This window comes from Haliotis rufescens, unplaced genomic scaffold, assembly GCF_023055435.1.
Source record: "Haliotis rufescens isolate VD_foot unplaced genomic scaffold, xgHalRufe1.0.p SCAF_16, whole genome shotgun sequence".
Classification (NCBI taxonomy): domain Eukaryota; kingdom Metazoa; phylum Mollusca; class Gastropoda; order Lepetellida; family Haliotidae; genus Haliotis; species Haliotis rufescens.
In genome coordinates, this window is record NW_025963846.1 from 13,802,273 (window position 1) to 13,874,361 (window position 72,089).

A 72,089-nucleotide genomic window follows, 5' to 3' on the forward strand; every position below is an offset into this window, starting at 1 on the left:
TTGCATTTTCAAACATTTCTTCACAAGGAAATCCTTTAGATCTATTAATATGACATTATGACAGAAATAATGTATATTTTTTCAGACAAGGAAAATGTCATAAAATGTCATATTTTGAGTTTTCATATGACAGCAGATATTCTCAGCGGATTTTTGGTTGTAGGTCTTCGGGTCTTATTAACGTTTGCGTGTGTAATTGAAATGTTAGAATATTTTTGGAAACAGGCCCCGCCCACCTGTAATGACGTCACCGATATCGTGAAGTCGGTCAAGGTGGTGTTTTCATCTTCCTGCAAGGGTCGATCGTCCTGTCGTATTACTATGTTGGGTCAATCAATCACATTAATGCACAAAGTGCTCTTACCGGTGCGTGAGGACGATGAGAGACGTGTGCAAACTAGCTTAGATGCGTGTGCAAAATGTGTAATCTTCAGAAACAAGAGAAGGAAACCGTGTGCAAAACATATAAACGACGCGCGAAAATAAGCGTGGTGAGGGGAGGTCTAGGTGTTTGTGGGTGAGTTTTTCGTCGTTGTCACATGTAGTAACATTACTGAAATACGAAATATGCTTCAGTGCATCCGATATCATAATTGTTTTGTCGTAATAAAGTTTCTGTGAAGCGTCATCACCTCGTGTTGATCGTGTTTGTATCGTAAAAATTCTCGTGGCCATTTTTCATGTTTTTCACGATGTGGTTCAACCTTGCGTGCCATATACACTTCAAGGAACGTGCCTAACATCGGTACATTAGATCAAACAGTGGGATGTTATATAGTAAACTGGGATATGAGTATTAACTTAACTGATAATTGGTGACAATTGTCAAATAAGCGTGTAAAGTGTTGACGAGTGGTGAACACGTTTGAGGAAGTCGGTCAGGGAGTGGGTTGTTCCCCCTTTTCTACATCTTAATAATCACTACACGTTTGTTTGAACATCACGAAACAAAGTGTTTTAATTTATTACGGTAAATCTCATGATTTATTTCGATCAGTTTTTTTGGTCGGGATCCGGGTCCGGGACGCGTATCAATATTTCGCTGCTACACGTGACAAAAGTTGTAACACATGCCCCACGTGAGCATGGCGCGGGGCCCTCTTTAGACGATTTGTAATTTTTGTCTCAATGAGGTCAGCAATCTGTGTCACCCTGTGTGACATATGATGAAATTGATTGAGCATGTGTAATGTCAGGTCTTTTTGGTGTGCAAGATTTACTCATAATGACATGTAGACATCATCTTATGTTTTAACAACCCTTAGAAGACCCCCACAATATGCCCGAGACTTGTAAAATGCCAAGAAACTGAAATTAGTTGCGAAGGTGTGCCCCGAAAGTGCAAAACTCGTAAATGCCTATCCTCTCTAAATTGTTAAAGCAAGCAGCCAATTACTCCATGAACAGTGTCTTGATATTTTTAAGTTACACGTTGTACAACTTTACATAGCTGACAACGCAACTGGAAATGTGAATTAATAAAAGCACTCGTGTTGAAACCATACGATAATACAATACAAAAATTCTACATCAATTGGAAATGAATGGATGATTATGCAAATTGAAAATAGGATCACATTAATCCATTGAGTTTTGAGATGTATTGAGTTTAGTAAACGGTTGAGAAGACGTTTTTCAAAATATCTTCTTAGCATTTCTAACTCTTACAGTATTAATAAGTGAGGTGTGCACAACACACTGCAGTAGAATTCATATTCATGGGGTTATGGTGACCCGTGAAGATCCGGGGTAGAATAGGTCTTCAGCAACCCATGCTTGCCGTAAAAGGCGACTATGATTGTCGTAAGAGGCGACCAACGGTATAAGTGGTCAGGCTCGGTGGCTCGGTTGATGCATGTCATCGTATCCCAATTACGTGGATCGATGCTCATGTCAATCACTGGATTGTCTGGTACAGACTCGATTATTTACAAACCGCTGTCATAGCTGGAATATTGCTGAGTGCGCCATTAAACAAAACCAAAAATACAAATCATGGGTCTATAGTGATTTAGCTTGGATATTTTATGCAAATATGCAGCCTACCTGGAGCTTTGACCGAGTAGATTTGTGTCAGTGTGTGCTCATGCTGTCCTCCATGGGTTTGCCCAGCTCCATGTTTCATTATCTACCCTCTGTGATGGCTGTTATACTGCAAACCATGCTGCCAGCAACATTAACAATTCCATCTCCGGGTCAACCTCGCAGGTCCAAAATGTGTCTTCTTCAAACTAAACATATGGAATAATTGATGGCATTTAGAATTGTCAAATGTTTTTTTACCTTAAAGTTTTCCAGTTTGAAGTTGTATCCAACACAGGTAATGACTCAGTATGTTTAAGGCATTTGCTACATTGTGGTCGTGGATAAGACATGGTATTTTTTTGGCATTTATTACACTCTGTAAGACATGGTATGTTTAAGTTATTACACTGCACATAATACACAGATGGTTTAAGGCATTTATTACACCCCAGGATACTGTTGCAGAGGTGTTGAGGAGGATGAGCTCAGACAAATGTTACAAGTGCGGAATACGGGGACACTTCGCCCGAGAATGTAAAAGTGATGGGGGAAGCGGTGGCGGTGGCGGCGGCGGCGGCCGTGGCGGAGGCGGAGGAGGTGGTCCCCGCGGACGAGGAAGAGGCCGTGGTGGAGGTAAGCTTCAGTTTGTGGCTTTGAAGAAAGAAACATTGTTATTGAACCCTAAGGAATTTTCATACACATCATTTGATAAGTTTCTGCTTTCCCCTGAAACTCCCTTTCATTCATTCACTCTGCACTTCAATCCTATGAAAATGCAAGTCCTTCCATTTGTTGGATTTGTTAAACTTCCGAAAGCTACTTGTGATAAAGCAAATCTGCTTAAGAACATAAGTAAGCTGATTTTACATATAGATAATGATATTTGTAAAAATGGTTCCTTAGACCTTAGATGAGAAAGTCAATACGAACATGTGCGTCCTTCCATTTGTTGGGATTTGTTAGCTTTTGAAAGTTACTTGTGATCGCTGCTCTAAAGCAAATCTGTTTTAGAAAAAAAAATAAGGAAAGTGCAGTTTTCGTATGGATATTTTAAAAAGATGGTTCCTTAGACATGAGAAAATCAAAACTTGTGTTTACAGTTATATGTATTCCTTATCAAAAGCAGTCTATTTGTTTGGACTTCCAAATCCAAGTGTGCTCATCACAACAGAAGGTATGCATTGGTCACTCACTGTATCACTGTATTGAATGTAATGTTGACTATCCACTTCAGTTGGTTGTCAGGAACTTAATTCTCTTGATACGAGAAAATGTCCATAATATTTGTTGGACAAGTATGTGAAGGAAGTTCAGCCTAAGGATATTGTCTGTGATCAGTACAGCTACGATTGAGTATGAAAGTTCATTGATACAAGTATGATATTCCTGGAGTTACTATCAAACCAAGCAGGAAAGTAATGTTTTAGCATATTATGACCGATTGAGACAATGTTTTATTCTTAGACTTTCAGATGGCTTTGATAAGAGACATATATCCAACATTCTTCAGTAATATTGTGTCCGAGTATAAAGCACACCCAAAAAAGAAAGACATTGAATTTACCAAATTTTTACATATTTTTATTGTAACAAAAAAGGGAAAATTCAGTGAGGTGGTCAGTTTTACATTTTCTGCTTTTGGCTGGTTAATTTTGAATAAGCACTTGTTTTTGTTAAATCCTGGGTTTAGAGAGCCTCTGTGCTTTATTTCAGATAAATGCTTCAAGTGCTCTGGTTACGGTCACTTTGCCCGCGATTGTAAGAACAACTCGGAGCGCTGCTATAAATGTAATTTACTAGGCCACCTTGCGAAGGATTGCGAGAGCAATCTTGATTCAGGTAATCAGGCTTTACATTGTCCAGTTTGGTGAATGTAGCAGTAGAATATGGCGAAGTTTAAAAAGTGCACCAGTGCAAATACTGCCGTCGCTAGACAAGTTGCTAACACGGTATCGTTATGGGTCAGTTAAGATTATATTCTATTGGGTAGACTACTTGATAAAGCTCATCATGCTAAAATTCAGGGTTTTGTCCCCATAGGAACCACTCTGTCTGTGGTAATGCATAAACTTTTTCTGGCAAATAATTTCTTGCTCAGTTATTAGTCTTGGTTCAGACTTTTCTTTTCTGAAACCTTAGATCCAAGACCGAGGTGGCGTTGTCCAAGGCGATCTTTGCGCTAAGGGGGATCGTAACTCCCGTACATTATAGACTTGCGACACTCCAGGGATTTATGTAGACCTGCTCACAGACCGATATTCAGCCCCATGTCTGCAGCAAATGACCGTAAAAAAATCCCATTTGACATAAAATTTCTTATTTTTTTAATTTAAGAAAATAGGAATTGTTAAAATCCAATTTTGAACAAAATCATGCTATGTTTTCCCAATTTGCCTGCCAAGGACGCTTAGTTTAGAACCCTAGATAAATCCCTCCAGTCGTAACGCCAAGGTTGTTTTGTACACATCACCTCAGGCTTGTGTCAAATAACTTGCCTGTGGACACTTTTGGTCTGAAAGGTTTGACCAACATACAAGTTATATGATACAATTATGTAGATTTTTCACAGATGACTTGAGTCCTGCTTTGGACTAGCGACTATAGTTCCTGCACTGGTGCACTTTGTGGAATTTAATGGAGGGCAAACAGCACTAGATGTATAAATTTTTGTTGTGACAAGTTGTGGGTTTTGTTGGTAGTAAATTAAGTTTCTTTTGTGTCTATTTTGGTTGCATTTTGTTATCAGTGTTAGTTGGATAGTTCTTCTCATATCTCAGCTTTGCCTTTGCTTGTGTAGTCTCTTGTACAGCCATTGAAATTTTTATGCACTCAAATTTGTTGGACAAGTCGAGTATCCAGTGATGAAATGCATTCCCATTTCTTTCTGATGCGCACATGCTTAGTTGTCTACCTTCTGAAGTTTCAACACTATGATCAGTATTGTGGGACACATTTATTCCCCTTTCCTACCACTGCTTTTCGAAGTGAAATGACCCAGCCTCCCTTCCCATTTCCACGGTTACTCACTACTACTACTACGTCTTTACTCTTCCTGTATGTTTCTGTGTACTGTGACCCCAGAGCAGCCAAGCTGCAGGATTACAGCATTTTTTAATAATTGTTTTATGATTTCAAACCAACAGGACTCTTCTCAAAGAAGTTCAAACTTGTGAAACTTCACAAGCGACTTTGCTGAATTGAAATCATTATTGTTTCCAAACTGAACATGCCAAATAACATAAGTTGAATCTTGCATTTTCAGCATAAGTCAAATAAATACCTGTGATTTCTTGTTTCTTGTTTGTGTAAATGTCTAATAACGCATGTTTGGGGATACAACTATGCTTCTAGAGATCTACATATTATCATGACAATACCTACAGACTGTTGTAATACAAGCCACGATGTTGCAGTGTGGATATGAGGGCAGAGAAGGTCCTCGCTAACTCATGCATGCGGTTTTAGTCCACTAGTCCTTACAATAACATGTGGCAAAACCCTTAAAAAGGGCGTATTTCCAGTAGTCCTTATGACACCTTAACTACTGGCCAGATTGGCAAGGACTATATGAGTGCCAATTTCTAATGTTGCATATTGTAACGGCCAACTTCATAAGACATGTACTACACAATATTTTTCTAGGCTGTGAACAAGCAGGCAAACAAATATGAGCCATTATCCTTGGATTGTACATGTAAGAGCTTTTCAATGTTAGAACAGTCTCCATCTTGAGCCACATGTCAGAAGCTAGAGCCTAGTAAAATTCAGATTAGCAGTGTTCCCGTTTAGTGGTAATTACCAATTCTTTACCGTAAAATTAGACTTGGACTGGTAATTCATAGGTAGTATTTCGAGTTGCCAGTCCATGGGGACTGGCAGTTTTAAGAGCCTGCAAACACTGATGAGTGTCGTAAACTTAGCTAATAGCAGACCATATGACAACACTAAAATGAAAAATGGTAAGAGTAAATTTCGGGCGAGTAGACTCAAAAGTGTTTGGCTATGTTATCCTGGTGCACTGTGATGTAGCTGACATATTGTTCCAAATGGCTCTCACCCTACATGGACTGATCGTTGTTATGTTCCTACAAGGACTGATCGTGGTGCCATGTCCCCTTATGGACTGATCGTGGTGCCTTCTCCCCTCGTGGACTGATCGTGGTGCCATGTCCCCTTATGGACTGATCGTGGTGCCATGTCCCCTTATGGACTGATCGTGGTGCCTTCTCCCCTCATGGACTGATCGTGGTGCCATGTCCCCTTATGGACTGATCGTGGTGCCATGTCCCCTTATGGACTGATTGTGGTGCCTTCTCCCCTCATGGACTGATCGTGGTGCCTTCTCCCCTCATGGACTGATCGTGGTGCCTTGTCCCCACATGGACTGATCGCGGTGCCTTGTCCCCACATGGACTGATCGTGGTGCCTTGTCCCCACATGGACTGATCGCGGTGCCTTGTCCCCACATGGACTGATCGCGGTGCCTTGTCCCCACATGGACTGATCGTGGTGCCTTCTCCCCTCATGGACTGATCGTGGTGCCTTGTCCCCACATGGACTGATCGTGGTGCCTTGTCCCCACATGGACTGATCGTGGTGCCTTGTCCCCACATGGACTGATCGTGGTGCCTTGTCCCCACATGGACTGATCGTGGTGCCTTGTTCCCCACATGGACTGATCGTGGTGCCATGTCCCCACATGGACTGATTGTTGTGCCATGTGCCCACATGGACTGATCGTTATGTTCCTACAAGGACTGATCGTGGTGCCTTGTCCCCTTTTGACTGATCGTGGTGCCTTCTCCCCACATGGACTGATCGTGGTGCCATGTCCCCACATGGACTGATCGTTGTGCCATGTGCCCACATGGACTGATCGTGGTGCCTTGTTCCCACATGGACTGATTGTGGTGCCATGTCCCCACATAGACTGATCGTTGTGCCATGTGCCCTTATGGACTGATCGTGGTGCCATGTCCCCTTATGGACTGATCGTGGTGCCATGTCCCCACATGGACTGATCGTTGTGCCATGTCCCAACATGGACTGATCGTGGTGCCATGTCCCCTTATGGACTGATCGTGGTGCCATGTCCCAACATGGACTGATCGTGGTGCCTTGTCCCCACATGGACTGATTGCGGTGCCATGTCCCCACATGTACTGATTGCGGTGCCATGTCCCCACATGTACTGATCGTGGTGCCTGTCTGCTTCTAACTTATTACAACACACACAATAAACAAAGTCAACTATTTCAATTTTCTCTGAATGGCTGCACATGTGCGAGGTGTTGTTCACTTGCTCCTTGTTATTCCAACTCGTCACGCTAACACATTCAGCCGTGGGAAGCTTTATCACTAACGGACAGAATGCATCAGAAGTCTCATATTGTCATAATGAGCTCGCACTTTTCATGAGAAATTTCATTCCTCAATATTTCACAATATTTATGCTATGAACATTAAAAACTCTCTGCTTCTTTAACACTGGTTGCCAGGGTTACTGTACCACATACTGTCTGCTGGTGTTGTGAAATATCAAGTTCTCAGGTTAAATTTGGTTGCAAATATTTGTTGTTGCATCTCGCCAATTATGGGCAAACTCCTGTATTGACAACTTTTTTAATGTGAAAATGTTGGATGTTTTTGTACCATATTCCATGTATTCAATGTTCGAAATTAAGCATTACGGGTTATTACGTCCCGGGTTATGTGATAACCTTAATGTTAAAGATTTAGGGACTCCTTTGTTTAATGTACTAAGGCAAAAAACTTCAGTGAGCGCAGAACCCCATTTAATTTCGAATATTGAATCCCCACAGAAATAGATAATGAAACCTTTCAATATGATCATAAGGTGAGTGTAAGCACTGTTGAACTATCCTGCTAGTGTCTGCTTCAGGGTCCTGCTATAACTGTGGCAAGACTGGCCACATCCAGCGCGACTGCACAGAGCCTGTGACCAAGAGTTGCTACAACTGTGGCAGCCCAGGACACATCGCTCGGGACTGCACCAGCCAAGTGGGTGGGGATTCTCCCAGCAGACGGGACAAGAAGTGCTACAACTGTGGCGAGTCTGACCATCTGGCCAGAGACTGTCCCCAGTCAGAGAAAACTGGAAATTGCTACAGGTTGGTTGAAGACAATTTAATATTTATCAGGGGGCATGGGTGGCCCAGTTGCTGAAAGCGCTGCAATTTGCTGTGCAGAGTTGCATCCCTTGGGCACACCAAAACTCTACATGTGGTTTTGAATCCTGGTTCGCCCTGATTGTTTCTAGGTTCGAGGCACCATACCCATGCAGGAGTAGTAGTCGCAAAAGTAGTCTGGAAATCACTTTTGCGATAACTTTTGATATTTAAAGCAACTATTGCGATAAATATCGATAGTTTAAGCAACTGTTGCGATAAATATCAATAGTTTCAGTGTATCATTTTAGATGGATCTAGAATTGAATTAAACCTTGGAACCGAAGTTTCCTTTGAATGTGATAAGGACAACAACAAATGAAAAGTAAATATGAGATATGACTGTCTTGTTTTTTTCTTTACCCTAATAATTTAAGAAAAAGAAACTTCCACATTACCATGTGTAAATTACTACCACTCGTGATCAAAAGAAAAACAAATTGAACAGCATTGCATGTATTTTATTGATATTGTAAATACAATCGAAACTATCGATATTTCTTACTGAAATCGATACTATTGATCGGAGACTGATTTAACAATCGATTAATTGACTTACCAATAGCAATATATCGATACTTCGATTTATCGTAGTGATCATCTGACGCCTGCATTACTTCAGGCTTTCTTCCCACATTGAGCTGACACGCCATGATATAACTTGAATACTGTCCAAAGCTGTGTTTAACCCAACTAACACACTCACCCACATATAGTTTTCAATCACTGGATGGTCTAGTCCAGCCCAGCCTTGATTATTTACAGACCGCCGTCTTAACTGGAATATTGCTGAGTGCGGCATTAAACAACAAACACAATGTAAAGTTTTCTTGTAATGTGATTTGGATTTCCATTGAAATGGTTCAATATTTTTAGGATGGCAGAATTTTTCTTTTGTTTTATTTTTATTTATATTTATTTAAACCTGTTTCAAGCATCTATGTACATAACTGTGGATTGAGGTGATTCACATGCAGCATGAATATTTCGTAGGAGTATGGCTTAGCCGCTATGGTCTAACCCGTCACATAACCAAATAAGGAAACAGTTATTGTCTTCGTCTCAGTAAAATGCTCAATTTATCTTTCAATTTATGTTCGATATTGAGTAGGGTCGGGATAAAATCGATCAATTTCTTTTAACCCTAAAGTTTGAATTTCATCTTAGTTTTGGATGAGAATAATGTCATGGATTTTCTTAACCAATATTCAGGAGGTAATTTAGAATAAAACTGTTTGGTATTTAATTTCTTATAAAAGCTCTTGAAATATAAACTAGAGACCAAAATGTTAAAGACAAAATTTATTAACATGATTAATTCAGACTTTAGACAAGCTCATCGTTAAAACAAGGTAAACAGTTGACCTGATTGTATGAACTTCAATATGGGCATTTTATTTCCCTATTACGCACAATTGTTTTGATTGTCTTGCTAATACATCCCCCATTACTTCGTCCGCAGATGTGGTCAGGCTGGCCACTTTGCTCGTGAGTGCCCCGAAGAAGAGGAGTCTGAAGTCACTTGCTACCAGTGTCAGAACAAGGGCCATGTAGCTCGCAACTGCCCTGAGGCCTAAACTGGGGCTGTGTGCTGGGGCGGAGAGAGACGGGAACAGCACCACCCATCCGGGGTTCACCCACATGGTCCATTATCAGCGTTGTTTGTTTTGAAAATTTGGTTAGGTTTGTTAATTGCTGTACCTTAATTCAGGGTTTGGGGAGTTTGATGTCATGTCCTGAGTATTCATTATGTTCAATTGAAACTGTCCATGATTTTTGATATGTGTGGGTTACATTGAATTGTGATTGGACTCCGAATTTCTTGACCATGTGGGTAACACGGAATGAGCACAATGTCCCTGTCGAAGTGTACCGTCTGGTTGAGGGTGACGGGGGAGGTGTATTGACCCCTGTCTGTGCCAGGTTCCACCCCAGTAGGTTGCTGGTGTTGTAGTGTGCATATTTTCTGAATATTGAAAGGTCTGCATGTAAAATGCACATCAATTTTCGTGTTGTTGCCAGATGCATACATCGTCATCTTGTCTTGTGCTTCACGGGTCGTCGCGTATGAGACCCAGACTAGAGAGCTCGCGTGTTTACCCAGGTTTAAGGTCCTTTCCTTTGTGTTTCAATTATGATCCAATTGTATGTAGAGCTGCAGACAAATTGAACAATTTTCGTCCCCCAGTTCCGAATTTGTACCCTTTAAAACTTTACTCAAACAAAATCTATTTTCTTCATCCCTGTTTGCTTCGATTGGTGTAAAGTTTCAAGGCAACATAAAATGCCTTTAGTTAAATGGTTATGGAATATTTATTATGACCTTTGAATCCTTTGTCTGCAGCAGATGTGATTGTTATTTCATGATTATCATGCTCATTCTCACCACTGGGAAACGAATGGAATTAACAGAAATGACCAACCATGTGGTTTGGAAATGACATTGTCCCAGTCAGGTTTTGTGCTTTTCTTTAGTTATCAACTCGCTGTTTATTTCTGTATTTTGAACCTTTTGTCTGTCAACTACTCTGTTGATTCCCGTTGGTCAGTTTTCGGAAGTGGCAAGCAGGTGGCGTTTACCTCGTGGCCGTGCATGCATCAGACGCTGAGGTGTAGTGCGCTAGGATAGCACACGATGGAGGAAGGGGCAGAGGGAAGGAGCCGTCATGGCAGGAAGAGTAGATTGCTCAATGTAGTGAAAAAGTATTGCAGTGGAGAGATCAGATGTTTGAATTGGTCAATGCAATTGAGATATTGGCTATATAATCAATATAGTACATTTGGAGGGGTCGTGGGTGTCATTATCAAAGTCATTTATTTGGAGGGAGAAGGATGAACTGTTTTGGTACTTATGTACTTAAGACACCCAGAAAACATTTTTGTTCCTTTGGTCCAAGGGGTCACATGTCCTTCCACCTTCCATTGTTTGCATCCATATTGCTGCGCTTGTATTACCAGGCAGCCAGTGCTGAAGTTGCTTCTTGTTCACTGGACTTCTTACATTGTCGTGTCTGGCTGACGTAGTCGAGAGAGTGTTATTACTATTTCCCAGAGGTTTGAGTGTTTATTACTGTTTATTTGACCCCTTCACTCCGAGTGAAGGAGCAGACCCCATTCCATTCTCACTGTGTTGCGTTAATGATGGGGGCTCAGCCTTAGAAATTCTACCAAATATTGCCCTGATCCATAAAACATATACTTGTTCTTGACAAGTACAATTTGAGTAATTTGAAACAAGTTCTTTCTACTTTGAATTCTGAACAGATTAATTCTCAAAGCTTTATAAATATAAAGATTGTTTACAGTGTTGCTAAGACAATTAAGCTGAATTGATTCAATTATGTTTATTGAAAACAATTAAAATCATTCTTTTTATTGGTTATCTTGGAGTGGAAGAAGCTACACAATGAAGTCTTGTGAAATCAATTTTGCCATGGTTTAAGTGACTTGGTAAACCAAAAAAGAATTTCTCGGGCTGGGTGCTCGGGTATAGTCTCCACACAAGGGAAGAAATTCATGGTTCCGAAGTATGCTTTCAAAGTATGCTTTCAATGGCCAATCTATTGAGATGAACATTGTCAAAATGTTTTCCTTGCACATGTAGGACAAAGAGGCTTTATCCCGAGGCCCCATGACAGGCAATTGAGGATCAAACATCGATCTTGTTGTAAGAGCTTTACCCATCATGCAATGTGGAGGCATCTCTCAGGGTTGACACAGAGACGCATCGTTGTGGAAAAAGAACCATCACTTCACAGATGGCAGCACATGGAATAAAATTAAGATCCTTACCTTTTAAATTTGTAAGGGATAAATGCATGTATTTGTTCTGATTTGGAATTTCTTTGTTTTGGGAAAAATTCTTCATATTTATCGCCATTGCCAAAATGACTTAAGTGTCCTTGGAAAAATGAGAAAATTGTACTGGCTGGATACCTTAAACATTGGCAAGTGGCCGATCCTTTTCCAGCAATGATTTCAGTTTGTTTGTATCGTGTTTGGTCAGATGAACTAATCCTGGTCCACCTGTATCTGCTGCCCAACTTTGTTGTGATGGTTTTTCGAGGGCACCACAAGCTTCTCTTCAACCAAGTACATGGTGAACAATGTTTAAATTTGAAGAATTCGTTGTATGTTACATTTTTCTTGCTTGAGATGAGGTGTTAGTCGGAGGTCTGTGAAATCAAAGGCAGCATAGAAGAAGAATTGAGGTGAAACAGAAACAGTCTGAGACCTCCACCAGCATATTTCCATTATACCAGCTGGTAGGAGAGAAGTCAGGACTGAGTACCAATAGTCAAAACAGCATATTTTTCAGTAAAAATGGTCAAAAGAATTTTAGATGAAGTGTTATGCACAAGACACATTTTTGGAACCTTTTGATACAAGCATTGTTGGTATATTAACCTTCAATCCATCCGTATCTACAAAATGTGTAAATAACATTTCTAGACAAGATTTAATTGAGCTTTATTGATTTTTTCATTGCTGTTCAATTTGAAAGTGGGTTCACACGTCTGAACCCCAAAGGTAACATGTATGTTTGTCATAGAAGCGCTTGTCAAGGTGTAATATCTACTGTAAATTACAGTGTAAATGTCATAAGGTGAAATGTTTGAAAAATATCTTGAGGTTTCATGTGCACTCAAAACTATTTTTTATTTTGGTGAATTACAAGAAGTGCATTGATCTATGCATGAAACTTTGTTTGGAGTTTTCTAGTAGAGCCTTAAAGGTGCTATGTCGCATAGTCATGGAATGGCGGAGTCTCAACACAAATGAACTGTCAACACATGTCCTGTGCATGTTTTGTATAGATAAAACACTTAAAAGTACGGAAGACTGATAATTTGTGGATTTCATCTACATGTATCTTTATTCTGTCAGTCCAACATTTTGATACTGATACAAGTACCTTTAGTGACTAGGAAAAGGACCAATGTGGTCATGTTGACTTTGTGTGTAGACTTGGCCATTCCATCTGGACGATCGACTTGAATAGCTACAGGTTGTTTAGACAGAAGTTTACAATCTCAGGGTATAGTAATATTAATCTGAGAATAATCTCAGCAATTATCAGGCTGGTGAAACAACATTGAGGTGGTACTGCAAGTTTACATTTTACTCGGCTGCTGAATTTCTAGGCGATGAAAACCTAAGTATTGAACATTTTGCAAATCAAATTGAAAACATTATCATTGTTAGATCATTTGTGAACTTTGGATGCCAACATTTTCAGTCCACTGATTTCTTTTAACAAATTATTTTCTCGCTGTCATTTACAGCCAATTTCTAACAAATTGTAAATGGTAAACCTGTGACTGAATACAATTGCAAAATAATTTTATTCATTTCTATTTCCTACTTGAAACCAAAGCCAAAGATGAATGGTACACCATAGACCACAATATTCATCATTCATATCTTGCAGTATTTCATGTTTCTGTAAAGGTCACTAGGTGACCGCATTTAGCTATTTCAAAGCATTCTCTGTGCCATTTGCCGATACGCCAGCCATATTTGAGGTTTAGGAGGTGGTTTGGTGAACTAAGTTGTCTCCCCTTTTGGGGGGAGACAACTCATGGCAGCTGCTATCTGTAATGAAGAGAGAGGGGGAGTTTTGTAAATAAAGTGTTTATAATACACTCTGCGTTCTTGTTTGCTTCTTCAAATCACAGTGCTGATGTACTTGTAGCAAACAGTTTGAAGTCTACCTCCTAGAGTCCATGTGCTGTGGAGCTTGTCCGAATGCCTCTAATTTATTCTGAACAGGATGCTAGCTCACAATGGCTGAAGTGAGTTTGTCATTATCGGGTTGTTCTTGATTTTCAGCGTTGACAACCCAAAGCTTAATGGTTCCTGTCAATACATTACTTGCATTCTAACTGAACAGTGTTGACATTTGTGGAACGTTTTCCTACCTCTATATTTCAGTGATTCTTTAAAGATGTTGGACACAATAAGTGAAACCCACTACAACGCTCTTGAGATGTAACATGAAGAGAGTGTATAGTATACTTGTACCGAATAGAAAAAAACAATACCTTTCCATGCTATATTTTGTTGTAGGTGGCACCCACGTATAGTGGGGTAGGCCTCAAATGACATGATTTACCATCACTATAAAAATAATTGCTTACGCTGACTCCTAACACATTAACCTAATAGTGAAATTAAACTTACTTTGTAGTATTACTATTTAAGTTAAACTACATACAAGTATGGTGAAAAAAGGACCAAAAATAGGAACAATCAAGGGAAAATAGCAACATATTCAATGTGGTTCGGGTATCAAAGGAGCAAGTACTCGTGTAAAAAGTTATTTAGAAGATCAAAACCCACTACAGAGTCACCATTTTCATGCATAATGTACAATATCCACCAAGCAACATAAATTTAGAAAAAAATCTGTAGTTCTCCACGCACAATTGAGTATTTGCATGCCCAAGGAAAGCTGGGAGTGTCAATCCTGATACCTGAAAAGGGAGATAACTCATTATCTAGATTATAATCACATTATTCTCGTCTTTGTGTATTGTTTAGATATAACATCATAGGCAGGTTTGATGTTCTACAATGCTTTGTTTATCCATTAATAAGTCTTAAATAGCTATGCTTCTCAAACCAAAAACAAAGAAAGAATATTTTAGAAATTCAGGGAGGAGAATAAAATGTGCCAAGTTAATAAAATAATGTGTAGGAACTCTACACACTGTTTTCCCACTAAAGCTGAAAATTCAGAGATGCATTGGAACAGTAAGACGGTTTTATGTAATGTGACTGAACTTATGTAAGGCTTTGGCAGCACCCTGCACAAGTCTGGCCTTCTTGAACAGATGTTGACAGTGTCTCAAAAACTTTGCCTTCACCAAAGGAAAAATACATGCTAAAATGTATCTCCTCAACATTGAGGGATGCAAGTTCTTTATTTGGGAAGGACTTCAGTGACAGGGAAGTGAGTGAAAGGCTGATCTCCGTCCCAAAGAGTGAGAACTCCTGTTTGATAATAAAATCGAAATGAAACTAAGCTGGCTAAGTCAAGCATGGATCGTAATTTAAGAGAAAAAAATATTATGTCAATATGATAAACATTGAGATTGGTTGCAACTCATTTACATTTATTTACCTGTGAAGATTCAGGGTTGTTTTGGTCTTCAGCAACCCATGCTTGTCATAAGAGGGGACGAACGGGATCGGGTGGTCAGGCTCCCTGATTTGTTTGATGCATGTCATTGTATCCCTATTGCCTTGGTTGTTGCTCATGTCAATCGCTGGATTGTCTGGTCCAGACTCGATTATATACAGACTGCCGACATATAGCTGGAATATTGCTGAGTGTTGTGTAAAACAACAAACAAAACATTTACATTTTGAGTTCTGCTAGATGCGAAAATGTGTGGCTGTTTGAATCATTAAATTGAGAAAATAGTAGATGACATTCACACATCACCAACATTTCTATTCGGGCAAGAAGTACGTAAGTTCAGGGTGTTCGCGTTCGATTTTATTGAATCTAACATTAAAATCAATGTCTTTATTACTAAGCTTGTGCAATGACCTGACCAATACAGTGTTCCACAACTGGCGATCCTGGCGATCCTAGCATCCCCATGTGCAAGGCGTGGAACCCAAGAATCGAGTGTCCGGACCCAGGTACTGACGTAACAACCATGTGCAGGAACCCTGCAGCGAAGTCGAGCGTAACCATTTAAACTTGATTTCCAACAGATGTTCACTACTGGCACTTGTGTGCAGATTTGGAAAGTGTAAGCTGTTCAGAAGATGCCTTGTCATTAACGTCAGGGAAATGGTGTTCAAAAGATGCCTTGTCATTAACGTGAGGTGAAATGGTGTTCAGAGGATGCCTTGTCATGAACGTGGGGTGAAATGGTGTTCAGAGGATGCCTTGTCATTAACGTGAGGTGAAATGGTGTTCAGAGGATGCCTTGTCATGAACGTTGGGTGAAATGGTGTTCAGAAGATGCCTTGTCATTAACGTGGGGTGAAATGGTGTTCAGAAGATGCCTTGTCATTAATGTGAGGTGAAATGGTGTTCAGAAGATGCCCTGTCATTAACGTGAGGTGAAATGGTGTTCAGAAGATGCCTTGTCATTAACGTGAGGTGAAATGGTGTCCAAAAGATGCCTTGTCATTAACGTGAGGTGAAATGGTGTTCAGAGGATGCCTTGTCATTAACGTGAGGTGAAATGGTGTTCAGAGGATGCCTTGTCATTAACGTGAGGTGAAATCGTGTTCAGAAGATGCCCTGTCATTAACATGAGGTGAAACGGTGTTCAGAGGATGCCTTGTCATTAACGTGAGGTGAAATGGTGTTCAGTGGATGCCTTGTCATTAACGTCAGGTGAAACGGTGTTCAGAGGATGCCTTGTCATTAACGTGAGGTGAAATGGTGTTCAGAGGATGCCTTGACTATTGCTCTTGTATCGCGACATACATACACACGTGTCTAATAGACTAATGCCAGTTTTATAGTGCTAGCCCACCAAAACACCTTTCCACAGTTTAACATGGATGCCCCACTCAGACACATATTCTCTTTCCATACTGACCAGTCCTTGTTTTATCACGTTAATCACGAGTTCCAGGCAGGGTAACAAGAAGTACAATCTTTCAAGGTCTTTCGGACCGACACAACCGGGAACCAAACCTGTTAAGACTCGTAAAGAATTGATTATCTGCAACCCATGCTTGTGAGAGACTGACTGGATCAGGTGGTCAAGACTTGGTGACTTGGTTGATGCATATCCTATATCCAGATGGTGTAGACCAATGCTCATGGTGTCAATCACTATACTGTCTGGCCCAGACTCCATTATTTACAGACCGCTGTCATACAGCTGGAATATTGTCGAGTGGGGCGTTAAACAAACAAACAAACAAACAATGACACACAGAGCCAGCTGGACCTGCCTGCTTTTTCAGGAGTGGGCCACAGGGACCAATGCATATATATTTCCTACTAGTGTCTGCAGAGTTGCCATTCCTCTACCAGTCAGGGCCCTGCTCCTCAAACCGAACTGAGCCCCAGGGTGATCGTAACTCCCATACAGTAACACAGGCTTACAATAATTGTAGTGCCAAGATCACTTTGTGGAATGGGGACTAGATCAAAGTTTGTCTTTCACAGATTTGCTGCAGTTCTCTCGTAATGATTACCGAGTGTACGAAAGTCTGTTCTATTGTGATGGGAGCAACCCATGCTTGCCGTAAAAGGCGACTATGCTTGTCATAAGAGACGACTTACGGGATCGGGTGGTCAGGCTCGCTGACTTGGTTCAGCTTTTCATCATATCCCAACTGCGTGGATCGATGCTCAAGATGTCAATCACTTGATTGTCTGGTCCAGATATTTGCAGTCTGCCGTCATATAGCTGGAATATTGCTGAGTGCTGTGTTGTAAACAACAACCAACCAAACAAAAAAACAAATGATGGGGACCTGGGCCCACTGGCCACCAAAGCCCTTGTTTGGAAAGTGAATTTGTGTAGTAAGCGTGTAATTATTTCTTTGGTAATTTCTGAAATGTCAAATTTGAAACATACTAAAAAAAATGTAGATAAGGGCATAAACAACTCATCATTTTAGCAACCCAAACTTTTAATCCTCAACTTATGTTGAGTTTTAAAACTAGAAGTACAGTGGTCACTTCGTGAAATTAGGCAGTGTTGTATATACAACAAACACAAAAAACATGTCTCAAACTGTATTTGAAAATTAGCACAAGATTAGAAACAATTACAAGTAAATGCCTGTCGAAAAAGCAGATCAGTATGGTTAGAAACACATATTGGAAGACATATCTGAGGTATGCATGTCTCCATTTGCTTCAAGTATCATTCAGTTCAACACAGGCCCTATGAAACAGGCCTGTCAATACTGAGAGAGTGAGAGAGTGAGTGAGTGAGTGAGTGAGTGAGTGAGCAAGTTAGTTGGGTTGAACGCTGCTTTGAACAGTATTCCAGTCAAATTACTGTGTGTCAGCTTAATGTAGGTAGAAGTCCAAAGTGATGCAGGTCTCAGACGTTAACCACTTTGGTGAAACCCATGAGCATAGGTGTGGTGCAGACAAACCTAAAAACAATCAGGGTGAACAGGGATCCGAACCAAGATCTGGTCTGACCAAGGGACAAAACGCTGCACAGCTCATTGCAGTGCCTGAGACAACTGGCCACCCTGTGCCCCGACCTTATCATGGCCACATGCTGTAGGGGACCACGGGTGGCCCAGTCGTCTAAGGCTTCCCTGTTGTTGTGGGTTTAAATCCTGCTTCGCCCCAATGATGTTTCTAGGTTTGTCAGGACCATACCCATGCTTGTGGGTTTAAAAAAAGTGGTAAATGTTGGAGACCTGCATCACATCAAGACGACACGAGTATTACAACTGGAATAATGTTCAAAGCAGCGTTAAACTGAACTTACTGACTCACATGATGGAGAATGGAGACGTTACATAACAATGCTGCTTCAAAACATCACCAACTATAATGTAGAAGCAATTACAGTTGGCATAACATCATCAAGTTCACAAACAGCAGCTATATGCAAACATTTATCACAGAAAAGATAAAGAAGTTATAGGAATTCAAATATTTGCATAAAATCAGAAAAATAACAATTTTTCTTGCTAACATGTTACATTTCACGTCATAACTAAAAGTAAACGAGTTGCGAAGTGTACACATTGTTACAAGAATAACCCACGAGATATGAAGGAAATACATATTAAGTAAGTTCAATGTTATAGTTCTAATTCCTCAAAGGGATCTAATCTATTTCAGTGTCACAAATGAATGCTTTAGTTCTGCAACATCAATCTATGACATCAAAAACATGTTTGGATGGAACAAAAACATATTGGATTTGAAACTGTGTCAAGAAGATACCAGGGGTGTATCTTGGTCGGTTGGTTTGTTGTTTAATGCCGCACTCAGCAATATTCCAGCTATATGACGGTGGTCTGTAAATATATGAGTCTGGACCAGACAATCCAGTGATTGACATCATGAGCATCGATCCACGCAAATGGGATAAGCTGACTTGCATCAACCAAGTCAGCGAGCCTGACCACCTGATCCCGTTAGTCGCCTTTTACGACAAGCAGAGTCGCCTTTTACGACAAGCAGAGTCGCCTTTTACGGCAAGCATGGGGGTGTATCTTGAATTTCAAACTACCGTATTTGACGTAATAAGCGCCCAGGGCGCTCTCAAAATTAGAAATAGGGGGCTCTTATAAGAATATTATTTTGGTGATAAAAACAGAGTTGAAAGATAAATTTCCTGGTTTATGCTGACAGCCTGAAATGTTTATAGACGACAGATATATTTTTCCAGAATTTAATTGCCCATAATTGAGAGTGCATATTACACACGAGTGCGTATTATACATGAATAAATAGGTCTTGTGTACATTGATCAATCGGAAGGGGTGCTAATTGGGATTGTTCGCTTGCTAATATATTAGTAAATATCGCCGTGGGCGCTTATTAGAGCGGGGGGCTTATTACGTCGAATACGGTAAGTGACACTGGCTGTCAAGTCGCAGGTTTAACACTTTGGTGAACAAACACAGTTAGGGTGCGGACACACCAAGAACAATCAACAATCTGATTTTGAACCCACAACAACTGTTTACCCAGTAGTAATTTAATTTCTTCTGTTACAGATTTTCTTCACTAAATTAGCCAAGTGAGTGGCGACAAAATGAGAAATTATATATATAAAGTATGTATATAGATATAGATATATATTGTCATCTCTGGATAACTTCCTTAAAAAAATGAATACTTTGAAAAAAATACAAACCCAACTATGGTTTAAAAAGCTGATTTCATGATTTCATGTTTTCTTTTTTTCATATTTGCTCAAATTAGGGTTTGTTCGTCTGTTAAACAAGAAACAAAATTGGGTCGTGCAATTAATGAAGAAAAATAATCATCTTAAGGCATTTATTTTACACACCCACACATATATATGTAAAGTTCTCATTAGATACATCATCACCAACTGACTGAATAAATCATTGAATTTAACATTAACACTAATCATATGTACATTCATAAATATTATAAATACACCGTCAGTGTATAACTTAAGGGCATCCATAGAACCAAGAGGCAAGTGGTGCTGATTACATGCTCATATTGCTAAAACTATCTGTAAACATCGTATCAAATGCTATCACAAATTACTCCATGAAAAAAACTACCATGGATATATTGTCTACTAGATGTAGTAGCACCTCATGAATTGAAACAACCAACACATAACAGACTGTCAGGGTGTGACTTTGGGGGGTTTCTCCCCTGCACCAAGTGGAGGCTGCAGTTAACAACGGACTGAACAACAGGTGAACTGGCTGCACCCAGACTTTAGGCTTAAGAAAAAAAAGAATTGGTTCTCAGGCAAAGACTTTTGAAAATATACTGCGGGTGGGCAGTATTTTTTAATTTTTGTTGTATGTTCAAATTAGTATGTAACCAAATAAACAGTTGTGTACCATCAACCTGGGAGATGGCCTCCCTACATCAACAAGCATGCATACCAACTTCTATTGCCATCATGACCATAACACCAGATGCGCAGTAAAGCAGTGCGCGTGTAAAGGGAAGTAACTGTGTGCTATATTGTATCGCATTGTTTTTAAGTTTTAGGATTTTTTTATTTTTAAAAAAAATGGAAATAAAAACAAAATGTGCAGCGGACTTTATGAAGATGCGGGTGGCGCCTGAGAACCAAGACTTATTTTTTTTGGCCTTACTGGAAAATTAAACATAATTATATACAATACGATATGTAGTGGAAAGAACCAGGATGTAAACATGAACATCAGTAAACTCAGTACAGTCAGCTTATAAACTAAGGTTGCACTAGCCGATTTTCACCTGCATCAGGGCAGTCTTGTCCAAAAGAAATCTAACCCTGACAGCATAACAACAATAATTATCCGAACTAACAACAGCTGACATGCATAAACAACAGTTATCAGGGTTATATCACAGTGCCCAGAAACATGTCAGAGTCAGTGGTATTTGCTGAGGGGCCAATGAGCCGACTTGCTGTCAGTGTGAAATACTGCATCCCTGATAGCATCTCAAGCACCAATCTCATTAAAATCAGAATCTAAGTTCTCGCTTCCACAAAACAAAGATCTGAGGACATCCCATTACGGGTCACGTCAGAACAACCTTTTGCGAGCTTTGACCGACCACTGAAACAAATAACAAGAAGTCGATATCAGCCAATGGGATAGCAGCTTTCTCGAGCTTTACTGCACTCGTTTCAACCTGGCGACTTCCATTTCACGCTACGCTTGAAAAATATGTTGACACAGTTTTCGATTAAAATTTTCAAAACTGAACAAACGAACATTCCGAAATGTCTAATATATTGTTGCGATTGTATTGCAGAACTCCCCACGTACTGTGCAATGCCTCCGCCGTTCAAATGTTTATCCCGCGGAAGCGAGAGATAGATGGTAATTTTGACTGAATCAGTTCGTAACTGTCATTTGGAATATCCCGTGTTAGAAAACACATTCTGACTGTCACTTTCATGATCTGGTAAGCGACGCTTTGATTGGTCAGATGAAAGATCGTTCTGACGTGACCCGTAAGGGGATGTCTTCAGATATTTGTTTAGCGATAGCGAGAACTAAGATTGGATTTTAATGAGATTGCTCAAGCACTAGGTGCAGGGCACCTGTCACAGCAAGATGGCTCCAAGACAACAACACCGAACCTTTAAATCTAAAATACATGACTTTGCTCATCTCCATAATACATCCTCTGTTTTCATATTTCAAGGTAAAATAATAAACTTTGCAACAATCTCAAAATACATTCTTACTGACAGCATCACTGTTGCCCCTTGACGTGAAGACATCCTGGCACATGTGTGAGTGAGGTAGGGACGGGGTGTGGTTTAACGTGCAAAACATCATACACAAAACCTTGTGTGTCTGTGATACATAACAAACTACACAATGTCATTCTACCACATTATATACCTACAAGATTTACACAATGATTTTGATTCAGTTGCATTCAGTAAGATTTGATTAGCTTTGTTGGACAAGAATTGGTGTCAGATTCAGTCAGTCAATACAAAAAGATAAACATCAAACTCTGGGTACAATTCATTATGTCCGACTATCTCACATGTACACATACCCTTTAATTAGCGGGGGTCGACAGTCGGCTACTGCCGAATGAGCGAGGGATCGAATTGGCCATCACATGCGGATACATAGAAACGTATAGGGTGTTGATTGGTATGGCTTACAGTCTCCAGTTACACTAATCCCCTCAACTGGTTGTAAACATACAAGTTTCTAAGACAGATTACTTATCAACACAAAATGTGAACATTTTAAATACTACCTCACAAATAACAAGATCAGTCTTGCTCTGAACACACAATGCCATGTAGAAAGTGGTCACGTGTAACAAATGTTATATTTGGCATTTACACTTTCTTAGTAAAGTACAGAGTCTAGTACTTTTCGGGTTCAGTCCTGTCCCGGATTCGAACTCACACTGCCAGAGTGAGGCACCTAATCACCAGCACACAAAGTCAGCGATCTAACCCACTCAGCCACTGAGGCTTCCACAAAAATGAAAGTCCGATAACTGGTAGTGTGGGTTCGAATCCCCGAGGGGACCCCAAAAGTACTAAATCTGTTCTTTATCAAGAAAGTGTTATCCCAAACATAACATTTGTTACATTTAACCACTGTCTAAATGGGATTGTGTGGTCATAGCTTTTGGCCATGGGAGCCGTGGGAGCCATGCCAATTTGTCAGATGGGTACACAAAGTATGTGATCTAGACTACCAGTTGTCAGACTTTCATTTTGTGGAAGCCTCAGTGGCTGAATGGGTTAGGTGCCTCACTCTAGCAGTGTGGGTTCAAACCAAAACCCGGACGGGACTCAACCCCAAAAGTACTAGAATCTGTACTGTACTGAGAAAGTGTTCTCCCAAATATAACATTTGTTACAGTCTTGTTCTGTTCCACAATGCTGTGATAACAAGAGTGTGGTCCTGGGACTGCAGACTCACTATGGAGAGATGTGGCAGAAAACATGCAACTAGCCCTGTCCCAAGGGTCCTGACAGGTCTACCAGGGATAGAAATTAACCTAGAATGTCTACTAGCCCCAATAGTGATAACACATAGAGACATCCCCAAAATGTTTGAAATTCTACCAGCCCTTAGGATACCTTAAACATTAGTGAAAATGGCTCAGGCATTGAAGCAAGCTAGTGCTAATTACCAATCCCTTGTTTTTTAGCTGACAACTGTAAAATGACTAAAAAAATGTCCTAATAAAAGTTCAAGGCAAAATGACATTGAAATACAACACAGTGCTTAGCATTAAAGTTAAAGTTTTTTTACCTAAAATAGGTTCATTTCTGGAGGACTAGCCATTTTACACTGCATTAGAACCAAAACTTGCAGATCGTTCAGATGGTCAGTGCAAGCAATTTGGTAAGAAAGATATACCTTAAAAAACACCAAAATCTAAATAAAGATAAATGCTGTGTTGCTAAATGCTAAAAAAGATTTTAAAGCGACATGAGTCAGTTTTACTGTAAAAACTACTGACCAAAGTTCCCTCAACTCAGGACCCTCTACTCTGGCAGAAGTTTCCTCCGTCCACCATGAAGTTAGCACCATGGGTCAGCCTGGTTTGCCTGAACCCGTCACTGACCACAGTTTTGTTGCAGACGTCAACATGGTCATCAGACGTCCATACCCAGTCATCATGTCACCTGTACAAAGAAAAAATAGTCTTTCCTTATCTGTTGAGCGATTGAGAGTTGTCTTACACCACTTTCTGCAACATTCCAGCAACATCAGAGCTGGTTTTGGTGGCAGACAGTTACAGTCAGAGGGACATAGCTCTTGTGAGTGAGTGAGTGAGTGAGTGAGTTGGGCTTAACGCCGCTTTTAACAGTATTCCAGTCATATCACAGCGTGTCAGCTTAATGTGGGAGGAAAGCCAGAAGTGATGCAGGTCTCAGACGTTTACCATTTCGGTGAAACCCACGAGCATGGGTATGGTGCTGACAAACCTAGAAACATAATCGGGGCGAACCGGGATTCGAACCCACAATCATAGGTTTCTGGCGTGCCCAAGGGACGCAACTCTGCACAGCGAATCGCGGCGCCTTAGATGACTGGGCCACCCGTGCCCCCCATAGCTCTTGTGACCTAAGTGACAATGATTATAAACACTAATAGTGTTAGGGAATTCTAATGTTGCTATGTGGCTGGTAAGAACAATCTCGTTAAATTCCGATCTTAGTGTTCGCTACCGTTAAACAAATATCTGAGGACATTCCATTTCTGGTCACCTCGGAACAACCTTTGATCTTACGAGATCAGGAAAGAGAAATCTGAATGTGTTTTCTAATCATGCTTCCTCAGAAAGATTAACACCAGGCATTCTGAACTGATTCCGTCTATCTCTCATTTCAGTCGGATAAACATTAGGGATGAATCAATACATCAGTTCACCGTGAGTTTTCATGTGACGATACGATACACGATACGTTTTTCTCTGTATCGATACATGATATAGACTCACTGAAATAAATTACTTGCTACTCGTTTAATGACCCCTGGTATTTTTATCAGTCCGATATAGGAAAACGTTGTAATTAGCGTTTCAAGTTCACCACTAAAAATAGCCATTACAACATGTGTGTACAGCTAGCTTTTCCTTTTGAATCTGCTCTGAAAGATTTATTGTCAAGAAGTTTCCATGCGATTTGACGTAAATGTGTGTATTGCGATACATATCCTATCATGACCCATGCATCGTGATCCGTATCGATACCTTGCTGTATTGTTTCTCCCTTAAAAAACATTTTAACAGAAGAGTCTTCCCAAAACTCGTGGAAAGTACTGTCATACAATCTCCGCCATCTATTCAACATTCCAGAATTTTCTTTTATTCACCTTTCAAATTGTGAACTTTGTCAAATGATTGTTTTTGGAAGTGTTGTCTGGGATGGAAGTCGCCAATTGAAACAAGTGCCATATAGCTTTAGAAAACAGCTTTCTGATTGGCTAATGTAGACGTCCTGTTATTAATTTCACTCGTCAGTCATAGTTTGTGAAAGGTCGTTCCGGTGCGACCTGTAAAGGGATCTCCTCAGATTAGTGTACTGATACTGCGAGCACTGAGATCTAATTTTAATGAGATTGGGGACGTATTCTCAGTCGGAATACCAATCGGGTTGTACAGATACAACCCAGTGAGGTCACAACCTCATTCTGGAGGATTTGTCACTCTTTAATGATTCTTGTTCACATTGTATAACCATGGCAACAGTTGTCTATCCTCCCACAAATAAAAACAGTGGGGCATGAGTGCCCAAGTTACTTAAGGTGTCACAATGCTGTGCCAAAACGTGCCAGAAACCAATGATTGTGGCTTCAAATCCCTAGATTATGTTTCTAGGTTTGTCAGCACCATACCCGTGCTCGTGGGTCTCACCATAGTGGCGAACACCTGAGACCTGCATCACTTCGGGCTTTCCTCCAACATCAAGTTGACACGCCGCGATATAACTGGAATACTGTTGAAATCGGCGTTAAACCAAACTTTCAAAAAACAAACTTACTGTTAAAGCTGTTAACGAAGGCGAGTGCAGCCAGAGTGACTAGAAACACGAGTCTCCAGGCTGGAGTGAGTTTCAGCCTCCTAATCCACTGCAGCAACTTCGTGCTGACCCTCCTCAAAGACTTCACAAGTTCCAGGCAGGCAAAACCTTGCTCTGAAATGTCAAAGAGGACAAACATAAACAGAGAGGCCAACCCAAAATTTAGGCAGGTAGGAATATCTGGAATAATTGGCATATAAAATGAGTAATTTTAAAAGAGTGTGTGAGTGAGTATGGCTTTAAGCCTCTTTTAGCAATATTCCGGCAATATCCCAGAGCCAGACACCAAAACTTGACTTCACACATTGTACCATGTGGGGAAATCAAACCTATGTTGAACCTGGGTCTTCAGAGTGATGAGCGAACGCTTTAACCACAAGGCTACCTCACTACCCCCTAATTTTAAAGTAGGAATCATTGTCAGCATATCTGACTATAAGTTTGATGAAAACACTGCAAAATCTGCAAACCCTCCCATCACAAGCTAAGCAGGTGATTATTATAGGATCACATCTGCTCACATGTTTATTGTTTGTTGTTTATCGCCACACTTAGCATTATGAAGACATGTGTTCTGATAAAGCAGAAAGTGCTTTTAATGTTTGTTTATTCTTTAACGCCGCACTCAGCAATATTCCGGCTATAAGACGGCACTCTGTACATAATCGAATCTGGACCAGACAATCCAGTGATTGACATTATGAGGAATTGGGATACGATGACATGCTTAAACCAAGTCAGCGAGTCTGACCACCCGATCTTGTTAGTCGCCTCTTACGACAAGCATTGGTTGCTGAATGCCAATAATAAGCCGGATGATTATGACCTGGTTGTACAGGAGACAACGACTGCAGTGAGGTGGATGATTATGACCTGGTTGTACAGGAGACAACGCCTCCAGTGAGGTGGATGATTATGACCTGGTTGTACAGGAGACAACGACTCCAGTGAGGTGGATGATTATGACCTGGTTGTACAGGAGACAACGACTGCAGTGAGGTGGATGATTATGACCTGGTTGTACAGGAGACAATGACTGCAGTGAAGTGGATGATTATGACCTGGTTGTACAGGAGACAACGACTGCAGTGAGGTGGATGATTATGACCTGGTTGTACAGGAGACAATGACTGCAGTGAGGTGGATGATTATGACCTGGTTGTACAGGAGACAACGACTGCAGTGAGGTGGATGATTATGACCTGGTTGTACAGGCGACAACGCCTCCAGTGAGGTGGATGATTATGACCTGGTTGTACAGGAGACAACGCCTCCAGTGAGGTGGATGATTATGACCTGGTTGTACAGGAGACAACGCCTCCAGTGAGGTGGATGATTATGACCTGGTTGTACAGGAGACAACGCCTCCAGTGAGGTGGATGATTATGACCTGGTTGTACAGGAGACAACGCCTCCAGTGAGGTGGATGATTATGACCTGGTTGTACAGGAGACAACGACTCCAGTGAGGTGGATGATTATGACCTGGTTGTACAGGAGACAACGCCTCCAGTGAGGTGGATGATTATGACCTGGTTGTACAGGAGACAATGACTGCAGTGAGGTGGATGATTATGACCTGGTTGTACAGGAGACAACGACTGCAGTGAGGTGGATGATTATGACCTGGTTGTACAGGAGACAACGACTGCAGTGAGGTGGATGATTATGACCTGGTTGTACAGGAGACAACGACTGCAGTGAGGTGGATGATTATGACCTGGTTGTACAGGAGACAACGCCTCCAGTGAGGTGGATGATTATGACCTGGTTGTACAGGAGACAATGACTGCAGTGAGGTGGATGATTATGACCTGGTTGTACAGGAGACAACGACTGCAGTGAGGTGGATGATTATGACCTGGTTGTACAGGAGACAACGACTGCAGTGAGGTGGATGATTATGACCTGGTTGTACAGGAGACAACGACTGCAGTGAGGTGGATGATTATGACCTGGTTGTACAGGAGACAACGACTGCAGTGAGGTGGATGATTATGACCTGGTTGTACAGGAGACAACGACTGCAGTGAGGTGGATGATTATGACCTGGTTGTACAGGAGACAACGACTGCAGTGAGGTGGATGATTAGGACCTGATTGTACAGGAGACAATGACTGCAGTGAGGTTAAGACCTAGAATAAATTACAGGCGATGTTTTTGGACAAAATTCTTACAATAATTATATTGTCAAATTTGTATCATAATGGTGGGCAATTCTGGTAATGACGTACACGTATATACTAAACAGATGTTAAGGACCACCAGATTCGTTCATGTTGCTAAAGTTGCTAAACCTTCATGGCATGACAGTCGATAATACCAACATGAAAATTATATAGATAAACATGGATTTATCTAGACTTGCTCAGAGGCTAATATTTGACCCCAAGTCTGCAGCAATTTACAAAATCAAACCGTAGCGAGATTGAAGTGCAGAGTGATCATGGAAAGTAGTGTCCCACCATTAGCGCTCTCCACAAAGAGACCATTGCAAAGTCCAAATTTATCTATTACCCATGGAGGCAGTTTGGTTAACTCTCCCAAATCTTCCACGATGCATTTCTTTTCACGATTGAAATGTTTCCTTACCATGTCTAGTTTTCATGTATTGAAATGTGACATTACTACTGAGACACGAATCATATTGTATACCTAATTGACATTAGCTAAAGTAGGACACTGCAGAGAGATACACACACACTATTATTACTTGCCCGTGAAGAGATCACCCGTTTAATAAACATACAGCTGTATTACACATTGTGTAATCCCAAAATGCGTGCTTATGTACTCTCGGAACACGTTTCACGAACAAATTTTGAAAACTCTCAACATCCCTTGGCTTATTCAACGACATTGCATGTGGAGATGATAGATCACTGAGAGGAGCTTATGCACACTCGATGACCCCAGCAACCTTGTTGCTAGGCTGACGTCACATGGCATTGTTTCGCCGAAGGATCTTGCAACAAAATTCCACAATTTACGTCATCGGGTAATGTGATGTGATTGTAAACTTTGAGATGCAAGGCCCCGTTCCACAAGGCGATCGTACGGTAGCGCAACGACACTCGTTGGTCTAAGTTAAAGTATGTGAGTTGCGATAACCTTAACGCTACGATCATTTTGTGGAACGGACGCCTGAGTTCTAAAGGTGGACTGTTGTCTGGTATTAAATTCATACGTTTCAACTTTTGACGTGTTTGAAGTATTACTGTGTTAAACTCAATTGGATTATGCCGTGGATCGTGTAGGTGTCAGCCTATTAAAACTCAACAGTTTAATTCTAAAAACGTTATAAATGGCCAGTAATAAATAAAATACTAAACTCCCTCCCGTGTAAAACCAAATTTATGAAACTTGTGAATAGTTGTGGTATCTGACTCGCTTTCGCTCGTCAGATACCAGAACTTTTCACTCGTTTCATAAAATTGGTATTACACAGGAACTCGTTTAGTATTCTATATTTAGAACACAGGACAACATGGTTTCTTTCAGAAATCTGAATTTATATATTCTTATTCTACTGTATAAGTATTCTTGAAATTAAGTTTTGGCTCATATTTTCAAACCTGTAAAATTGTTGGTATCTTGCTATCATTGTAACCCTGTGAAAGGTACTACACTTGCAAGAATGACCTGTTTTACATTTGAATTGTATAAGCAGCCTTTTGATATGCAACTAAATATTGATTTTTGTCAGGTCATAATAAATTTACTTTTCGTCAACCATTGTTTTCCCACAGGGGCAGGTGATTACTTCAGTACATAGTCTTTCTCCCACCCACTGTCATCAAATTTGCCTTAAGTACCATGACCTACTGTATTGTGTCACTATAATGTATCCCGATGTTTTTTATTCCTCCTTGTACTACTTGCATTTAGAGTGAGTGAGTGAGTTGGGTTTAACGCCGCTTTTAACAGTATTCCAGTTATATCGCGGCGTGTCAGCTTAATGTGGGAGGAAAGCCAGAAGTGTTGCAGGTCTCAGACGTTTACCACTTCGGTGAAACCTACGAGCACAGGTATGGTGCTGACATACCTAGAAACATAATCGGGGCGAACCAGGATTCGAACCCACAAACATAGGTTTCTGGAGTGCCCAAGGGACGCAACTCTGCACAGCGAATCGCGGCGCCTTAAACGACTGGGCCACTCGTGCCCCCTCTTGCATTTAGACCATTTGTAGACGGTTCATAAGTAACTTAAAACACTCCTCCTCGGTTTTGGTTGAAATGTAAACACTAAGAGTCATGTTTTAACTATAACATAAGATTACAGATAAACCAAAGTTACAAAACATTGTAACAATTACTTTTGTCTTCTTGTTGAGTTGTGTCCACTTCTCCAAGCTTCGCATGGGTGTGAATTATCTCCCCTCTTGACATTTTTTCGGAATCTGAGGGCAACGACCTCATGGGTGACAACATGGCATCCTTCTCTGCATCAGTCAGCCCTTGACAGCTGTCCACCAGCTGTGGGATGAGGTTGTAGGCCCCCAGGGGGACCAGCACTTGCTGCACATACAGCTTCGCCACGTCAGAGTATTCTGGACTCTGTCGATTGCGGTCGTTCTGCAGCCACATTTTGGCAATGGCGTGACACTTGATGTACTCCTTTACTTTGACATGAAGGAGAAGACTGAAGAAAGACATTCCATAATAGTGTATCAATGTGATAAATAGTGGTGTTCCGATTAATAGAAATGATCAGTGAGTGAGTATTGTTTCACGCCGCTTGTACCAATATTTCAGTAAAATCATGGCAGGGGACACCAGAAATGGATTTCACACATTGTACCCATGTGGGGAATCAAAACCGGGTCTTCGGTTGGACGAATAAAGGCTTTAGCCACTCGGCTACCCCATGGCCCCATGAAATCATCAAAGATTGATCCGAAGGTCCAAATGACCAACCTATCTACTGTAATTTTCCATAATCAAACAAACAATTTTACCGCCCTATCAAACATGAGAGTTTTGATTCATGAGAGTTTATTCACTACTTGTGACTTAGTACTTGCAGAAAACAGTGAGAAAGTGCATAAGCATGTATTTGTGTGTTTGTAAGGTGTAATCCAATAGCAAAATGATGCCAACTTATTAATTTGTATCAGAAGGATGGTGCAATCATCAATCATGAACTTAAATTCCCAAAATAAGACATCAACTGTGCTGATAAACTTGGTACCACTTTTCAATAAATATGCAAATGAGGTCACCAAGCAGGAACTACTTTCAATAAGATCCTTACACCATGTACATCAGTGAGATGCTCAATCAACGATTGCCTACCACTTACAATAGGTTTAGATATGGGTTTTTCTAATGTAAACAAAGGTTGAAAATCATTTTAATTGAGAACTCACCACAACTGAATTATTCTGACTGGACAGTTGTCAATGTTGTCATAAATCCCCTGAATGAAAGGAAGGACGGCATCCCACTGGTCCAGCTCGGCATACGCCTGGATTATTACAATACACAGGGAGTCCACATAGCTCTGGTAGCTGCAACACAACACAACATAACACAAATGTCGGTTTTCATTTCTCATTAATTGGCAGTCATTAGGAAATACCAGGCAGAACACTGCAAATGTGAAGTGAAATGGGGTGCGTGCATGCGTGTAGGCTAGTCCGGAATAATAGTGCTAGCTTTAAATATAACTTTGCATTCATGTCTCACTCGTGTATTTTTCAACTTATTCTTATCGCTATATGGATGAAATAATGCTGATGCGATGTTAAATTTTAACCCTCTCACTCACTTATAGTGATAGCCCAATAAGATATCATGCTGCAGTTCAACATGGATACTGACTGAGCTGACCAGTCCTCTGTTTATCCCCTTAATGTCAAATGCCAGGCAGGTTAACAACAATATGGTGAGGTCAGGGATAGAACCACCAACCTTGCACTCTACGGTATGAAGTTCTATCCACTAGACCATGTTTACAGGCTCACTCAAAAGGACCAAGTCCATCTATGTGCCAGGGATATTTAGTAAAAACAGACAAGAACGTGTCAACATGATTGTGTGTTTGTTGTTTAATGCCGCACCCAGTAATTTTCCAGCTACCTGATGGTGGTATGTAAGTAATGGAGTATGGACCAGAGTGAGTGAGTATGGTTTTACACCGCTTTTAGCAATATTCCAGCAATATCACGACGGGGACACCAGAAATGGGCTTCACACATTGTACCCATGTCGGGAATCGAACACAGGTCTTCAGTGTGACGAGCGAATGCTTTAACCACTAAGCTACGTGAACCACGAGGCTACCTGACCAAACAGTATGGACCCGACAATCCAGGGATTGACATCATGAACATTGATCCACGCAATTGAGATTGATGACATGCATCTTACGACAAGCATAGTTGCCTTTTACGGCAAGCATGGGTTGCTGAAGACTATTCTACCCCGGATCTTCACAGGTCTATAATGCATGTGTACCCAAATATTTAGATAAGTTCAATATGAATTGATATTATGAATATTGAGTATTAATTTCATCAATTTTCCATGTTTGCCAAACTTGACCTGCTTTTGTCTCTTATGCATAAGTGAGTGAGTGAGTGAGTGAGTGAGTGAGTGAGTGAGTGAGTGAGTGAGTGAGTGAGTGAGTGAGTGAGTGAGTGAGTGAGTGAGTGTGACTTGGGGTAAAGCCACTTTGAGCTGTATTCCAGTTATGTATATATGTATGTCAGCGTGATGTGGGAGGAGAGCCCGAAGTGGTCTCAGACATTTACAACCCTGGTGAAACCCAAGAGCAGATAAACCTAGAAGTAGAAACATAATCGGGGCAAACTGGGATTCAAACTCATGGATCACAGGTTTCTGATGAACTCAAGGGATGCAACTCTGTGAATTCTGGCTCCTTAGACGACTGCGCCAACAGTGCCTTCACAACTGTGTTGGTTGGTTGGTTGGTTTGTTGTTTAACGCCGCACTCAGCAATATTCCAGCTATATGACGGCGGTCTGTAAATAATCGAGTCTGGACCAGACAATCCAGTGATTGACATCATGAGGAATAGGGATACAATGACATGCATGAACCAAGTCAGCGAGCCTGACCACACGATCCCGTTAGTCGCCTTTTACGACAAGCATAGTCGCCTTTTATGGCAAGCATGGGTTGCTGAAAACCTATTCTACCCCGGATCTTCATGGGTCTCACAACTGTGAATCCATCCTACAGAAATGTCCTTTATACAGGGTTTTGTCCTGAGTTTACACAGGCCATCACACGATATGTCAGTGCACATTAACGGATACATGGACATATTTATACCCCCAGTTCCCAAACTATTTAACGGCCAATTTAACTGTCGCTACGTTCCAAAAGTAGTAACTACAGTCATAGACGATATAATATATATTATTACTTGCCCATGAAGAGATCACCCGTTTAATAAACATACAGGTGATATATACATTGTGTAATACCAAAACGCGTGCTTATGTACTCTCGGAACACGTTTCACGAACAAATATTGAAAGCTTTCAACATCCCTTGGCTTATTCAACAACATTGCGTGTGGAGTTGATAGATCACTGAGAGGAGCTTATGCACACTCAATGACCCCAGCAACCTTGTTGCTAGGCTGGCATTGTTTCGCCGATGGATCTTGCAACAAAATTCCAACTATTCACTCGTTTCATAAAATTGGTATTACACGGGAGCTCGTTTAGTATTCTATATTTATTATATCGTCTGTGATACAGTGGAGACAAGAAGTTGTACTCCTTCCTGTTTTCCGGTCTGGATGAAAGTTTGAGTGAAAGCTGGTGCAAAATCAGAATTGATAGATCGTTACTCTAGGAGTGATTCGTATGTTTGCGTCAGCGACCAATAGATGTCAGATCGTGAGAGCGGAGCAGTAAACTAGCTTTACTACATAACTTCTACTTCACAGCTAGCGAGACTCGTACCTTGGTGTATGTCTTATTCTGTTAATTACTTCAGAACAATGGACCAAGCATGTATCAAAGTCTCTATACAGGAGGAGATCTGAAGCTCGTTCAATTGTTTGATGTAAATCATGATTCCCGTCTCCCGGGTCACTGTCAGAGGAATAAAACACATCATTGTCAGGAGATTCGCGAGCTTTGCTGCTGTCTGTCGCCATGTTTTGATCAACGTGTGTTTAGAGTAACCTGCCCTTAGCGCGTACATTTACCCGGAGAGACCGTAAAATCCACGAAAAGACCACATGGTTATTAGTGAGTGAGTATGGTTTAACGCCGCTTTTAGCAATATTCCAGCAATATCACGGCGGGGAACACCAGAAATGGGCTTCACACATTGCACCCATGTCGTGAATCGAACCCGGGTCTACGGCGTGACGAGCGAACGCTTTAACCCACTAGGCTACCCGACCGCCCCCATGGTTATAAAATGGGTAAGTGATTATGATTGTCCATCGTAAAATTAATATCAGCAAGTGAAAAATTACCTCCCCACTAAAGCCTGATGCTTATACTATGGGCAAGCTGCATTTCGTTTTAAATGTATCAAAGTTCCCCCGTGTTTGTGTTGTTGTTGTTTTATATATTTATATATTTATTATTGGGGGGGGGGGGGGGGGGGGGGGGGGGTAACATTTTAGCCCATGTCTCAAACACTAGCCATCCCGTTTTCATTGCACAAGTAAAAGCAACAATCTAGCTGAATTTTGTTATGTGGTTTTAAGGTGCTACCTTATTCGTCATTTTGTTGAAAATGAAAGGAAATATCATTTGTTTTCTGATGAATCACAAGCAGCCATATCCACATCACGTAGCATAACGCTTTGTCTATGGTCGTAGAATTATGTATTTTTCTCTTATTTTTTTTTCATTTTTACCCCCTTGAAACGTAACACGCCGACTTCAAACTGACTACCGCTCAGAAATTGTGTGGAAAAAAGGTTGACGGTATACCAAACAGGCATAAGGGACCGAGTTTAACCTCAAGTGCAGCCACAGCAAGGAGACCTTGGTACAGGTTATCACTGTGTCGCTGGGCAGGGTCAGGTCGGAATTCCTGGGACACTAAGTTCCCCAAACACGTGACTGTACGCCAACTCTGTATGTAGATGCTCTTCGTCACCCAGACGAGAGGCCGACTGCTCCGTCTCGTCCATAGAGGTAGGTAAATATGTAGTACATACATACAACGCTGGAATACATACGAGGTATCTTGTCGGATATCATGTTGATCTCATCTAGTGACCTGACAAAATGGTCATTTTGAGTATTCTGTCCCGCTCATCTTGATGCGTCAGGCCCAGTTCATTACTCGTGGCAGGGACCCGTGAAGATTCCGGGGTAGAATAGGTCCTCAGCAACCCATGCTTGCCGTAAAAGGTGACTATGCTTGTCGTAAAAGGCGACTAACGGGTTCGGGTGGTCAGGCTCGCTGACTTGGTTGATGCATGTCATCGATCCCAATTGCGCGGATCGATGCTCATGAAATAAATCACTGGATTGTCTGGTCCAGACTCGATTATTTACACACCGCCGTCATATAGCTGGAATATTGCTGAGTGCGGCGTTAAACAACAAACCAAACCAAACCAAAACTCGTGGCAGGGTCTGTTGTCGGTGACGTAGACACCTTCCAATACTGCCCCACACGTGCTCACTGAGAGTTAGATCGGGACGCAGCGCTTCCCATGGCAACATGGGGATGTTGAGCTACATGTATGCAGAAAACAATATAGGCACGTGCATTGTCATCTTGGAGGTCAAAACGTCGACCAGTGTTGTCATGGTAGTACAGACCCTCTCTGGTGTTCTGTCCTTCATGGTGGTCCCACCCCGTACATCACTGAACCCCGGCAGTACATGTCTGACTCTGACGTCGGTTTGTCTGCAATACGACCTCGACTATCGAGGATGCCAAGAGCGAGTCTAGATTCACCCGAGTACGTTACACACACTTCGGTTATTCCCCCAGTGACTGGCTGTACCGTTGACGTCAGGCTGCAGTGATGCGATCAGTCAAACTTTGGATTAACGTTACAGTCGAGCACGTAGATAAGCTTCATGAAATCTAGCACCAGTAGCCTTGTGCAGGTTTGTTTGTTTGTTTGTTGTTTAACGCCGCACTCTGCAATATTCCAGCTATATGACAGTGGTCTGTAAATATTCGAATCTGGACCAGACAATCCAGTGATTGACATCATGAGCATTGATCCACGCAAATGGGATACGCTGACATGCATCAACCAAGTCAGCGAGCCTGACCACCCGATCCTGTTAGTCACCTTTTACGACAAGCAGAGTCGCCTTTTACGTCTGAAGACCTGAACTACCCCGGATCTTGACGGGTTCTTTGTGTAGGAACCGTGGGGGTTCCGGGTAGGAATATAGGTCCAGACCAAATTGATAGGTGGTCAAGATTGGTGACTTGATTGAGTGCATGTCATCATATTCCAATTGCGTGGATCGATGCTCATGCTGGATACCGATAAGACTGATGTTGCCGGGTAGGGTGTCCTGACGTGACGACCTAAAAGGGTTTTGTGGATCTAGTGTTTTTGTATGGAGACTGGATATTTGCTCGGGCTGCAAAACCAGATATTTAAAAAAAAATTAAAACTGTGGGCCTAAATATATTTTTATGAAAACATTTAGTTACAATGTACTTTTTGTGGCAGATAATTATTTTTTCAACAGTTTGAAGCATAATTCTTTTCTTATATGAAAGTTTGGTGACAATTTATCTTTTCAATCTTTTGCATCCTCTGTTGTTTCTGAGGGAGCTGGTATATCATTTTCGATATCCTTCACTTTTCTTTAACAGTATAAATTGAAAATAAAATGCTCTGGATAATCGATGATGCTTTTTATTCCTAATTTATGATATTTACGATATGGAAACTCTATGATAATAATTTCTTTATCATATAATGTCAATTTGTAAATAATCAGAAGTATAAGTATTCTTCCATTAAATATTTTTTTAGAAATAGCGCAGTAATACAATGGACAATGTGAACCGCCCTATCAATCATATACAAACAAAAGATTTGCAGTCAAGTCACATTAGCTCTCACACATTGGGAAACCTCTATAAGTTTTGGGAACCTTATAAAAAGGTGTTTTTAGCAAGTTGGCACCGCATCGATGTATAGACTACGAAATATAGATCCTTCTCTATGACCTCATTTACATATCTACTGGATCGTGATACCAGGTAGGGATATACAGGCTTATCGCACCGATAACACTAGCCATTACATGATAGAAACCTTTATTGCACACCGACCAATACTTTAACTGTTCTGATGGATTTACTAATATACTCTTCAAAAAAAGGAAAAGCACAGGTAGATTTAAATTTTTTTTATTGTACCTAATAAAGTCGATATATTTAATTTAAAACCATAGATACAGATATGACATTTTGGAGCTCGATAGTCACATGTTGTCGTTGTACAAAGGCATTGAAAACTGTTCATTGTCATGTCACATAAGGCCACAAGGTTGCGCTGAACTCAGTACCTCGTGTGACCGCCCCGGGCAGAAATCACGGCTCTGCATTTTCTCGGCACTGACTTGATAAGTGTACGAATTCTGTCCTGCGGAATTCTGCGCCATTCTTCTTGTTACGTGTTGGCCTGTTGTGGTAGTGTCTGTGGCGTGTTCTGACGTTGACGTACACGTCGATCGATTTCATCCCAGAGGTGTTCGATTTGGTTGGGATCTGGAGATCTCGACGGCCAGGGCAAGTCGTTGATGTTGGCATTATGAAGGGAGTCTACCGTGACACGAGCTGTGTGCGGTGGAGCGTTGTCCTTTTGAAACTGCTCCCTGTGGTGGTCAATGATTGGAAGAAGATGAAGGTGAAGAATTTGATTCATGTAGCGATTTGCTTTTTAATTTCCCTGAACCACAACCAAGTCAGATCTCGTGGTGTAGGATATGGCCCCCAACACCATGACACTACCGCCACCGAAATTGCCGAATTCACGTACACAATGTGGGACAAAAATACCGCTCATTTCGACGACGATAAACACATTGTCTTCCATCTCGCCGGTGAAGAAGAAAACATGATTCATCGCTTAACCACAAGCGTCTCCATAATCTTGGACGCGACGTTAAACCCAATTTCACCTCACCTCACAAGCGTCTCCAGTTTCTCAAATGCCAAGGCTGTAAGGTATGGCACCAACGCAAGCGTCGCTGTCGATGGATCTGTTGAGTCGGATTCCAGCCTCGCGAAGATGGTTCCTGACAGTCTGGTCCGATATCCTCCTCAAACACCAGGGATGCGTCCTGCAGTCTCCGTAGCTGTGGCATTGCGATGACGTAGGTGGAACAGTCGAATGTAGCGATCCTGTGCAGGGGAGGAACCCTTGGTCGGCCGGTTCTCGGACGGCCTGCAGTGGAATTGAAGTGTGTGTATCCCAAAGGCGGCAAATGGTGCTGTGGTGGACGTTGAAGTGGCGTGCAACAGAAGGCAGCGATTCCCCTCTTTGGATACGTCCTATGGCGATGTTCCGATCGGCAGCGTTGAGTCTCGGCATTTTCGAACTTGAAAAATGTTGACAATTGAATGACAAATTGTTGGTTTATGCTTGCCTTTTTATAGCCACTACCACGAGTTACGAATGCAATAACTTGCACGTGCATTTTGCTTTACTGTTTTTGTCCATGACATTTTTTAACAAGTGTGAAAACAAAGCCGTTTAAGACATTGCAAATCAACAATGGCTGCGTTATGACGCACCATTTGTCGAATACCAGGCCACCAAATTTAAATATCGGATTTTTTGTGTAGTCAGGTTCAATGAACTTCATACTACCTGTGCGTTTCATTTTTTGAAGAGTGTATAAAATAACACTTGTGAGAAGGTATTATTTCTGTATTATGATTAGTTCTCATCTTTTCATGTATGGAATTTTACAAAATTATTCCAGGGAAAAACTACTACTTTTTTCAGCATTATGATGATGATCGTGCTGGTAACGTTCCTACTGATGTGTCACGTGACGCCAGTAACGTCGACATGCAACATGACCGCCGACACATGCATCTTCCACCTGAACATCAGCAGGCAGCTCACCATGGTACACAAGGGTTCCGTTGTAAAAGTGCATGCTGGGAAGGCGTACAGCTCAGACACAACTGTTTACAACAACAACACGGCGATCCCACAAGATGAGGTATTCGTAAAGAGGGACTACATTAAAATTTAGCAGTTTTTAATGAGAACAAACAATTTTTTTCTGGTGTATTTAACAGCATCTAGATATGTAAACTGGGAATTGAGTCAGACTGATAATCTTTTAAATATTGAGTGAAGTTAGATAGGCTTAATTGATCATAAGTCTGAGAAATCGATTCAATCAAAATGCAGTTTGGGCCATGCTTGTTCAATATAGGATGTTTTATCAATAAGTTAGACGTCAACTCACCACTTCCTGTCCTGTGTGTGTATGGAGAGGGGAGGGGAGTTGCTGTATAAGATACATATTAGGTTTTCGGTCATTGCTTCAAAACATTTAATTTATTACTCAGAAAATGGGGAATCAAATAATTTTATTCAATCCACATGCTGTATGTCCACAGAACAATATCTTTTGTTTGGTACAAATCTGTTGAAAATATTTTTTTAGGAACCAAATATTTCTTTTTAAAATTTTCCCTACCCACTCCAGAATATCAATTTGTCGATTTCAAACTCTTAATAACATTCTGTCATCAAGGTTATAACAGGGGACGGCTGGGCGGAGCCCCGGCCGGTGTTGGTGTTCAACAACCAGATGCCTGGACCCCCTATAGAGGTGTACCAGGGACAGAGCGTCCACGTCCACGTCACCAACAACATGGACAGCGACACGACGTCCATTCACTGGCACGGCGTGCACCAGAAAGGTACTCCCTGGATGGATGGCGTGCCCTTTCTTACACAGTGCCCAATCCTGCCCGGACACACCTTGGACTATTATTTTGTTGTACGTAGTTCCTTGTTTATCATATGATGTATATAATATCTTGTAGGTCGTCTGTTGCTAAGTGTTGTATGTCGTCTGCCGTTTCAAGAGTGTATGTTGTATGTCGTTTGGTGTTTATTGTATGTCGTCTGGTGCCCTGGTGTTTAGTGTACGTTGTCTGGTGTTTAGTGTATGTTTTCTGTCGTCTGCCGTTTAGTGTATGGTCTGTGTTTAGAGAATAACATGCACATTACTAGGATTCATCAGTCAAGACTGAATGTATATTTTTCGCCCGATGGCACGACATCTTCCCGAGGCAAGAGAGTTACTTTTTTGTATAGTCAGTTAACTCTTTTGCCCAGGGAAGATGTGGCTCGATTAAAGATATTTTGTTATACATTGCATCTCTATTCTGTTATAGCTTTTTGGTTGAAAATGTAAACCTAGCTCGAGGTTTTACATTTTCAACAAAAAAAGCCTAGATGTCAACTGTAAAACCTAGGTCTTGCAATTTACATTTAAAACCTCTCAGCAGGTCATTCTCGAACGTAGTACTTCTGACAAGGTTACCATGATATAGCAAGATACCTACAATGCAATAGGCAAAGGTGACAGTAGGTTTATAAAAAAAAATTCTTTCTGGGGTAATGTAGAAAACATGTTGTTCTCTAGACATGTTGAGATATCACCCGTCAGTGTATTGCTGTGACGATGATACATACCGTCGTCAGCTACTGCGACAGCGCGGTGACAAAACGTCACGTCGTTACGATTAGAATCAACGTAACAACTTGCGTGAAGCTACAGCATACTGCTCAGTGTGAATACGTTATGTTGTTTTTTGTATGTTGTGCTGTATGTTGCATTATTTAATTGCTGTACGTCGTATGACTTATGTTATGTGCTGTACATTGTTTATTGTATACTGTATTGTGTTTTCTGTACTGTTCGTTGTATGATGTAAACTGGCAGGCAAAAGAAAATATACACTAAACTGTACTCACCCACATACATCTATTGTCCCTTACAAAGATATTTTGACAGAGGACGGAGTCATATTTCATTACTTGCGACGATGCGTAAATATGACGTCACATTCCTATGGTCACAAGCATAATTGGGATGAACAATCCAATCAGAATAGCACAAAAATAAAATACTAGCTGTCCATACATCGATATTAATCATAAACCATGCACTCTTTTTACCCACAGGCTGACCGCCCAGGGACCTACTGGTACCACGCCCTTATGGCTGGACAGACGATGGACGGAGCTTTTGGTCCACTGATCGTTAGGCCACGGAAATTCTCGGACGGACGAGAATTCATCCTGACCATCCAGGACTGGAATCACTCCTGGGACAGCCAGGATTCTAAGTTGAGGGAGAGGCAGGGCTGGGTCCGGGGTGGTGCACCTCTCCCTTCAACCACATCCCCAACTGGATCCAAATACACAATTACAAGAGTCGACTCCGGCCTCGTGAACGGCAGAGGACGTTACCACAATGGCACCAAAGACGCTCCCCTGACCCAGTTCCAGGTGGACCAAGGCTTGGACTACCGATTCAGAACGATCCATGCAGGAACCATGCTTCCATTCAGGATGTCCATCGACAAGCATATGTTGACTATTGTTGCTCTGGATGGAGCTGACGTTCAACCCGTGACGGCCGAATCGTTTATTATATATCCTGGAGAGAGGGTGGACTTTGTCATCTATGCAGACAATGCTGAGTCTAATTATTGGGTGAGGGGCGTTGCTTTGGAGAGCAAGAACCCACGTGTTCTTGAGTCTGTCTTACACTATACAGGTGCTCCAGAAGCGGAGCCGCAGTCTGCAAGAAAAGGATGTACTCCCAGTGATGTATGTCTCATTGTGAACTGTCCCTTCCCGAACTTCACTTCAATACCGTACACCAAATGCATATCTGTTGATGCTCTCAAGTCCGTTAAACAGTACCAAGCGTCAGTTGGTAAGTCAACATTCAGAGAAATATTTTTAAACCTTGCGTTTCCTGGCTATGACAGTAAGCCCGGCTCAGTCAACGGTCGTGTGTTTGATAACTATCCACTATCACCGCCTTTGACTCAGCAAAGCGTCATGTCTTGCAATGCAAGTGAATGCAGAGACGACATGATTTGTCACTGCCCTCTGGTGTTGGATTTGCAACAAGGGGAAGAACTCCAGCTAGTTCTCATCAACATGGGCCAAGGTCGCGGCTGGGACAACCCGGTACACATTCATGGCCATCATTTCCACGTGGTGAGGACGGGTTACGCCACATATGACAAGACAACCGGCCTTTTCATGGGAGACAACTTGGATGTCGACTGTTTAGGCAATCCAGACAGGCAACTCAACTTTTGCAACAGAGCCACCTGGGGCAATCCAAAGTGGTTAAATGGAAACATACCCGACGCAAATCTGCAACACCCACCCGAGAAGGACACAGTGGTGGTACCTAATGGCGGATACGTCGTGGTTCGATTAAGGGCAGACAATCCTGGGTTGTGGCTGATGCATTATGGGAACACGCCTCACTTTATGGATGGCATGGCTCTGGTTCTGAGGGAGTCATCCGCTCTTATACCTCCCACCCCCTCGCGCTTCCCCGTATGTGGGTCCTTCCCCCAGCGACATGCAGGTACACTTCCAACGATCGTCCCCAACCCGACTAAAGGGAAGCCAGGCATTATAGGATGAGAAACACGTCAAAATTAACACATGCATAGCCCTTATGTATGTAAATAGAATTTGTAAATATTGTAATTTAGAGATAGCGTTGAAGATGAGTGTTACTTTTTAATCGTGTGTCCACTACACTCAGATTTAAGATATGACTTATTTAAATAAAATTACACAATTTAAACCCACCTTTAAGGACCGACCATTTAATTTTGTCTGGAGATCAATTTGTTTCAGCTACAACTGCAAAACCAGATATTTAATAAAAAGTAACTATGAGCCTTAATATTAAGAAAAACACCTTGAGACCTTTTTTTCCACAGTATGAAGTATTATTATTTATTTTTGTCGATAAAACACCGGAACCCACCACCCTACCACCTCCAACCCAAATATCGACTATCAAATGGTCGGTCCCTATGCCAACGCAGCCTCTTGATAATCTCTCATATTTGATGGTAAATGGGGTATTTTGTGTTTCGTAAACCTAACAAAGGTGGGCTTAGCTCTTACACCTTTTTGTTGAAATCATGCATTGTCTTATGTAAAATTTGTAAAGTGTGACACGTCAATAAAATATGTTTTCCCTCTTTCTCTCTGTATTACTATAATCCTCGACCAGAGGGCCATGGCTTTGATTTCTGTCTACACACTCTTCAAGCGGGTTCTCACCGAGGACAGCTTTTAAGGTCGCGCAAGTCAACAGCAGATGATACGACATAAGCCCGAACGAAAACGTATGGAAACAAAACTTTGAACAGGTGGCGCTGTTCCTTGGAATCATCACCCTCTATTCAAGAGCTTCTGCTTCACCCTCAACGTCACCCTCATCTAAAGAGCATATGAGTGAGCGCTCTTTTGCAAGGGTATATTTGGATACGATGCGCTGTAAAAAGATCTAATTCATTATCATGCTGCATGCACAAACAGTAAAGATATGATAAGTGTTTGAATATTCAATGATGATACAGTGTCCCAGAGTCGACTTCTGGGGAAGTAGTGAAGGTAAATGAATAAGGAAAGGTATAACAGAAGGAATAGATGAATATAGGTGTAGATAAGAAAACGTTGTCTGAAAGTCTGGCTGGGCATGGTTACAACAGAGTACCTGACGCTCTCCTTGTGCACTAACTGTAGCTGCACACTGTTCACTGTGTCATTGTGTGGTCACGTACAACTCTTATGCAAAAGATCTGAGTTAACGTCAGTTTCCTTAACGAGCCATGACAATGAACGGCGTGTCACCGAAGTCACTCGGATGCCATCGGCTTAATCCGCTGCCTACGTAATTCCACTGGAGTGGTGATCCTGCCGCATAAGTACTTTAAGCCGATGTTTTAACAACCGTTTATAACAAACTTAGTGGACATTAGGTCTATGATTTTATTCAGCGCAAAAATCAAACAGACTCGCTTTGTTAATTTATAAAAGGGTCGAGATATTGTCGCGAGTGTTGTTTCATCTGAAAGTCGCGTGAACAAAACTATTTCCAATATGGAATCCTCTCAGTGATGACCGAGATAAAATTGTTATGTTGGAGCCGAGTGTCACTTCAGTGTAAATAGAGTTATCTGCCCCTGTGTACTAAACTTCTACATCTTGTTGAAAATGGCACATCAGGTGCAGAGAAAGTAAGTTAATTTTCTTAGCCATGCTTGCCTGCTCTCAAGCATGGCTCTTCTATGTCCCTCCTATTGACCAATCAGATTCTACCTCTCATATCTCTTGCATTTGTTGCTTCAAACAACATGGCGTCGCCCAGTGAAAACGTTCTGATCGATAATCAAACTCTGTATTGTGATAAAAGGGGTCTTACTTTGCGAAGTGCATCAAATCAGGTAACATCTGGATTAAAAACATGAAAGGTTTGAGAAATAACTGTTGACGCCGATTTGGCGGTACATATGCTTTGGAAATCCTGCAATCGAACCGAAAACTGCACGGCAGTTTACGAACCGGATGTCGATTTCGTTACGCGATTTTGATTGGACTATGCATTGGACTCGTTAGGCCAGTCACAAGATATCTCCGTAATTCCAGCCCAGGTCGGCAAGAGCGGAAACTGGACTTTTACAGTCAGTTAACGCCCTTGCCTCGGAAAGATAGCTTGTGTATTGTCAATCTGCTCACACTTTCAACCATGAGAACGTCTCCTGACCTGTCTCCTCACACGTACACAGACGTGCTACATCTGTTACCATGACTACGCTAGGCGTTGATGACATTCATTCACTCGCTGTCACTGAAAACAATCTCGGAACGAAGCCTTCAGAAACAAAGTAATTTGTTGAAAGACTTCCCTGAGAACGCTTTACATGGCCAGAAATAAAAACCGTATTGTCTCTCAAACAACGTCCGCATACACAAGTGCATTGCTTAAAGCGCATACAAGCCTCGCTGACACAGTATCCCTGCTGAAAACACCTGTTCGTAGTGGAGAGTGCATCATGATTTCCTGGGTGATCGAAAGTCAACCCCGACAGATGTGGGCACTTTCTTTCGCCTCCGCGATGTGTTGTACGAATCAGGTAAGATTTACTGCAACGGCTAACTATACTGGGCATGGGGTTTTTCCAAGTAAATTCAAGAGACGGGCGGCACTGATGTATTGCTGCTGTCCGTCCCCGTGATGTGCAGCATGTACATGGAGGTTAGGACGTTCGCCGGGCGGTTGGATCTCGTTTGAGAAGAGGATACCTAGAGGGAAGGTAAGTCTCGCATTATACTGATGATGATGATGATGATGATTGCTGTTGGTTTGTGATTCCAGCAGGGGCATTTAGTTGATTTAAACAGACATATTGTATTGTCAAAAAGACAAATGGATGGGATTACTAGGTGTGGACGTTTCATAGTCTTCAATGTAGACACGTTTCCTTGCAGCAACATTTATTAAGGTTCGCCCTGATTATGTTTCCAGGTTTGTCAGCACCATAGCCGTGCTCGTGAGTTTCACGTGCGTAGTAAAATCCTCGGACCTGCATCACTTTCAGCTTTCGTGCCACGTCAAGCTGACACGCCGTGCTATAACTGAACCACTGTTCAAAGCGGCGTCTCACTCACTCACTCACTCACTGTGAGTTAAGATATGGGTCCGTGCTACAAAGCGACCTTAGCTTCTTTTTACTTTGACGAGAGGCCGATCACATGACCAAGAAACTGATGTCGTTAGCGTATGAACGAGCGTGTTAACGTCTAAAGGTTTTACCGGGACTGGTTGATAAATGACATAAATACACTTTAATCTGGCATTCTGCATTCATTTGTGATTTGTGTTTTGATTGCGCGTTCTTGACAGAATATCCTCGCTTCGACCCATATCATCACATTAGATCACTTCTGATCACATGCCGTCACATGAGAATCACTTCTGATCACGTCATCACATAGGATCACTTCTGAACACGTCATCACATAGGATCATTTCTATCACATAGGATCACTTCCGATCCAGCAAGTTCGCATGTTTTGTTTGTTTGTTTAACGCCACACTCAGCAATATTCCAGCTATATGACGGCGGTCTGTAAATAATCGAGTCTGGACTATGAAATCCAGTGATTGACATCATGAGCATCGATCAACCAAGTCAGCGAGTCTGACCACCCGATCCCGTTAGTCGCCTCTTACGACAAGTATAGTCGCCTTTTACGACAAGCATGGGTTGCTGAAGACCTATTCTACACCGGATCTTCACGCGTCGGTTCGCATGTCATCACCTAAGATCACAAATCTCAAAAGATAACATATTATCTCCTAAGATCACATATCATCACATATCTCAATCTCCTGAGATAACAGATTTCCTAAGACCACATATGATCGCATATTACATATCTCCTAAAATCACATATAATCTAATATCATCTCCTGAGATCCCATGTGATTCAAAATTATCCCATATGATCCCATATGACCATATATAATCTCATATCATCTCTTGGGATCATATATGATCGCAAATGATCCCATATCTCCTAATATCCCATATCATCTCCTTATATCACATGACATCACATATCTCCCAAAATCACATATACTCTCATATCATCTCTTGAGATCATATATATGAACAAAACTACACAAACAAGTGTGAGAACGCGTGGAATAGCGACTGTTGTAAATGCTGTTACACTTTGCTGGCTAAAGAATTTAACATGTACATTCCAAAATGATCTTTTTTGAAACGGAGCTTTCGTCAATACCGCTATTTTTCCGCTGTATTTTCGTATATAGTGTGTACTGTATCAAAGGAAATATTGTTGACATTTCAATTAATCAGAGGTGACAGTTAATTATTATTATGTTCATTAAATAATGAATATAGTTCCAGGCTCCCGCTTCTGTTTAATTAGCAACAATTAAGTCATTTATCTCCCGCTGAAGGCACCGTGTTGGCCATGTCCAGCAGCCAGCCACGTTGACGAGAAACCGGAAGTAGAAACAACTGTTGACCTTCACGATGTTTGTGAATTACCCTTGAATGATTGAGTTTCATCCCTCGAATTTCATTGACGAATGTGGAGGCAAACGTATGACAGCATATACTCAACTCTTACTTCCCATGTAGTGGGTGAGATAACATGAGTGGGATAAAATGAGTAAGTAATGTATGCAATTGTTGTTACTGTTAATCCTCTACTGTATATCCTCCACCTACTATATATATTCTGTACAATGTCCCTCATTCAGTCCCTCATGCTTGACAACGGTATAAGGATCTATACCGAAACGTCGCTTTTTACAGTATTAAAGAGGTTTTTATCCATAAATTGTGTCTACTTTGCCTCATAAATATATTATTGTGCCCTCAGAGGTAGCCTCGGAAATTCGTTTTTATCATATTTAACTTGCCCTCAGAGTTAAATCCTACTTGAACAAGACACAAATGTGTACAATGTTTACATTTTCTGTCAGTTTTCTTCAGTTCTGATTTGAAGTTGAAGTTGAAGCATTGACAACTGATTCGGAAATATAGCGCTAAGATACTACAGGTCAATGAGGACTACCATCATTGGCTTTGCAATTGTCCTCCGCAAAAATTTAGTAGTCTCGGGCTAGTGGACTAGCCTGAACATCGAAGGCTGTAAACGTAATATTTATTCCCTGTGCTGTCCAACCTCAAACTAAGGGAACTGAGACTTTTATCCGAATTCAAAGTCTTGAATTGTTCCCTAAGAAGTTATAGTTCTTTCTTGTTCAGTGAGTGAGTGAGTGAGTATGGTTTTACGCCGCTTTTAGCAATATTCCAGCAATATCACGGCGGGGGACACCAGAAATGGGCTTCACACATTGTACCCATGTCGGGATTCGAACCCGGGTCTTCGGCGTGACGAGCGAACGCTTTAACCACTAGGCTACCCGACCGCCCCTTCTTGTTCAGATTTCTAGTGTAAACATGTAAAATGCGCATCTTTTATTCATTAATATCTAGTTTGAAGAGGGGAGTGGGTTCGCCTGATCGTTAGCTTCCTCGGTCATATTACTGTTTACCCAGCTCAATGACACAACATTTGATCATTCTTGCAATACATTCGGGGGTGGGGTGGGGGGTGGGGTGGGGGTGGGGGGGGGGGGGTGGGGGTGGGGGGTGGGGGGGGGGGGGGGGGGGTTATACAAGCCAGGCTGCCTACATGAGGGTTTTACACCCACCTCACAGAAGCACGTTTGAACTCAGTCTGCCCAGGGTGACACCACCCGTTTTGACACTTGTGTTTCACAGCATGTGAATTATTAAACCTCAATTTTTTGTTTAAATTTATAAATCTAAGTCTTTTAAATGTGACATAACGTCTGCCCTGAGCCTACTCAAATATCATTACTGTGTAAAATTAAAAAGGGGAACTTTGTGCACATTTTGCATTGTGTAGTGATTAAATTCACTTTTCTCGCAAATCACTTGAAGCACGTGCACATGTTCACAGGGAATAGGTAAGTTCCAGCTATGTGTTACCAACTGTTTTCGTGCTGTTTAGCAAATTTGTTGAAAACTGACGACCATTGTTTATTTGGTTGCGTTTCTTTTGCCCTCTGTTTTTCAGCAACAAAAAATGTTAAGCTCAGTAAAGCATTGCTATATTTGAAAAGAAATCTGCTTGTTTATATGTTTTAAAAATATTGTAATGAGATTGTATAACATTTGTCCCAGATGTCCATGTGCAAAAGTTTCATCTTATGTGAAGGGAAATGGATACCGAATAAACCTATTCTTATACCATTGTCAGGCTAGAGTGAAGTAAATGCCCTGTCACACTACAACGTTTCAGAGTAGCGTGCACCTACCGTGCAAAAAACAGTTAGTATGCTGTCATACGTCGAGATTTCATCGAAAAACCATGATTTTGGCGTATCCATAGCGTATACATAACGACTTCCCCGTATATGTAACGCATGTTTAACGTATTAGTTGCGTATCACTGACTTATACATAACTTATGACTGCGTATAAAAGCGTATTATCAGCGTGTGTCTGGCGTGTTCAACGTATGGCCAGCGTATGCCCAGCGTATGAGTAACGTATGACTAGCGCTCAGTGTAGGGGAAAGGTACCTGAAAAAGGGCCGTATGGGTAATGTATATCTGGCGTATGTAAATTTATGTAGAGCGTGCCAAACGTATAATTCATACCGTCATACGTTCCCATACGCCTAAAATTTTGTACATGCACAAACATTTTTTTAATCATTGGCGTACTATAACGCACACCAGCGTGCTTTTAACGCATACAACTTACACCTAACTTATCCATAGGGTGTTTCAGCGTTGCCTGCGTTTTGTCAAAACTTCTCATACGTCGCCATACATTACTGCTATACGTTGTCGTGTGACAGGGTCATAAGCGAGAGAGAGTTCTGGATGTTTTACGAGCGCTTCAGACAATGTCTATTTGGCAAGCGGGGTGTAGTAAGTGCAGGTGAGGTGAAATGGGGTTTAACGTCGCGTCCAAGATTATTGTACTTATATAGCAACGTGCATATTGTTGATTTATATGGTGATAACAGAAAGAAGCCAACTGTACATGGCCGGATACGAATATATAGTGTTGATAGGATTAATTAGAGATGATTATAGCTGCAATGTTCTATTGTTTTATGTTTCATTGTAGGCAGATGGGACGATGTATCCTTGATCTCTGTTGATTGAGGACTTGTGCCGGTGGAATTGAACTGCTTCTGCTAGTTATCTTAACTGTTACTTACCAACTTAAAAAAATGCCAATCAAACAGCGTTGCACGTATCCCCTAAAACTAGTTATAGGATAGATTTATGGAGCTCAAATCTCACTTTAGATTCGGTAAAGAACACAGCGCCTCTTGTTTAATAGTTAACTCCCCATTATGTCGAACAATATTCTTGCAGTTCCAGCACTTGGTGTCTACATTTCACAACTTTTCAAGTAAAATCGAGCATGCTCTTTCAACCAAGATTTCAAGGAACGTCATACAACTCTTGTCCAGAAGCTGTTTGATAAAGGTCACAACATCCAAGGCCTCAGTAAAGTTTCAAAACGTTTTATGGTAGACATGTGGAGAACTTACCACTGAAACATAGAACACGTCATACTCTACCACTGAAACATAGAACACGTCATACTCTACCACTGAAACATAGAACACGTCATACTCTACCACTGAAACATAGAACACGTCATACTCTACCACTGAAACATAGAACACGTCATACTCTACCACTGAAACACAGAACACGTCATACTCTACCACTGAAACACAAAACACGTCATACTGATACACCACTGAAACACAGAACACGTCATACTGATACACTTCTGAAACACAGAACACCTCATACTGATACACTTCTGAAACACAAAACACGTCAAACTGATACACTTCTGAAACACAGAACACGTCATACTGATACGTACACCACTGAAACACAGAACACCTCATACTGATACAGCACTGACACACAGAACACGTCATACTGATTCACCGCTGAAACACAGAAAACGCCACGCTGGTGCACTACTGCAACACAGAACATAATTTCTCGATACAGAACTGAAACAAAGAACAAGTAACGTTGATACCCACTTAAAAACAGAACACGTCATACTGATACACCCCTGAAACACAGAACACGTCATACTGATACACCACTGAAACACAGAACACGTCATACTGATACACCACTGAAACACAGAACACCTCATACTGATACAGCACTGGCACACAGAACACGTCATACTGATACACCACTGAAACACAGAACACCTCATACTGATACAGCACTGACACACAGAACACGTCATACTGATACACCACTGAAACACAGAACACGTCATACTGATAAACCACTGAAACACAGAACACATCACACTGATACACCACTGACACACAGAACACGTCATACTGATACACCACTGAAACACAGGACACGTCATACTGATACACCACTGAAACACAGAACACGTCACACTGATACACCACTGACACACAGAACACGTCATACTGATTCACCGCTGAAACACAGAAAACGCCACGCTGGTGCACTACTGCAACACAGAACATAATTTCTCGATACAGAACTGAAACAAAGAACAAGTAACGTTGATACCCACTTAAAAACAGAACACGCCATGCTGGTTCCCCACTGAATCTATCCCTAAAAATAGTAGAGATCCCGCAAACCAGAGAACTACCGAAGTTTGAAGATGTTCTAAAAAACTTTAAAAATGAGATAGTACTTAGACACTGTAGAAGTTTGGACTTAAGGCAACATCGGGGCAAGAAATTCTCAGTCTCAGGTTAAAAGTGAGCTGATTCTTCTGTCAGGGTCTTGATCTGAACTTACTTAGGTAGGATTTTGTCTTGTCTGTTTTATTGTGTTGTCTGATTCATCAGTCTTTGGCTCATATATCACTTCCGGACCAAATCCTGAGCATCGGGGCCAGTTCTTTGGCGGAGCAGGATTCTTGTTTTGAGCCTCGTTGATCATCATCGCCATCCCGTCAGCGTTGTGCATCCCAATGTGTAAACGTTAGCATCTATCAATAAGCAGTTAAAGGACAAATATAGTGCATTTTACGTGCCCATCTGTAACAAGATACAATTTTCATTTCACTTGTGGTGATATCACATTGTCATAAGTAAAAATATCAAGGATTGAGATTGAATGAGACATGACAAAACTGTAATAAAGAACTTTGCAAATCAGCCAGCCAGACACGACAGGAGGAATGTCTTTTCAAGTTTTCAGCAATTTGTATGAAACACTGGTTGAAACGGCAATGTTTACTAGAGCAGCAATGTGGGATGTATACAAATACAAAGAGATTAATACCCTGCAATATTAGGCATGCCATTTTGTTCCTTGGAGGGAGGGAAAATACCCCTAATCTCGTTGTTAATGGCGGCATAGGGCTCAACTCATCTATTGTAAATATGCACACAAGCGTTTTCAGAATGTTTGTCTAATACGAACACCAACAGCATATGATAGAATATGTTGTAAACAATTTAGCTAGTCCAAAAATATAATAATATCTTTGTTTTTTAAGGTGAAATAACTGGTCAATTTATATGTTGTTAATCATATTATACAATCTACTTTTTCAAAAAGAAAGAAGACTGACTTAATCCAAGAATGTATTATTAACCAAGATGACGATAGCTGGAGAAAAGATCTGATTTTAACGAGACTGCCTTCAGTGCAATTGTTGTGAGTGGGTGAACATTTACTCCTTCATTTGATAGCAGTATTCCAGACATAACATGGCGGGAACACTTGAAATGTTCTTCACACAGTGTACCTATGAGTGGAATCAAACCTGGTTACCCAGCTGTCGCACTAACCACTAGGCCAATCCTGATATCATTGTTAACGTCATAATTCCCGTTTGCCAAATAGATACTTTCAGTAAGGTTTGCTTTCATTGCTTTATGTGAGGTCAGCAGAGAAATCACATTGTCAAAGTTTTAAACTACCATAACTAATACCTCCGCTCACTTACCTAAGCATCGGCCACGAGTCAACTACCCGAAGTTTACAACAGTTCTACACGGTGGAAAACATATTACATGGACTAGTTTTGAGGTTGAACACAGATTGAATAAAACACCGATGCGCCCATGGTTTTACGGCATGCGTGTGATGAAATACCCACATGGGTTGAATATAAAGTTGTGTCACAGCGGACCAAACATACTCTGTCGCTCTACTTTAGTCCAATGTACACTACTCAGTGTTTTGAGGCGTGTGATGCGTGTTCTAAATGTTTAAATAAACAGATACACAATCGCCGTGTACGCCTGTTGACATAGCCCCTATCAACTGGGCTGTCAGAATGCAGGGCCCCGACAACGTCATTCACAGCCGAAGTACAACCTTGAACTTGACAAACGTTCAAAGTCACTGGTGCATTCTGGGTCACCGCGCGTCACGTTCTCAACGTGTTCTGTGAGCCTTGTGGTTAATGTGTTCGCTCGCCACGCCGAATGACTGGATTCCTTTCTCCACATGGGTACACTATGTGAAGCCCATTCAGGTGTCCCCGTCATGATATGGAGTATTGTTAAAAGCCGCATAAAACTATACTCACTCACTTTACATGTTTGTTTGTTTGTTGTTTAACGCCGCACTCAGCAATATTCCAGCTATATGACGGCGGTCTGGAAATAGCCGAGTCTGGTCCAGACAATCCAGTGATTGATACCATGATATCGATCTACGCAATTGGGATACATTGTATGACTGACATGCATCAACCAAATCAGCGAGTCTGACCACCCGATCCCGTTAGTCGCCTCGTACGACAAGTATAGTCGTTTTAACGGCAAGCATGGGTTGTTGAAAACCTATTATACCCCGGATCTTCACGGGTCTGGTGTTCACGGGTTCACTTTACAGGTGCCTTACGTTGATAACAGAGGAGTTACATACTAGTGGGGGAGTGGCATCACTGGCACATTACAAACATATTTCTTCGGCTCAAATACGGTTCTATTTATATGACATTGTTGTGGCGGAATTAAGTAGTCGACGGTTTAGAGCTTATATTTGGAGCAGATGATGTTTTTTTCTCATAAATATACAACGCGGTAGACGTCTGGTTAAAGAACCAGACTGATTTGATACGTGAGAAGCCATTCCTCCTGTCCCAACCGTAACATCTCTTGAATATTTCTAAGAGTTCATACCAAGCTCACTCACATTCCTCTCGAATATACCAGTATCTGTAGCAACGTACAAACTAGTCATGTACGTACATGTACATATTCATGCCCACGCAACATGCTAATATCAACCTTTCAAAGGCAGTTATTTAGGAAACATTGTCACAATAGGAAGAAATTTGTGATTAGCTCTGACTCCAAAGCAACACTTCTTGGTACCTGCTCATATCAGGTGGCCCAGTCGTCAAAGGTGCCGCAATTCACTGAGCAGAGTTGCGTCCCTTGGGCACGCCAGAAGTCTATGATTGTGAGTTCGGAACCCGGTTCGCATCGATTATGTTTTTAGGTGGTTAGCACCATACCCGTGCTCGTTGTTTTTCACTAAATTGATCTATGTCTGACACCCCACCCTTTTTAGGATTTCCTGTAAGATTAAGCTTAATATGTCGTGATATAACTTTAATACAGTTTAAAGTGACGTTGACCATCTCACTCACTCACTAAAACGTTAGAATCACTAAGCGATAGGGTTGTAAACGCTGATCGAACTACCGATGCATTGGAATTGTGCATGGTCCGATTGCACTATGTGGGTGGAAAACGGAAGTATTGTTGGGGAAGAGAGTTCATGGATGTCAACTTTGTACTCCTTCTTAAGGGTATAAATGCAGTGAAGGAGTATGAAGTGGTGTTGTATCACGGAGATGTGCTCCTGAGACCAGTGTGTCATTAAAAAGGAATAAAGTTATATAATCGAAATACGCAGTAAAAATTAACATTTTTATTATTATCAGCTGATTAATGCTTTGATAGGCATTAATTAGAAGTTGACGGATGACAAAGTAGAGACAATTTATGGATAACAACTTCTATATTTCCTGTAAAGGCGACGTTTAGGTACAGACCCTTATGTCGTTGTCAAGCAGCCGGTAATATAATATATACCGAAACGTCATCCTTACAGTAAATAAATATAAATTGTCTCTAACTTATCAGCTAAGTATAGGTCCACTCATTTTGGACCAACTCGAGCACTTTTATCAATCACCTAAATATTACTTACCCATTTTGATGGGCCTGTTCTGAGCAAACAACCCTGATGCTAGTACTACTCTCAGGTGAAATGTCTGGTGAACTCTCAAGTGAAATGTCTGGTGAACTGGCAGGTGAAGTGCCAGGTGAAATATCAGGTGAAATGACTTGTGAACTCTCAGATGAAATGTCTGGTGAACTCACAGGTGAAATGTCTGGTGAACTGGCAGGTGAAGTGCCAGGTGAAATATCAGGTGAAATGACTTGTGAACTCTCAGGTGAAATGTCTGGTGAACTCACAGGTGAAATGTCTGGTGAACTGTCTGGTGACATGTCTGGTGAAATGCCTTGTGAGATGTCTGGTGAACTCTCAGGTGAAATGTCTGGTGAACTATCTGGTGAAATGTCTGGTGAAATGTCCGATGAGACGTCTGGTGAAATGTCCGTTGAGATGTCTGGTGAAATGTCCGGTGAGATGTCTGATGAAATGTCCGGTGAGATGTCAGGTGAAATGTCAGGTGAGATGTCTGGTGAAATGTCCGGTGAGATATCTGGTGAAATGTCCGGTGAGATGTCTGATGAAGTATCCGGTGAGATGTCTGGTGAAATGTCCGGTGAGATGTCTGGTGAAATGTCCGGTGAGATGTCTGGTGAAATGTCCGGTGAGACGTCTGGTGAAATGTCCGGTGAGATGTGAGGTGAACTTATAGGGCGAAAATAGCGTTACGACTGTCGCTAGTCAAAATACAAGTGATTTTGTTATTACGACATTGAAAGCGTCCAGAATGTGTTGAACGGGTTCCATTTCAGAAGCGATATATACTAAAACACTGTTTGTGGATGTAGCACAAAGCGTGCGAAAGAAACATTCGTAGCTCTGGCGTTGTATTTAGACACAATAGTCGCTTAAAGATGCGTAAAGGCGCTGAAGGCGTAGTCGACGACAGTCGTAGCACTGACATTGCGTAAAGACTCGGGTGATACGACAGCAGTACCACCAAAGGTGCGTTCAGACACGGGAATTACGACAGTTGTAGCACTTAAGCAGCGTTAAGACTCAGGAGATAAGACAGTCGTAGCACTGATGTTGTGGTAAAACACGGAAGATAAGACATTCGTAGCACTGATGTTGTGGTAAAACACGGGAGATAAGACAGTCGTAGCACTGATGTTGTGGTAAAACACGGGAGATAAGACAGTCGTAGCACTGATGTTGTGGTAATCACGGGAGAAACTACAGTCGTAGCACTGATGTTGTGGTAAAACACGGGAGAAAAGACATTCGTAGCACTGATGTTGTGGTAAAACACGGGAGATAAGACAGTCGTAGCACTGATGTTGTGGTAAAACACGGGAGATAAGACATTCGTAGCACTGATGTTGTGGTAAAACACGGGAGATACGACAGTCGTAGCACTGATGTTGTGGTAAAACACGGGAGATACGACAGTCGTAGCACTGATGTTGTGGTAAAACACGGGAGATAAGACAGTCGTGGCACTGATGTTGTGGTAAAACACGGGAGATAAGACATTCGTAGCATTGATGTTGTGGTAAAACACGGGAGATAAGACATTCGTAGCACTGATGTTGTGGTAAAACACGGGAGATAAGACATTCGTAGCACTGATGTTGTGGTAAAACACGGGAGATAAGACAGTCGTAGCACTGATGTTGTGGTAAAAAAAGGGAGATAAGACAGTCGGAGCACTGATGTTGTGGTAAAACACGGGAGATAAGACATTCGTAGCACTGATGTTGTGGTAAAACACGGGAGATAAGACATTCGTAGCACTGATGTTGTGGTAAAACACGGGAGATAAGACAGTCGTAGCACTGATGTTGTGGTAAAACAAGGGAGATAAGACAGTCGTAGCACTGATGTTGTGGTAAAACACGGGAGATACGACAGTCGTAGCACTGATGTTGTGGTAAAACACGGGAGATAAGACATTCGTAGCACTGATGTTGTGGTAAAACACGGGAGATACGACAGTCGTAGCACTGATGTTGTGGTAAAACACGGGAGATAAGACATTCGTAGCACTGATGTTGTGGTAAAACACGGGAGATAAGACATTCGTAGCACTGATGTTGTGGTAAAACACGGGAGATAAGACATTCGTAGCACTGATGTTGTGGTAAAACACGGGAGAAAAGACATTCGTAGCACTGATGTTGTGGTAAAACACGGGAGATAAGACAGTCGTAGCACTGATGTTGTGGTAAAACACGGGAGATAAGACAGTCGTAGCACTGATGTTGTGGTAAAACACGGGAGATAAGACATTCGTAGCACTGATGTTGTGGTAAAACACGGGAGATAAGACATTCGTAGCACTGATGTTGTGGTAAAACACGGGAGATAAGACATTCGTAGCACTGATGTTGTGGTAAAACACGGGAGATAAGACATTCGTAGCACTGATGTTGTGGTAAAACACGGGAGATAAGACAGTCGTAGCACTGATGTTGTGGTAAAACACGGGAGAAACGACAGTCGTAGCACTGATGTTGTGGTAAAACACGGGAGATACGACAGTCGTAGCACTGATGTTGTGGTAAAAAAAGGGAGATAAGACAGTCGTAGCACTGATGTAGTGGTAAAACACGGGAGATAAGACATTCGTAGCACTGATGTTGTGGTAAAACACGGGAGATAAGACATTCGTAGCACTGATGTTGTGGCAAAACACGGGAGATAAGACATTCGTAGCACTGATGTTGTGGTAAAACACGGGAGATAAGACATTCGTAGCACTGATGTTGTGGTAAAACACGGGAGATAAGACAGTCGTAGCACTGATGTTGTGGTAAAACACGGGAGATACGACAGTCGTAGCACTGATGTTGTGGTAAAACACGGGAGATACGACAGTCGTAGCACTGATGTTGTGGTAAAACACGGGAGATACGACAGTCGTAGCACTGATGTTGTGGTAAAACACGGGAGATAAGACAGTCGTAGCACTGATGTTGTGGTAAAACACGGGAGATACGACAGTCGTAGCACTGATGTTGTGGTAAAACACGGGAGATAAGACAGTCGTAGCACTGATGTTGTGGTAAAACACGGGAGATACGACAGTCGGAGCACTGATGTTGTGGTAAAACACGGGAGATAAGACAGTCGTAGCACTGATGTTGTGGTAAAACACGGGAGATAAGACATTCGTAGCACTGATGTTGTGTTAAGACAAGGGAGATACGACAGTCGGAGCACTGATGTTGTGGTAAAACAAGGGAGATAAGACAGTCGTTGCACTGATGTTGTGGTAAAACACGGGAGATAAGACATTCGTAGCACTGACGTTGCGTTAACACACCAGTGATACGACAGTCGTAGAACTGACGTTGCGTTCAGACACGGGAGATAAGACAGTCGTGGCACTGACGTTGCGTTAAGACACATGAGACGCAACAATGCTAATGTCGCAACAAGGAACAGGAAGTACGACAGTAGGCGTGCGAGGATTGTGTGTGTGTGTGTGTGTGTGTGTGTGTGTGTGTGTGTGTGTGTGTGTGTGTGTGTGATAGCAGTATTCCAGGCAATATCCATATGGGGTGGTGGATTGATGGGTGCATTAAGTTTGATCAAACGGATCAGACAACCTCAATCGCTCTACTGCAGTCCCATGTACACTACTCCGTGTTTACACAATGGCTGTGTAAGCCTGTTGACATAACTTTATTAACTATGCCGTCAGAAAGCAGGGCCCCCACAACGTGCATTCGTAGCTCAAGAACAACCTTGAACTTGACAAAATGAGCAAAGTCACTGGTGCATTGTGGGTCACCGCGCATCACGTTCTCTGCGTGTAGAAACCGGTAGATGGAGAAAACTCGCAAGAGCTGATGAATATAATTATTTATTTAAATGAGAATTATTTGCTCTCTATAGATCTCTTCACATTCCGAAATATACTCACACGCAAAAGAAACGCAAGTCGAGTATGCAGTATACATGTTATATATTTTCAACAGTAATGACAAAAATTACTAATAGGGCAAGATTGACAAAAATTTGACTGAAGACAGCTTAATGGATTAAAAGGCAGATGACATCATTGTTTTTTTCAAATGTTAAGGGCTTACACAGTTTCGGGTCAATACCCAAAATGTCAGCCAATACCTGGTGTGACCACCATTAGCATTGATTACTGCCACACGTCTGCTGTACATTGAGTGGATCAGACGATTTGTGAAGGCCCTAGGGATCCTTCTGCAAACATCCAGAGCAGCTGTGCGTAGTTCATCGACTGTTGTAGGGACTGGGCGCACATTGTGCAGACGCCTTTGAACCTCATCCCACAAGTGTTCGATGGGGTTCAGATCAGGGCTGAGGGCTGGCCACGGATGTTGTGCTGTTGCAGAAAGGCCATGGTAGCTCTGGCAACATGGGGACGAGCGTTGTCTTGCTGGAAAATATGTTGTTGATGTTGTGCAAAAAATGGAACAACGTGGGGTCTGATCACTTGGTCGATATACCGCTGAGCAGTGACGCCGTGTCCCCGACCTTGACCAACATTCAGAAAGCACATGGGTCCAAGTCTCGTGTTAAGTCCAATCCCTGCCCATATCATGACGCTAGGTCCACCCCATGGATCCCTTTCCACAACGCCAAATTCTGACTCTTCCGTCTGCATGGGAGACACAAAAGCGACTTTCATCAGAGAAGATGACACGCCTCCACTCACGATGACGCCAATTGTGATGACCCTGTGCCCACTGAAGTCGTCCTTGTCGATGCCGTGGTTGGAGAACAGGACGACGTGCTGGTCGGCAACATCAGGTTGTTGGCATGGAGACGTTGGATCACAGTGTCCCGGCTAATGTGTCGATTATGTGTTCCTGTGGTCTGTCGAGCACTTTCACTTGCAGTTAGCACGGATGTCGCTGGTGTTGACGGGTAATCTGCCGATCTTGTCAAGGTGTGGTGACCCTAGGACGACCGCTCCGAGGAAGGTCATCTGTGGTCTGTGTTGCATTGTATCGATGCAGGAGACGGAAATTGTGGTTATGTTAACGTTGAAATGACGGGCAACATATTGGACAGACTCTCCAGCTTCCAAACGTCCGATAGCCTGCTTTCTCTGACTTTGAGTTAGGCGTGGCATTGTTGACCAAGGTGTGGTAGGTCCAAGAGTCGGCCACAGTTTTATACCCACTACAGTTCGTGACAGTTCGTGCATTTTCGATTTCGCGAGAAATGGGTGCATGATGTATATTCATTGAAATGGTGCGTTTTGGCGATTCGTTTTTTATGTTGCGTTTTTACTCGGGGCTTCGAAAATGCAACCAACAATATTGATAACACCATCAGGCTTCACTACATGCTAAAACTTGTATCAATTTATGGTTCCGTGTTTGTTACCTATTTGCTGAAAACCACTTGCGTTTCTTTTGCGTGTGAGTATATTATTATAAGTTCCCCAATACCCATACATTGGCAAGACTACTTTCCAACAACAGCACTAAACACCTTCGAAATTTATGAAAACAAACCCTATATACTCATGAATAAGTTGTAAAACCCTTCATCCTGATGTTAATATAAACATGCAAAGTATGTATACACTGTCTTAAATTGTTGATATAGTCTCATAAACAGGGATGTTAGAATGTAGGGCCCCTACAGCTTGCTTGCACAGCTCAAAAGCAATTTTGAACTTGACAACGCCGAACGCCAGATTAGAATATCAGATAGTCCCCGAAAGCCGAACACCGATTCTGCCGTGAATACAGGGAACCGTGAATGCATACCGTCTTACGATATAATCGAGGCATACCGAAACGCATTAGTAGGAATACGTTTTATGATATAAACGATTTATGCAGAAAGATTACAAATATACTCTTCAAAAAAAGAAACGCAAAGCCAGATTTGTGTGAGGTAGGAAAATACATTAATACGAAGAACCGTACAAGGTATTGAGCCAAAATGTTGTGGAGAGAACACTTGGTGATTGTAGTCATCTCAGTTACTGGTATATAGGAAAAGTCCAAGGTGAAGATCAGCTACCATCAATAACGCGAATGTCCACCGTTGGAATCGATAGCTGCCTGCCATTGGAAGAGACGAGTATGCGAATCATATCCTGGGGAATGGTAGCCCACTCGGTCTGCAACGCAAAAGCCAACTGCTGCAACGTCTGGGGTTGTGGTTGACGTCGGCGTAGCCGTCTATCCAATTCATCCCACGGGTGCTCTATCGGGTTCAAATCCGGGGATCTGGGGGCCAGGGGAGAACATCAACGTTGTTGTGTACACAGGCTCTTGTGATCCGTGCTGTATGCGGTCATGCGTTGTCCTGCTGGAATACACCGTTGCCGTTGGCTGCAATTTGGAGGACGTGTGGTAGGAGAATTTTGTTGATGTATAATTGAGCCGTAAGATTGCCCAGGATATGGACCAAACCTATCCTGCCACGATGAGAGATAGCCGTCCACTTCATAACGCTTCCCCCACCACCTGTACGCAGTATCAGGCGTAACGTTTCCCCCGACGTCTGTAGACCCGTGCTCTTCCATCCCCTCGATGAAGGAGAAATCTTGATTCGTCGCTGAACCAGACATCTCTCCATCGCGATTGAGGCCACACCCTGTGTTGACGACACCAATGCAGTCGTTGTTGAAGATGTTGTCGACTCAATATGACACGTCGAAGAGGACGTCTTGCTCGTAGACCTGCTGCTCTTAAACGATTTAGTACGGTCTGGTTGGAGATTCTGCGCAATCAGGGTATTTGGGGTGCGGTTGAGGTGGTTGTGGTCGTTCTTTCACGTAGGTGGCGCAGTCGGATGTAGCGATTTTGGGCGGGGATAGTTAATCTTGGTCGTTACACTGAAAACCCTGGCTACAGCTAATAGGGATTCACCTGACTTCAAGCGGCCTATGACGTTGGTTTCTTTGCACTTCTATTTATCTTGGCATGTTGTTGAACTGTCACTGTTCGATTGACGCAGATGCCAGGCACTTTAATACTGTTCATAGTGCTGCTGCACGTGCAGTACGTGCAGCGCCATGGCCCTCCATGGTCTATGGTTACGTTTCTCCGAATCGTACGTGTATCCCGACTAATGGTTTGCATGTCCTTGTTGTGATAATTGTGATCCCTGAAATTTGTCACTGACACTGTTACACATTAAACCTCTTCATTTTGCACCTCTTGGTCCGCTAATTTTGCTTTTATGGCCAAAAATATTCGTTTTGCGGTTTTTTTTTGAAGACTATACACACAATGCATAATACAAAAATACAATTATTATTTAACAGATAACAATTTTCAACTTACATACAGTGAATCTACTCACGATGCGGCCTATTCCGCGAACTTCACAGTACTTGAGGCAGCAATGGAGTTGCGATATTAACTGTTAACGCCACATCCGTCACTCAGACCCGTGAAGATCCGGGGTAGAATAGGTCCTCAGTAACCCACGCTTGCCGTAAAAGGCGACTATGCTTGTTGTAAAAGGCGACTAACGGGATCGGGTGGTCATGCTCGCTGACTTGGTTGACGAATGTCATCGTGTCCCAATTGCGTGGATCGATTCTCATGATATCAATCACTGGATTGTCTAGTCCAGACTCGATTATTTACAGACCGCCGTCATATAGCTGGAATATTGCGTTAAACAACAAACAAACAAACATCCGTCACTCTGCACTCGGATCCACTCGGCTTATTCCATTTACAACATTTGCAGCAATGGATTTGCGATGTTAACTGTAAACGCCAAATCCGTCACCCTGCACTCGGATCCACTCGGCTTATTCCGCGAACTTCATAGCACTTGAGGCAGCAATGAAGTTGCGATATTTACTTAAACGCCAGATCGGCCACCCTGCACTCGGATCCACTCGGTTTATTCCGCGAATTACATAGTATCTGAGGCAGCAATGGAGCTTAACTGTAAACTCTAGATTCCGCCTTATATAGTTCGTAACACACGACTGCCGTTTTTGAAACAGGTTATTACATGCTTAACAGAGCAAAGTGTTCACTGTGTAGAGTTCAAAGGGTTGCTAGTTTTGCCAGTATGCAGTCGATTTCGAGGAGGGGAACAGCAAGGATTGACTTCTCACATTGTAAGAAAAATGTGAAAATCGTGCCGAAATCGTGAGCAACGATCCACGTCATCCGAGCACCCTGAGCCGCAGTCAGTCAAGCCACCCGCTTCTGATTGTAATCGGCTCTTGCTGGGACCTATTCTGTCCAAAATTATCTCCGTTGATCGTGTGTTCGAATCCAAGATTTACCATTATTCAAAATTGTCCTTGATGTGTACCAAAGTGATAAATGTGAACGATCTAAGTCCAGCTTTCCTCTCGCATTATACACTGTGGGGTTAACGATTTACTGCTGTATCCCATTCACTCAATCACAGTATTGCGTGACGATAGCACGCTTTAACCACCAGGCTAGCACAGCACCATCTTAATACCTGGCTTTAGCTGGTCGATGCGGGAACGCAGACGACGCAGTCTTTCTCCATCGCATGTTGTTTATGGAGTTAATTTTGTGTTACCGGCAAACCACTGCTAACTGAACAAACTAGACTCTTATAACTTAGTAATAGTGACAGTAACTTATTTCATTAAATACAAACAAGTACATCGTTGGTTTAAAATTAAACACCATGTGCCACTGAAACACATGTCGTACTCTTACCTGAAGACGTAACTCTCTGTGGATGCCTTCTTCTGAACCAGCGCCAGTTTCAAGAAACGGACTGGAAACCTTTCCGATTTGAAAAAAAATTATCCAACTTAAATTTCATGTTCTAAGAGTCCTTTTTCCAGTATTTATAGTTACGGTTTTCTGTGACTTGACTGACTGCGGCTCAGGGTTCAGGGATGTTCACATTTATCACTTTGGTACACATCAAGGACAATTTTGAATAATGGTAAACCTTTGATTCGAACACACGATCAACGGAGATAATTTTGGACAGAATAGGTCCTAGCAAGAGCCGATTACAATCAGAAGCGGGTGGCTTGACTGACTGCGGCTCAGGGTGCTCGGATGACGTGGATCGTTGCTCGTGATTTTAGGCCACTGGTTTCACATTTTTCTTACAATGTGAGAAGACAATCCTTGTTGTTCCCCTCCTCGAAATCGATTGCATACTGGCAAAACTAGCAACCCTTTGAACTCTAAACAGTGAACACTTTGCTCTGTTAAGCATGTAATAACCTGTTTCAATAACGGCAGTCGTGTGTTACGAACTATATAAGGCGGAATCTGGCGTTTACAGTTAATATGCAACTCCAATGCTGCCTCAGATACTTTGTAGTGAGCGGAATAAACCGAGCGGATCCGAGTGCATGGCGACGGATCTGGCGCGTACAGTTATATATAATATCGCAACTTCATTGCCGCCATAAGTGCTATAAGGTAGCGGAATAAGCCGAGTGGGTCCGATTGCAGGATGACGGATCTGGAGTTTACAGTTAATATCATAACTCCATTTCTGCTTAAAGTTCTATGTAATTAGCGGAATAAACCGAGTGGATCCGAGTGCAGGATTACGGATGTGGCGTTTTCAGTTAATATCGCAAACTCTATTGCTGCCTCAAGTACTATGCAGTTTGCGGAATGAGCATGTGGATCCGAGTGCAGGGTGGAGGATCTGGCGTTTAAGTTAATATCGCAACTCCATTGCTGCTTCAACTACAATGTAGTTCGCGGAATAAGCCGAGTGGATCCGAGTGCAGGGTGACGGATATGACGTGAACAGTAAATATTGCAACTCCATTGCTGCCTCAACTACTATGTAGTGAGTGGAATAAGCCGCATCGTGAGTAGACTCACTGAATGTAAGTTGAGAATCTCGTGATCTGTTTAAATTAATTGCATTTTTGTTTTTCATTTTTAGTATTTGTTCTCTTTCTGAATAAATCGTTTATTTCATAAAGCGTGTTTCTACTAATGCATTTCGGTATGCCTCGTTTACATCATAAAACGGTATGCATTCACGGCTAATCCTTCGATTTGGCGTTCGCGGTATCAACATCAGAATCGGTGTTCGGCTTTCGGGGACTATCAGATATTCTAATCCGGCGTTCCCGGCCCACAACCGTCAGAATGTATGCTCCCTGCAGTCATTGGTGCTCAATTGTTTACGACAAAATTTATATCAGTGTGTATTATCCTAATAATATCAACATGTTTAGAACATAAACGTGTTGAACTAAGTGCATTTCTTTGGGCATTTAGTGAAATATGGATAAGATGTATATCATATTGAAATGGGGCGGTGGGGTATCCTAGTGGTAAAGCGTTCGCTCGTCACGCCCTGTTCATACAGACTATATCAACAAGTTTTAACGACAATTGTATGTTTTACAGTGTTTGGCAGCAAAACGCAACGCGCGGTGACCCACAATGCACCAGTGACTTTGCTCATTTTGTCAAGTTCAAGGTTGTTCTTGAGCTATGAATGCACGTTGTGCATTCTGACCGCATAGTTATTGAGGCTATGTCTACAGGCTTATACGGCGATTGAGTATCTGTTTATTCAATTAAATGGGCACTGATCTAAAGCAATTCCCCGGGACTGGCTGTTGCCTTTGTTATTGTTTTTCCCCGTGAGTATCCGGATGACATAGCAGAAATCTAGACTAGTTCGCGACCTGTGCTGCGCCATTCGTAAGCGCATTTGTCGCTTTTATTGATAATGTAAGGGCGTATAGTCACATTGATCAACAAACTGAAATATAGTTTAGTCTTGAAAATAATAACGACATGTAGGTATCTTTGCAAAGGTAATGGTGACGAAGTTTTGATAAGTCACATTCTTGGTAATTGTGCGATTTTCGTTTACACTATTTTGACGTTGTTTGAAAAACAACGAGCACTGGTATGGTGCTGACAACCTTAAACATAATCGGGTCGAAACGGGATTCGAACTCACAATCATAGGTTTCTGGCGTGCCCAAGGGACGCAACTCTGCTCAGTGAATTGCGGCACCTTTGACGACTGGGCCACCTGATACGAGCAGGTACCAAGAAGTGTTCCTTTGGCGTTTGCTCAGAGCTAATCACGAATTTCCTATTATGACAATGCTTCCCAAATAACTGCCTTTGAAAGGTTGATATTAGCATGTTGCGTGGGACATGACAATGTACATACATGACTAGTTTGTACGTTGCTACATATACTGGTATATTCGACTATTCGACTATAAGGATGGAGTGGTTAGACTCGCTGCCTTGATTGCTGCATGTCCATGTATCCCCATTTGGTAGATCGATACTTATTATCTCAATACCTGGATCGTCTTGATTCGACTCGATTATTTACAGACCGCCGTCAACAAACTAAAAACACGTTAATTGAGTGAGTGTGTATGGTTTCACGCGGCTTTTACAATATTCCATATCGTGGCGTGGATGTGGAATCCGATCATTCGGCGTGACGAGCGAACACATTAACCACAAGGCTCACAGAACACGCTGAAAACGTGATGCACGGTGACCCACAATGCACCAGTGACCTTGAACATTTTTGTCAAGTTCAAGTTTGTGCTTGAGCTGTGAATGCACGTTGTTGGGGCCCTGCATTCTGACAGCCCACTTAATGGGGCTTCGTCAACAGGCGTAGACTGCGATGGTGTATCTGTTTATTTAAAGCATTAAGAACACGAATTACATGCTTCAAAACACAAAGTCGTGTACATTGGACTAGAGTGGTCGGGCAGCCTGGTGGTTAAACGTACGCTCGTCACGCCGAAAACCAGGGTTCGATTCCCAACATGGGTACAATGTGTGAAGCCCATTTCTGGTGTCTCGTCGTGATATTGCTGGAATATTGCTAAGAACGGCGTAAAATCAAACTCACTCACAGATTAGACTAAAGTAGAGCGACAGAGTATGTTTGGTCCGCTGTGACACAACTTTATATTCAACCCATGTGGATATTACATCACACGCATGCCGTAAAACCATGGGCGCGTCGGTGTTTTAGTCAATCTGTGTTCAACCTCAATACTAGTCCACGTAATATGTTTTCCATGGAGTAGAACTGTTGTAAACTGTGGATAGTTATGGTCGATAAAAACTTTGATAGTGAGATTTCTTTGTTTACCTCACATAAAGCAACGAAAGCAAACCTTACTGAAAGTCTCCAAACTTTAGGCAAACCGGAATTATGACGTTAACAATGATCTCAGGAGCTCCCAGGGACACTGTGATGGCCTAGTGGTTAGTGCTTTCAGTTTTCTGTATTTTCATTTTAGTTTTTGACCTTTTCGTTTTGGTTATGACATTTCCATTAGTTTTTGACATTTTTTTTACTCAATAGCTCCTTGAAAGTACATTTCCATGTTTTCGGTTGTTTTTATACATGATTTATCACACATTTGTATGACAAATTGTGTTAATTTGCAAAAGGTTACGATAAAAAGTAAGTGAAACATCAAAATATTGAAAAACAGACTCCATGTCCCTTATGGGCCGACGTAGTTTACTGCTCAAAAAGTGATGTAGACTTTGTCCGCGGTTATATTTGTACAGTCTTCTCCACCAGAAACCACGCCCCCTTCTGTTTCATAGTGAGTGAATACTGTCAATCAGGAATGTTTCGCAAGCATGGTTTATTTTAAGTACTCCGAAGTCTGGGCGTGCTACCCATGCACTGACAATGGTTTCTGCTGAAGGTGATGGTATACTGCCCTGAGCCGATCACGTACTACGTGATGACTTAGCACATTTAAGAATGTGTATGATGATATGAACTATATTGGGGCCGACCGATATAATATCTGTACAAACAATAAATCACGTTTCAAGATCACACAAGAGTAGTTTGATGATGGTTAGATGACAACCTTGGGTAAAAACCAAAGTCACCAGGCATTTTACAAAAAAAGTTTTCTTTCATACATGCATAACAGTTCCCCAGATAAAATGTTTAAAAAACTATCATTCTGTTAAATATGCATTCACCTTTCATTCTCGTTAAGGTCGTTAAAAGTTAGGTACACAATTACGTGGATAAGTTCATCTCAGTCAGAACAAAAAAGGAAAGGAAATTAAAAAGTGCCTCTCATCTTCATCAGTGCGGACATTATAGATACTAAAACAATGTGGACAAATTCTTACCTTGTTGCCATTAATATTATTAGAATCCTTCCCTAAATCTTTTCTCCAGCTATCGTCATGTTGGTTAATAATACATTCTTGAATTTATTCAGTCTTCTTTCTTTTTGAAAAAGTAGATTCTAAAATATGATTAACAACATACAAATTGACCAGTTATTTCACCTTACAAAACCAAGATATTACTATATTTTTTGGACCAGCTAAATTGTTTACAGCATATTCTATCTTATGCTGTTGGTGTTCGTACTAGACAAAAATTCTGAAAAAGCTTGTGTACATATTTACAATAGATGAGTTGAGCCCTATGCCGCCATTAACAACGAGATTAGAGGTATTTTTCCTCACTCCAAGGAACAAAATGGCATGCCTAATATTGCAGGGTATTAATCTCTTTGTATACACCCCACATTGCTGCTCTATAAAACTTTGCAGTTTCAACCAGTGTTTCATGCAACTTGATAAAAACCTGATAAGACATTCCTCCTGTCGTGTCAAATCTCGTAAATATTGATGATAATGCAAGACTGGCTGATTTGCAAAGTTCTTTATTACAGTTTTTTCATGGCTAAAAAACTTATTTAATCACAATCCTTGATATTTTTACATATTACATATTAGAATGCGATATCACCACAAGTGAAATGAAAATTGTATCTTGTTACAGATGGGCACGTAAAATGCACTATATTTGTCTTTTTCCTGTTTATTGATAGATGCTAACGTTTACGCAATTCATTTAAAACGTTGAGCATGAATTGTAGCGACGCTTCATCAGGTTAAACTAGTGCAATATCATCGGCAAATAATAGCATTGACAGCATGACACCATCCATTTGATTACAGCAGTTAAGTTTGTTTGTATCAGCAACCAGACCGTTAATGTACATGAGGAATAGAAGGATTTTATAGCATCAAGCATTTTACTTTTTAAGTCAAAGGTTTCGCTGTTGGAACAAGAGACAGTGTCGAAATGCTTTTTTAAAATCAACAAAATTAACAATAGTTGATTTGTTTGTTTTTTTCTGTTCTGAATCAATGTCGATAAAACATATTGCAGCATTTCTCGTCAAACATGCTCAATTTGGCATATATACTGTCGTCGTCAAATATCTCTACAAAATATGTTTCAGGAACAGTGTTTGAGTGATTTTTAGATTTTATGTGAATGTGTTGATTTGATTTATAATATAACCACGAGATGCAATCTGATATTTTGATCGCACAGTTTTTGAAAGGTACAAAATGCCTTATTTTTCGGTGTCGTTTAATAACTACACACAATAAATGCATAATGCAGAGATCATGAAACAGGTTTCGAATCACAAAAATTAATCTGTATATAATAAGATCGTCCTAGGGCGAACGGTATCTGAGAAACTCAAAGGACATGCGTTAAGGTTGCAAGCTCAGTTACTTTGCGTTATAAGTGTTAAGGTCCCTAGGTTAATAGTTAATCATGATTTGATCTCAGTGACTTATTTGCTCGAAAAGTATCCACAAGATTGTATGACAAAAATGTTGCCTTTTACTTTAACCGTTTCTGTGGAGCAATATTCCAGCAGCTCCGCCCTTGTCTACATTTCACAACGTTTGATGTACAATCGAGCAGGGTCTTTCTTCCAAGATATCGTCACACGACGTTTCCTCAGACGTTGTTTGATGATGGTTACAACACTCAATGCCTCAGTCAAGCTTCAACACGTGTCCTGGTAGACACGTGGTGGACGTTTGCTCAGATGTTGTTTGATGATGGTTACAACACTCAATGCCTCAGTCAAGCTTCAACACGTGTCCTGGTAGACACGTGGTGGACGTTTGCTCAGATGTTGTTTGATGATGGTTACAACACTCAAGGCCACAGTAAAGCTTCAAAACGTGTCCTGGTAGACACGTTGCGGATGTTTGCTCAGACGTTGTTTGATGATGGTTACAACACTCAATGCCTCAGTCAAGCTTCAACACGTGTCCTGGTAGACACGTGGTGGACGTTTGCTCAGATGTTGTTTGATGATGGTTACAACACTCATTGCCTCAGTCAAGCTTCAACACGTGTCCTGGTAGACACGTGGTGGACGTTTGCTCAGATGTTGTTTGATGATGGTTACAACACTCAATGCCTCAGTCAAGCTTCAACACGTGTCCTGGTAGACACGTGGTGGACGTTTGCTCAGATGTTGTTTGATGATGGTTACAACACTCAATGCCTCAGTCAAGCTTCAACACGTGTCCTGGTAGACACGTGGTGGACGTTTGCTCAGATGTTGTTTGATGATGGTTACAACACTCAATGCCTCAGTAAAACTTCAACACGTGTCCTGGTAGACACGTGGTGGACGTTTGCTCAGATGTTGTTTGATGATGGTTACAACACTCAAGGCCTCAGTAAAGTTTCAACACGTGTCCTGATAGACACGTGGTGGACGTTTCCACATTTTTCCCATCAGTGACAGAAACAGTGTCCAGTGCAATTTCCTCTTTGTACTTGTACACAATTTGGCCGGTTGAAAAACTGTGTAAACGGGATTCTCAACATGGAAAAAATTATAAGTATCATGTCCAAATTTCGAAACAAACATGACATTGTTGTTTCCGCGGTCTTGGATGCCTATGGCGTCACCCATTGTATCCTGACGACATAATATTTACAAGATCAACCAACTGTGGTTTCAGTTTAGAGGTTTTGAACACAGATCAGATACCTGCGTATTTCATTTGAAAGCGTGAAGATCTGACAAACCGCCCATAGGAGATCGAGTGAGGTGAATTTTCGGATCGGATAACTAGCCTCAGGGCTTCTAAATTCTCTGTAACAGTTTCCTTTCAAAATTAAACGACCAGTTCCGAATGGAAAAAAAACAAAGACCGAGCCATAACATTGTTGAGGATATTTTGAATATCATGTCGTTTCAACATCCAAAAGGGAGTACCGTCCAGGGAATATTTGTATTCTGCGTCTGCTTTAATATTATAATCGGCATTTACGAATCGAGGTGGTAAAGAAATGCAGTGAGGTAGCAGTGTACATTGAAACAAAGTAGAGCAACTGAGGTTGTTTCCACAAATCTTAATGCACCCATACATTAACCCAGACGGTTATTGCCTCACACGCATACCGGGTGGAACTGTTGTAAGCTGTGGGTAGTTTTTTTTATAAAGCTGGCATATGATTGGCTCCTTCGCATCCTTCATTTAGATTGGTCGGCCAAATGTAGGGTATATCTTCAATAATGCGTGAATACGTGACGACCGTGTTACCCAAGGTCACAACTGTTTGAGGTGAATGGTTTACGACAACGACCGAGAGCGAGGTCGGAAACACCCGGATTCATAGCTATATAAGTTTACGTTCGAGTGAATTAGTCGATACCTCTTCCAGGTGTTTCTTGCCACAGGTCTGCATGAGGCTAGCTGTGATAAGGTAAGGCGTTATTCATATTTTATGACTCTCCACTTCATATTAAAATATCATGAAACTATTATCACGGGTGTGACAGGCTATGCATGTCTGTTAAAGATCTAAACTCTCAAAAGAGATTATATAAGTTGAAAAGATGCCCAATTTATACATGTCAAGTGATGTTCGGGACCGTGTATTATTTTCTTTTTCCTGTCGGCAAATGTCAGAGGACTCACTGCCAATTTCATCTCAGCGAAACTAAGCGGATTAAATTAGACATAATCACTTTTAAATGTCAGCGTTCGTTACCGTATACAGATCAGGTCTCCCCATGTTCAATCTGGCACACCATGTAACGATGCACGATGCAAGACTCACACGTTTAAATCTAATCACAGGTTCATCATGGGTATGTGGTCAACATTTCGATTTGTCATAAATAGCTCTACACCTTAGACACTATTCAACAGAACCGACCAATTGTCAATTTTTTTGTCACCATTAACTTAGCTTGGTTTACTCGTATGTTTTTATGTTAATATTGTACCAAGTTCGTTGTAAGTCCTGGCCGTACAATGTAAAATATCCCAAATTTAATGTGAAACACCTAAAAAATCGTTATTTTACTTCACGTTTCACCTTACATTTAACCTAACATTTCACCAGACATTTCACCAGACATTCTACCAGACATTTCACCAGATATTTCACCTGACATTTGACCTGACATTTCACCTGACATTTCACCAGACATTCTACCAGACATTTCACCAGACATTTCACCTGACATTCTACCAGACATTTCACCTGACATTTCACCAGACATTTCACCAGACATTCTACCAGACATTTCACCAGACATTTCCCCTGACATTTCACCTGGCGTTTTAC

At 41.6% G+C, this 72,089-nt stretch overlaps 4 protein-coding genes across 6 annotated transcripts in view; 3 read left to right on the forward strand and 1 right to left on the reverse strand.

Annotated features, from left to right (window-relative positions):
- The first annotated feature begins 383 nt into the window (after nt 1–383).
- LOC124136017 (CCHC-type zinc finger nucleic acid binding protein-like) lies at nt 384–13,858 on the forward strand. 3 transcript variants are annotated; one of them, XM_046501756.2, is made up of 5 exons: nt 384–517; nt 2,491–2,658; nt 3,739–3,864; nt 7,928–8,156; nt 9,676–13,858. In XM_046501756.2, exons 2-5 carry the CDS (start codon nt 2,505–2,507, stop codon nt 9,788–9,790), a joined length of 624 nt encoding a protein of 207 aa, XP_046357712.2. In that variant the 5' UTR covers nt 384–517; nt 2,491–2,504; the 3' UTR covers nt 9,791–13,858. The 3 variants fall into 3 exon arrangements, with proteins under 3 accessions (XP_046357712.2, XP_046357731.2, XP_046357721.2); XM_046501765.2 differs by having other exon boundaries at nt 431–517; nt 2,478–2,658; XM_046501775.2 differs by lacking the exon at nt 3,739–3,864.
- A 7,935-nt stretch (nt 13,859–21,793) lies between these two features.
- LOC124136040 (peroxisome assembly protein 26-like) lies at nt 21,794–34,050 on the reverse strand. Its single transcript, XM_046501799.2, has 5 exons — nt 33,846–34,050; nt 31,275–31,415; nt 30,222–30,547; nt 25,865–26,017; nt 21,794–24,004 (listed from the first exon to the last, which is right to left on the reverse strand). The coding sequence occupies exons 1-5, from the start codon at nt 34,040–34,042 to the stop codon at nt 23,913–23,915; spliced, it is 909 nt and encodes a 302-aa protein (XP_046357755.1). The 5' UTR covers nt 34,043–34,050; the 3' UTR covers nt 21,794–23,912.
- An 887-nt stretch (nt 34,051–34,937) lies between these two features.
- On the forward strand, nt 34,938–43,121 carry LOC124136032 (laccase-2-like). The gene is made up of 4 exons (XM_046501786.2): nt 34,938–35,042; nt 38,849–39,071; nt 39,615–39,863; nt 41,057–43,121. Exons 2-4 carry the CDS (start codon nt 38,853–38,855, stop codon nt 42,545–42,547), a joined length of 1,959 nt encoding a protein of 652 aa, XP_046357742.2. The 5' UTR covers nt 34,938–35,042; nt 38,849–38,852; the 3' UTR covers nt 42,548–43,121.
- Nucleotides 43,122–71,105: 27,984 nt separating this feature from the next.
- The window catches only part of LOC124136052 (laccase-5-like), an 8,031-nt gene continuing 7,047 nt past the window's right edge, over nt 71,106–72,089 (forward strand). Inside the window, exon 1 of the mRNA XM_046501822.2 lies at nt 71,106–71,219. Within this exon, the coding sequence (XP_046357778.2) occupies nt 71,200–71,219 (20 nt within the window). The 5' untranslated portion in view covers nt 71,106–71,199. The remainder of the gene's footprint in view (nt 71,220–72,089) is intronic.

Excerpts from the sequence above, each read along its gene's own strand:
- LOC124136017 (XM_046501756.2), top strand. The coding sequence starts at position 2,505 with ATGAGCTCAGACAAATGTTACAAGTGCGGAATACGGGGACACTTCGCC. Across the intron at positions 2,659-3,738 it reads AGGAAGAGGCCGTGGTGGAG|ATAAATGCTTCAAGTGCTCT; the intron begins GTAAGCTTCAGT and ends GCTTTATTTCAG. Across the intron at positions 3,865-7,927 it reads CGAGAGCAATCTTGATTCAG|GGTCCTGCTATAACTGTGGC; the intron begins GTAATCAGGCTT and ends TGTCTGCTTCAG.
- LOC124136040 (XM_046501799.2), bottom strand. The coding sequence starts at position 34,042 with ATGGCGACAGACAGCAGCAAAGCTCGCGAATCTCCTGACAATGATGTG. Across the intron at positions 31,416-33,845 it reads AGAATAAGACATACACCAAG|CTACCAGAGCTATGTGGACT; the intron begins GTACGAGTCTCG and ends GTTGTGTTGCAG. Across the intron at positions 26,018-30,221 it reads AACTCAACAAGAAGACAAAA|AGCAAGGTTTTGCCTGCCTG; the intron begins GTAATTGTTACA and ends TTGACATTTCAG.
- LOC124136032 (XM_046501786.2), top strand. The coding sequence starts at position 38,853 with ATGATGATGATCGTGCTGGTAACGTTCCTACTGATGTGTCACGTGACG. Across the intron at positions 39,072-39,614 it reads CGGCGATCCCACAAGATGAG|GTTATAACAGGGGACGGCTG; the intron begins GTATTCGTAAAG and ends TCTGTCATCAAG. Across the intron at positions 39,864-41,056 it reads CCTTGGACTATTATTTTGTT|GCTGACCGCCCAGGGACCTA; the intron begins GTACGTAGTTCC and ends TTTTACCCACAG.